This window comes from Brachyhypopomus gauderio, chromosome 9, assembly GCF_052324685.1.
Source record: "Brachyhypopomus gauderio isolate BG-103 chromosome 9, BGAUD_0.2, whole genome shotgun sequence".
In the NCBI taxonomy this organism is placed as follows: Eukaryota; Metazoa; Chordata; class Actinopteri; order Gymnotiformes; family Hypopomidae; genus Brachyhypopomus; species Brachyhypopomus gauderio.
The window spans coordinates 25,077,129-25,145,014 of NC_135219.1; the positions used below are offsets into that span (position 1 = coordinate 25,077,129).

At 40.5% G+C, this 67,886-nt stretch overlaps 6 protein-coding genes and 1 non-coding gene across 10 annotated transcripts; 2 read left to right on the top strand and 5 right to left on the bottom strand.

The window, feature by feature from the left end:
• Positions 1–430: 430 nt before the first annotated feature.
• Positions 431–3,126, bottom strand: LOC143522598 (alpha-1-antitrypsin homolog). Of its 2 annotated transcripts, XM_077016311.1 has the most exons (5): positions 2,448–3,126; positions 2,084–2,354; positions 1,828–1,975; positions 975–1,071; positions 763–901 (listed from the first exon to the last, which is right to left on the bottom strand). In XM_077016311.1, exons 1-4 carry the CDS (start codon positions 3,121–3,123, stop codon positions 994–996), a joined length of 1,173 nt encoding a protein of 390 aa, XP_076872426.1. In that variant the 5' UTR covers positions 3,124–3,126; the 3' UTR covers positions 763–901; positions 975–993. The 2 variants fall into 2 exon arrangements, with proteins under 2 accessions (XP_076872425.1, XP_076872426.1); XM_077016310.1 differs by lacking the exon at positions 975–1,071 and having other exon boundaries at positions 431–901.
• A 17,390-nt stretch (positions 3,127–20,516) lies between these two features.
• Positions 20,517–22,495, bottom strand: LOC143522599 (alpha-1-antitrypsin homolog). Its single transcript, XM_077016312.1, has 4 exons — positions 21,820–22,495; positions 21,453–21,723; positions 21,134–21,287; positions 20,517–20,823 (listed from the first exon to the last, which is right to left on the bottom strand). Exons 1-4 carry the CDS (start codon positions 22,493–22,495, stop codon positions 20,635–20,637), a joined length of 1,290 nt encoding a protein of 429 aa, XP_076872427.1. The 3' UTR covers positions 20,517–20,634.
• Positions 22,496–26,022: 3,527 nt separating this feature from the next.
• LOC143523562 (alpha-1-antitrypsin homolog) lies at positions 26,023–34,711 on the bottom strand. 2 transcript variants are annotated; one of them, XM_077018096.1, is made up of 6 exons: positions 34,679–34,711; positions 34,547–34,583; positions 29,016–29,720; positions 28,568–28,838; positions 28,291–28,435; positions 26,023–27,770 (listed from the first exon to the last, which is right to left on the bottom strand). In XM_077018096.1, exons 3-6 carry the CDS (start codon positions 29,689–29,691, stop codon positions 27,582–27,584), a joined length of 1,281 nt encoding a protein of 426 aa, XP_076874211.1. In that variant the 5' UTR covers positions 29,692–29,720; positions 34,547–34,583; positions 34,679–34,711; the 3' UTR covers positions 26,023–27,581. The 2 variants fall into 2 exon arrangements, with proteins under 2 accessions (XP_076874211.1, XP_076874212.1); XM_077018097.1 differs by lacking the exons at positions 34,547–34,583; positions 34,679–34,711 and adding an exon at positions 30,175–30,185.
• A 472-nt stretch (positions 34,712–35,183) lies between these two features.
• On the bottom strand, positions 35,184–44,337 carry clmnb (calmin b). Its single transcript, XM_077018098.1, has 10 exons — positions 44,167–44,337; positions 41,583–43,686; positions 41,004–41,024; positions 40,681–40,776; positions 36,965–37,048; positions 36,789–36,881; positions 36,470–36,690; positions 36,140–36,333; positions 35,870–35,949; positions 35,184–35,390 (listed from the first exon to the last, which is right to left on the bottom strand). Exons 2-10 carry the CDS (start codon positions 41,724–41,726, stop codon positions 35,331–35,333), a joined length of 993 nt encoding a protein of 330 aa, XP_076874213.1. The 5' UTR covers positions 41,727–43,686; positions 44,167–44,337; the 3' UTR covers positions 35,184–35,330.
• On the bottom strand, positions 43,763–44,031 carry LOC143523717 (small Cajal body-specific RNA 13). Its single transcript, XR_013133462.1, has one exon.
• A 268-nt stretch (positions 44,338–44,605) lies between the features above and the next one.
• Positions 44,606–46,713, top strand: glrx5 (glutaredoxin 5 homolog (S. cerevisiae)). Its single transcript, XM_077018099.1, has 2 exons — positions 44,606–45,003; positions 46,274–46,713. The coding sequence occupies exons 1-2, from the start codon at positions 44,724–44,726 to the stop codon at positions 46,444–46,446; spliced, it is 453 nt and encodes a 150-aa protein (XP_076874214.1). The 5' UTR covers positions 44,606–44,723; the 3' UTR covers positions 46,447–46,713.
• An 856-nt stretch (positions 46,714–47,569) lies between these two features.
• LOC143523565 (protein TUNAR-like) lies at positions 47,570–59,268 on the top strand. Of its 2 annotated transcripts, XM_077018100.1 has the most exons (3): positions 47,577–55,387; positions 55,562–55,680; positions 56,021–59,268. In XM_077018100.1, exons 2-3 carry the CDS (start codon positions 55,669–55,671, stop codon positions 56,204–56,206), a joined length of 198 nt encoding a protein of 65 aa, XP_076874215.1. In that variant the 5' UTR covers positions 47,577–55,387; positions 55,562–55,668; the 3' UTR covers positions 56,207–59,268. The 2 variants fall into 2 exon arrangements, with proteins under 2 accessions (XP_076874216.1, XP_076874215.1); XM_077018101.1 differs by lacking the exon at positions 55,562–55,680 and having other exon boundaries at positions 47,570–55,387.
• The last annotated feature ends 8,618 nt before the right edge of the window (positions 59,269–67,886 follow it).

Genomic DNA, 67,886 nt, shown 5'->3' on the forward strand with positions numbered 1-67,886 from the left:
AGTAGAGTATGACGCCTAGGTTTTTGGCTACTGTGCCAGGTGTAATGGGGTAGTCTGCGAGATTAAGCATTAGATCTGGTATTTTCTGTCTTGTGGCCTTTGGGCCCAGGAGGAGAACTTCTGTTTTGTCCTCATTAAGTTGGAGGAAGTTTAGCGACATTCAGCATTTAACATCTCTTACACAAGCAGTGATAGGGAACAGGTTAGGGTGGTATTTTAAAAATGGGTTTTCAAAAGGGTGTTCATCATCAATGTCAATAAAAGTGCATTTGATGGTCATTGTAGCTGTATTCAGAATGGTTCTTTAATTCACTATAGAAAAGTTATTTTTATTTGCTATAACAACTGAGCAGTGTATCAAAATGACAGTGTTCTAAGATAAGGTAATCGAAGACAGCAAATTCATGGTCAATTAGTAGTCAGGCAGTAATTCACCATCACAAGGGCCATTTATTTCAAACTGAAAAATTTGCCTCATCTTAAAACAGGCTCTCTTGCTGTTACATTTTACAACAGATTTTACAGTACACCGGTCATTTACCTCATCAATTCACTCGTCCCTTTGACTGCTATTATGTCAAATCCAGACTCTTGTTAAATGTATTAACTATTTTTCTTTGCAATTTGTTGCTATTTATTAGTACGGAAATGTACACTTGCTAGTTTAGTTTAGTGGGGTTGGTTATCTTGACTGTGAGGTAGACATCTAGCACTATGCAGTGGGGTCGGTTATCTTGCCCATGAAGAGGATGCTCTTGGTACCGTCCTCCACAATGAAGACTAGGAAGGGTCGGTTGAGTTTCATGATGTCTGGCAAGGACATTGGCATGATCTCTAGAGTGGTCACAGCTGCTGCTTCAGTGCCCTTCTCATCAACACTGAGTACTGCCTGATGGAGAACCTGTGGAGAGGTCACACATATGAATGAGGAAAAGGTTTAGATATGTAAGGAAAGTCAAAAACACAGATTGTACCTTCATCTTGTCTGTGCATTCATTCCAACTCAGGTTTGTCAAACATGTTACAACATGTGTCCACTAACAACCTAGAATCAGACGGCGGACACAATTGCTGCAAAGAACCACATTTATTCAAATCAGAGGCGGAACTAACTCCTATAACCTCGACCTTTCCAACACGCACGTTACGAGATCGGCGCGGCATAATAATCACACATACAAAATACAACCTACACAGAAACACACACTGATGTAAAGACAAAGATTACCACTCGGACAACGACAATAAACAAAATCACACATGACCAAATCACAATGTCTAACAGTAATGAACAATTCACACCGGATCAAATCATAATATTTAACCGAACTAACAACCGAGACATACGAAAACCCTCGCAACACTTAACTAGGTACGAATACACAGCGGGAACAACCATATAGTACAAGCAAGACCAAGACACATTACAACCAGATCAAAAGGACAGTTACATATAACATAGGAAACTCAACAAGGAACCGAAACGAATCAAAGACGACAGAACCGCAACAGACCTTGACACCTTGATACCAGACTGATCACAGAAACCCTAAAATGACACGGAGGCTTGAGAGCGCGACAAAGAACATTAACACCGTGAACCAACCTACAAAAATAGACCCACAGGGAACACATGAACTCAACCAGACTATATACAAACTCATCAAACCAAATAATTCCAAACAGCTGATAAGGATAACATTGGGTAGGGATAAAAAAAAGGGGCGTGACGAATCAAAACATCGACGAAAGGGAACAGAGGGAGGGAACAAGGCAAGATACGCACAAAGGGGCGGAGTTAACGTTACATCCACTTTCTCCACATACCTTAGAAGCCTTTAGTTTGGTCTCCTCACTGATTCCTGAAAAGTTAGCACTTTCTGAGAATGCATCAACTATTCCCATTTCCTTCAGAGTGTCTCCAAGGGATGAGGAAGCAGAGATGGAGAATTTGGGCATATATAGTGTCACAGATCTACAGAGATAAATAGATAATTTTTTAATTTTTATTATTGTCAAAACACATTCACTTATTAAATACATACTTTTTTGCTAAAATGAAAACACTGGTGACTAAAATTACCTTCTGACAACATTGTCATGCCAATACTTTAGGTGAACCTTACAGATGTCTTTTTCCACCTCCTCCATTTTTCCTTCATCAGGCAGAATAATCATCATAGAGGTATTTCCTTTATATGGGACCATGATGACAGAGGTGAAGTTATTCCAGTCATGGAAGAATTTGTATCGTCCAGTTCGCTTCATCATCTCCACAGTTACTTTTGTATCCCCATCCACATGGAAGTCAGCTTTGTGAGTGTTCTTCACTTGAAAAGGCTTCACCCATTTACCTTAGAGAATGGTATTTAAGACTTGTTACTGTAGTTTTTGTGAAACACAAAGAAAGCATTAAAACATTTGTGGATTCTATTTAGATGCTATACCTCTGAAATATATATAGTTGATAAGCATCATCAGAGTGTCTTGGTCTAGATCCTTGACCATGTCAGTGATCATATCCTTGGTCTTTTTGGCAATAAATTTGTTGACCTCTTGCACGGCCACGTCTGGTTTGCTAAAGTCCACACTAAAGGCTTCTCCATGGTAGAAGTGCTGAGCATCCTTCAGAAACTTCTCTACAGGCTTAAACCCTTCTCGCACTGCAACGGCACTTCCTGCCTCCAGCAGCATGGAGTCCTGGCTATGGGTCAGCATGTGGAGTAGGTGCTCATAGCCTTCATTGACCTGATCGGGTGTGAGGGTACTGTAGCCCAGGGTGCTGAACATTTGTGAGTGGGTCTCACCCTTGGCTCCCAGGGCCAGCATGGACAGAGCCATGGAGATGCTGAGTGGGGAGAAAAAGATATTCTTGCCTTTTGCATCAGGCTGGCTGACCAGCTTTTTATAGAGGGAGAAAGCAAAGTCAGTATTGTGAGGTGAGAGTCTGTGGCAGGAATCCTCTCCTCCATCGTGGTGAGGGTGGGGTTCATCTTTGCCATGGTGAAGATGTTTATGGTGATCTGCTGAATGATCTCCATGATCATGCCCCTCATGTTGGTCACCCCAGGCCACTGTCAGCAGCAGGGCAACTGTCAAACACCACTGGACCTTCCCCCACATTTTATCACCTGCAGAAAGAGTGCCATATTGATTCTGTGTTGAATGGTATTGGATTTCTGATACTGCACTTTCAAATCAAATAATTGATTAGAAATTGGAGTCATACATAATACCTACACAGTTTTTAGTAGTAATAATGGAGAATTGTTTTGTTTGTCACTTAGAATCATACCAAAATTTTTGAACATGTCTATAATTGTTGTGTTCCTCTGTTTGATTCTGTGTTTGTATTGTGTGTCTGTTTTGTACATATTACTCACTTGTGTCTCAAGAATGGACACACACACACACACACACACACACATTGCTTAACAACAGAATCAAATAGAAAATCCAATCATTCAGTCCAGCCAATTTTTATTAACTTTATATTGTTATAAAATATTAACTTTATTATGTCACATGATAGCTGCACCTGTTAGGCACTGAAGGATTCCTTTGCTCAAATGAAACTTATATGAGTGAAAACTGCAACATTAAGCAGGCCAGGTTATATGTAAGAGCAGATGTTCCCAACCTTTCACAACTCACTGTCCACTAAACATACCACAAAAATTCAGCTGCCCACATGAAAATGTAATCATCCATTTACAATTGAATCAAATACAGCACAATAAAGTAGCCTAACAAATTTTGAATGCATAATCAGACAACAACAAAAAAACACATTTCCTTCATTTTGGTTTAAGCTTGGTTTGCTCAGTCAGGGATTCAGTTGCCGATTCCCTTTGGCCCGAGAATCGCAGTGGCCCCAGAATCTTTCGCTGTGAAAGATCCTGTTTTTAACTATTTACCCATGTTGAGAATAATTCACTCAAGGTGACACTAATTAACTGGTAATATGGTTTCTCAGTCAATTTTACAGTTCCAGTCCAATAAATGAGCTCAACCTAAATATTTTATTTTTGCAAATCATTTATGTAATATCAGTTATAACTAATATTACATTTTATTCAATATTTATGTATATTTAAAGGATTTCAGTTTGCATAACAGAATAAAGAAAATCTTTTGACCAATGACCCCCTAGCAGTACAACTAAAACCCACTGGGAGGCCATGGATCAAATGTTGAAAACCATTGTTAGTGTAAAGAATATACCTAGGACACTTAGGATATCTAGTTTTCTACTGTGAGATGTTTAAGCTCTGTTTGCTTTCTTTTTATCCATTGAGAATAGTGAGACAATCTCATAATTGTATCATCTGCATGTTTTCATTATAATATTGTATGTTTCTATAATGTCATTCAAAGTTAATTTAACAGAATACATAATGAATAATAAATAGATAATGAAGTGACTACTGCAGTATTTATAGAGACCTGGAGGTTCAGAAGTGCTGGAGTCCACAGTTTGGTGGTACAGCTCCTCAAACAAACATGCTAACCTTGGTTATTACTTGATGAGTTCAATGAAGAGTTTTTGAGCAGCAACCAAACAGTGCTGGACTCTAACCCTACAGGAGCAGGACATCTCCTGAGTAGACTCAGTAGGTTTGATTTTTAGAATCAATAGTTGATTTATAAAAAGCAATAAAATGTATCATTTTGATAGTCATATGTTAGGAGGTTTATTTATGCTACATATCAATTAGTTATAGACCTACCAGTAAAAAGCGTGGGAACTGCCATCTCGACAGATTATATATTTTTTATAAATCTGCAGTTTTCTGTTTGCAATATCTTAGCACATTAAACACTAACCAGATTTATATTCATGGAAGAATATTGCATGTGTAATAATTGTGACAGTAAAACATAGTTTAATGTACTATACTATGATTTGGACAGAGAAACAAGTGTTAAATATATACCAAAGGTGTTAGTTTCATTTTAACCAAATCTTTGAATATATTTTTACTTGTTGGAAAAATAAATGTTACAATGTTTTTTAAAAGGTGAAATTTACCAGGGCCATACAGGAAATGTAGATTCTACAACATTTGCATAAATCTGAATTAAAAAAAAATCACATACCACTGTAATAAATTGTAACATAATTTTAACATAACATTTAACATAATTTTTGAATTTTCTGAAATTGTAGATGTGTTTAGGTCTTCAAAATTTTTGCATTTTGAAATACTTACCATCTGTGTCTTCCCAGCAGAAGTAAGGATTGAATTAAATCATTTTATAAGAAATGACTGAGGTAAATATTTGAAACATTAACCAATTCCCAGCCCACTTTCTGTGAAGCCATAGTTCATGCGCTGACTAGATAAAATGATGCAACATGTCATTGAATTGTATTGTTACTACGTTGGTAGAAATCTTATGAATGCAAAATCTTAATAATGAAATGACTCGATAAGGAGTTCTAAGCATGTCTCATTCTATTAAAAAAACTACTCAGTTGGGTTTATTAAATCACTATTATGAGTAAATCATTGTGTCATTGTGGGCTCCACCACCTCCTGTCAATCTAATTACGTGTCTTTGTAGGCCCGCCTCCTTGTGTCATCGGTCTTCGTTTTGGTAGCCACGCCCCCTTGTCTCAGCTGTACCGTGTTTGTATTATGTGTGGTATTTAGTCTCTGTGTTCATAAGGGTTGGTGCGGGTCAAAAGTTGTGTGTTTCATGAACTGCGTACGCTGTAGAAATATCCAAGGTATATCTAAGCAATGTTGAAAACAAATGTTTGAGAATTATTTGTGTGTTTCCTGATTTGAGAAACACTGAAGTATTGTTGGAAGTATTGGAGACTTGATGGAAGTCAAAATTGAGTAATGTTTGGCCAATGTTGTTAGTAAGGTTGGATCCTATGTTTATAATATGCTTGACAGTATTTATGGTATGTTGTATTTATGATCGTGTTATGATATTTCCTCTGTGTCTCCTTGACTTCCCTTGTCTATACTGTTAATGTGTTCATGAGTGTTCAGTTAAAGTTTACCCTGTGTGTATTGTTATCCTGGATGTTAGTGTCTTGGTTTCATTAATCTTAGTTTGGTTTAGTAAGTCCTGGTTTAATATAAATATATTGAGTTTATTCTGTCCTACCCTCTTATTACGTGGATTAGTTGTTCTTGGTGTAAGTGTGTTTACTAGCTGTTATGCCTGGTAAGTCTCATGCTCTACGAGACTGGCTCTCTTCAGCAAGTGTGTCCACCCCAGTTATTGTGCAACACCCCCCACGTTACACACTGTCCATCCACAAAACAGAATCATCCTGCATGTTCCCATTAAATTCATATTCTGATCTTTTCCTTACTTTCTAGTTACTTGTATATCAGTATGAATGTATATCACTCCTTTAGTTTTATGATGGTATTATGTAGTCTAGGTAGTCTTGTTGAAATGTTGGCCATCAATTAAATTTCATCTCATGGCATATTTGTGGGTAATGCAACTTGCTACAATGCTGCTCAAGATGCAGGCAAGTAGATTTAGCATTAGCATTAGGGCTAGCGTGAGCATTAGGTTTTAGGCTTGGGATGATACAAGGGCATGAGGAATAATGGAAATGTGTTTAAATATTTGACTTCTTGGCCTTTTAAAAGGTACATTTTCTACACATGCTAGCTGACTTACAACAAAGAATACTAATATATGGGTTAGCAATGGTATTGAATTATTAGAAACCAATAAGTTTCTCGGGGGACTTTGATTTTGTTTTGAGAGCAAATTACTTGTTAATGGCATTCTTGCACTTAAGTGTCATTCAGTTAGAAATTACATATGTAGACAAAAACATTTGTTATATGACCAAATAGTAAGAATATAACATGCTGGAGCAGAAGTGTGATGGGGATGGAGTGTAATAAAAGGAGGTGGTCATGCCAGTCTCAGGGAAAATGGAGGTTTTAATGAGTAAAGTGCACAAACCCAAAACCCGTGAACTAATCCAAATTAAAGATACAATAACCAGCAGTCAACTGGTACATAAACAAGACATATATAGACAAACAAACAAACACTCACTACATTCTATATTCACCGTTTTGGCAGGCATGACATAAATCAAAGAAATTATAATACAATTACAACACAAAGTACAAATACCCTTTCCCCACTACCTCACCAGCTTCTCCGCCAACCTCTCACACATGTATACATACAAATATACATGCAAACACACAACATCCTGATGTATGACCATACGTCATGGTACATCTAGGCTAATCTTAACATCAGGATCGCAAGTGCAAGTGTATACTTATTAATAACACTAACAAGAACACACACACATCATACAAGGACCAATCAAGTACAACTAATGATAACCACCAAGCAGCACTAGTGTCATGTTTAGCTCCGCCCCCACCTGTCAATCTAAGGTTTTGTTTTGCACTCCTGTCTGTCATTTTCTTGTTTTGGATTTTCATGTGTTTTTAGTCTGCCATGGCCCGTCATCCATATCCTGCCCTTGGTTAGTGTTCAGCTGTCTTGATTACTTGCTTTTTTAGTCTGTGTATTTAATCCCTGTGTTTGCTCATTTTTGTTGTTAGTTATTGTAAGTACTTGTGCTTTGTGTGTGTGCTACTTTCTTCCTGCTCATGTTTCAATCTATGAAAGAGGCCCTGCTAATTTGGTGATTAAATCCTAAATCCAATTCATAGCCAAGAGCTAAAATGTTTGCCTGTGTTAAAAACATGGTGTAAATCAAAAAACAAGACTTTGGCCAGACTGTGGGCCTGTTTCAAGTGTTCATACATGTTATTGATCATAATGAGCAGTGGCCTCCAGCCATCTAGCTTTGAGACAACCTAAAATGGGTCAACATGAGTTAAAAAGCTAAAGGTCCATGGCTAGATTTTACAAATTGGAAATGGAATTGATATTAGGGCAAAAGGATGATAATAATGTATCTCTTTTGATCTGCTATTCTTGCACACTGACGCCATGACATCATGCCAAGAACATAGACGGATTAATACGTAATAGTAGCAGCATTCAGGAATGGAGTACTTGGCAACATGCTTTAGCCTTTAGCCTTTAGGATAAATGCAGTAAAAAGAAAATATTTAGCAAAAAAAACAAACAATTGGTTGCTCATGCTCATGTCTCAAAAGGCTTTGTGAGCGGGGTCTGAATAATGTTCACTGTAGATTTGAAAAGGCAAAAGGAAATGTTTTATTATGGACAGTGGACCACATGCACTTTGGTCCATGTTTACACTGCTCCACATATTATTATATCAACTGTATGATTAGGTCCAAACCATGACTTTGAATATAAAATAATCATTATACAAGACTGAATGCTATTTCTCCTTATATGTTAATTGCATCTACAAATTTTGTATTTGTTTACTACTTTTGATTTATTCTGATTGAGTGCCACAGACACAGGCAGTGGAATATAGGCCCTCAGGAATATGACTGACCATATTCACACTATTTGTTTTCTCATAAAGCAGGCAAGTGGCTGTTTCCAACAGTCTGTTTACATTTCACCTGTTTTGAATATGTTAAACTGCATGTTATAGCTAAAGAGTGGTCATTTGTTTCCTGTAGGGATATTTATTGATATTGCAGTAAACTATTGGTCCACCGAAGTTGTGTAATCTGCAAATCTACAACCTTTAGAACCTTGACCAATAGGTCATTGTAACAGCAGACGTTAATATATAGAGGAATCAGCAGTGAGTGAAAGTGCACAGCTTTGAAGGGTGTTTGTTCTCATAGAGAGGAATCCAGTCAGGAGGGCGTTCAGGCACACATAATGCCTACTACATTCCAAAAAATCTGAAATCACTTGTTGGGGATGTGGGTAAGCTTAATATAGACTAAAGATGAATATGATTGTCACATAGGGCTATGCCCCCTCTCCTAGCTGTCACTCCGGTTTCTCGTGTTTGTGTTGTTCCCTGCTCCTTGATCCCATCCTGCTTGTCTGTCTCCATGGTTTCCCCTTGTCTGCCACACCCTTGTCATCAATGTTTCCAGCTGTGTCTGTTTAAGTTCAATGCATTTATAGTCCCCGTGTCTCCCATGTCGGTTGTCGGTTATTTTGTTCAAACCTGTTCCGTGTGATCGCTGCCATATGTACATTCATGTTCCTTGTCATCGTTGCCGTTTGTGAGTTTGCTCCTTTGTGTTTTCCGTTATCTGTGTGTTTTGCTCATCCCTTCGTAGTTACCCTGCCTTGTTGTTTTCGTTCCCCTTAGTATGCCCGTGTACATTTCATGTTCGCACTGCCTGCCTGTTATGACCCCTGCCTATGATTACGACTCTGCCTGTGGGATTCCTGTTAATAAATCTCGCTCTCCTCAGCGTTTGTGTCCGCGTGCATGCTCTGTAGCGTGCAGATCGTTACAATGATAATGGCACAATTTGAGAGGGTCCTGTCATATGTATCTGTAGATGTTAGATGTTGGATGAAAATTTAAGATTGTGAATAGCCAGTTTGTACAGTGCTTCAGATTGGCAAGAGAAGCATAATATGGTCAAGCTGCTTTCCTGATTTTCTGTTCAATTAGAAAAATTTGCATCTCTCACCTTCAGTTAAGTCAGCTATTATAATTAAACAATGTATTTGAAGAGAACAACCAGCAAGGAAAAGGTCAAATACAATCACAGAAAGTTGAAAGCTTGTTAATAAAACTTACAACATAAAGCCCATACATTCTTATGCCACACCCATTTACAGCCACACCCACTGCACATAATGTCCCCCTCACAGTTATAACAATAGGCCTGCAGAGGCAAATATATTTAGGTGGGGTGAATAAACTCAACCCAATCGATGGTTTACAACCCCGGTTATTCTTCAATGACACAATATACACTCACCGGCCACTTTATTAGGTACACCTTGCTAGTACCGGGTTGGACCCCCTTTTGCCTTCAGAACTGCCTTAATCCTTCGTGGCATAGATTCAACAAGGTACTGGAAACATTCCTCAGAGGGTCTGGTCCATATTGACATGATAGCATCACACAGTTGCTGCAGATTTGTCAGTTGCAAATCTATGATGCAAATTTCCCATTCCACCACATCCCAAAGGTGCTCTATTGGATTGAAATCTGGTGACTGTGGAGGCCATTGGAGTACAGTGAACTCATTGTCATGTTCAAGAAACCAATCTACGGTGATTTGCACTTTATGACATGGCACAGTATCCTGCTGGAAGCAGCCATCAGATGGTACACTGTGGTCATAAAGGGATGGACAGGATCAGCAACAATACTCAGGTAGGCTGTGGCGTTGACACGATACCTGATTGGCACTAATGGGCCCAAAGAGTGCCAGGAAAAAAATCTCCCACAGCATTGTACCACCAGCACCAGCCTGAACCACTGATACAAGGCAGGATGGATCCATGCTTCCATGTTGTTGATGCCAAATTCTGACCCTACCATCTGAATGTCACAGTAGAAATCAAGACACATCACACCAGGCAATGTTTTTCCAATTTTCTATTGTCCATTTTGATGCTTGGTTTTAACTGCAGCTGATTGTCTAGGCCATGTCTACATGTCTTGAGCTGCTGCCATGTGATGGCTGATTTTGACATTTGTGTTAATGAGCATTTGGGCAGGTGTACCTAATAAAGTGGCCGGTGAGTGTAAACCATACAGTATTTTTCACTTTAGCGTTGTTCTTATCTCATTGGGAAAAGAGGGAATTTTGGTCAGACACAGTTGCATATCTTCAAGTTAGGAAATTAAACTGGTATTATATTTTTCAGTTAGTTGGGCGTAATTTTCCTTTCATGTTTAAGTCACATTGAACAATGTAGTGTTATAGTTGAGGGCACACAAGTTTATTTAATACTGTTATTTATGACTGGAGGTCTGAGTGTGGAAGGCTCTGACTGGGAATGAGATTTCTCTGGCTATCCAGTTTGTTGCTTTCTTTATTGTTGCTTTTCTCATTGCATTCACACATTACAATCATTTAATCCCTCACTGGTTTACTTGTCCCTGTGATTTTTTTTTATACTTGAAGAGTATTAAAGTGAGGCACAAGACATATGATGTTTGGTGGACTATATTAAATATATCCCCAAGTCCCAAGCCCCGGCAGCCAATTCCACAGCCCCGGTGGCTGCAATGCCTCCTAATACCATCCCCCGGCCTGCACGTGCGGCCGAGGCTCAGGAGTGGCCTGCAAAAACACCCTCGAACACATTCTCCATTGGGCGGCCTGCTAGCAGAAGTCCGTATTTGTGGTACAACGGTTTTATAGTTATAGTTGTGGTTCTAGATCCCAGGCCAAGTAGTCACAGTCCCTTCGGTGTAGATGGTGAGCCTCAGGTAGGAGCTAGCACCAGCACGTCCTCTTGTGGAAATGGCACATCCAACCCCAGCATCAGTACATCCACCAGCAAGCCAGACCAGACCAGGTGCTTGTAGGTGCTTGTATCCAATCGTCTTGGGTGGAGGCATGCAAAAAGATAGACAACATGCCAGTGGCTCCGGCAGGCTAATCTATAGCAGCATAACTAAAGGGAGGGGTTCAGAGGTCACCACAGTCATGAGGGCTCACTGAGACATTGCTTTCCAGTCAAGTCATTGTCACAAATAGAGTGATGCCATGACACAGCTGGATGACAGCATCAACATCTCAGATTACCAGAAATCTCAACGTCTGGGGGCCCCCAAGCCCCTACACCTTATAAGGGGAATATTAGCTGAAGGCTTGATTAAACAGGTGAGTCTTAAGTCTAGATTTAAAGATTGGAACTGTCAGAATCTCGGATTGGAGCTGGAAGGCTATTCCATAATTGAGGAGCCTTAAAGGAGAAAGCTCTGCCTCTGGCTGTAGTCTTATAAATTTTCGGAACTCTGAAAAATCCAGCATTTCGTGAGTGCAAAAGGTGAGATGGGTTGTAGTAAGCAATGAGATCACTCAGATATTGTGGGGAAAGACCATTTAATGCCTAATAGATTAACAGAAGAATTTTAAATTCAATTTGATATTTAATCGGAAGCCAGTGTAATGCCGCGAGAGTGGGACTAATATGATCTGTAATGTTTGACGCATTGCAGCGCATGGAGGCAGACACAAACACTGAGGAGAGTGAGATTTATTCAAGGGAATTCCATATTCAAGGTCATGATAACAGGCAGAGGTCATAACAGGCAGGCAGTCCGAACAAGACAGATACATGGGCATACTGACACAGAAACTAAACAAGGCAGGGAAAGGCAGAACAGGCAGGAACAAACAGAGCAGACTCTCCAAACGACATAACAAAAGGCAAGAGGGCACAGATGAGCACAATGCAAAAGAGTACAAGATCGCTAATAGACATGAGACACAAAACAACCGATAACGACATGGGAAACACAGGTACTATAAGTAGCTCTTATAGCTACTTATAGCGCTTGAGGCGCTGAGGCAGAACAAGACACAGCTGGAACCACTGTCGACATGGGCGTGGCAGACAGAGGAAACCATAGAAACAAACAACAAACCGGGATAAACGAGCAGGGAATAACACAGACACGAGGAACAGGGAAACCGGAGTGACAGCTAGGAGAGGGGGGCATAGCCCTACGTGACAGTACCCCCTCCTCTAAGCGTGCCACTCCGGGGCATGCAAAGGCGGACAGGGGAGCAGACTAGGACAAGACAGGGAACCACAGGGCATGGCGAGAGACAGCAGACACAGGACAGGACATCCCAGGACAGACAGGAGGGACAGGATTGGGCAAAACAGGGCATGGAGACTGGAGCATTTGCGAGACAGGAGACGTGGAGACTGGCCAGGAGCTAGACGGGGACATGACTTCATAAACAGGACCAGGGCGAGGTATGGGAGCAGGGCTCAGCAAGACAGGACTGGAAGCAGACACGGGAGTGGGGCCAGGAAACAGGGCTGAGGCTAACACAGAGGCAAATACACTATGGACAATGGACACCGGAACAGGAACAAAGTGGGTCACAATCAGGGGAACAGACATGGGGACAGGAACCGAGATGACACCACTGGACACAAACACGGGAACAGGCAACCACCCCCTCTGGGTCGCAGGAACAGGAACCGGCGATGATCCTTTCTGGGTCACGGGAACAGGAACTGGCGACGACCCCCTCTGGGTCGCGGGAACAGGAGGCTGAGGTAATGAGACGTCCTTGGGGGGCGGGACCGCCGAACTGATGTCCTCAGGGGTGGAGCCGCCAAGCCGATGTCCTCGGGGGGCAGGACCGCCAATCTGACATCCTCGGGAGGTGGGACCGCCAAGCCGACGTCTTCGGGAGGCTGAGCCAGCCACTCTTAAGGGGAGTGGCCACTACTCCCCCCCCCCCCCCCCCCCCAAAAAAAAAATTCTTGCTCCCTCGCTGTGTCCATGTATGATCGGTTGTTATGTAACACTTGATGCATTGCAGAGCATGGAGGCGGACACAAACGCAGAGGAAAGCAAGATTTATTCAAGGGAATTTCATATTTGAGGTCGTGATAACAGGCAGGGGTCATAACTGGCAGGCAGTTCGAACAAGACAGATACATGTGCATACTGACACAGAAACTAAACAAGGCAGGGAAACGTGGAACAGGCAGGAACAAACAGAGCAGACTCTCCAAACGACATAACAAAAGGCACGAGGGCACAGATGAGCACAATGCAAAAGAGTACAAGATTGCTAATAGACATGAGACACAAAACAACCGAAAACGACATGGGAAACACAGGGACTATAAGTACACAGAACTAACAAGACACAGCTGGAAACACTGACGACACAGGCATGGCAGACGGGAAACCATAGAAACAGACAAACAAGGTGGGGTCAACGAGCAGGGAACAACAGACACGAGGAACAGGGAAACCGGAGTGACAGCTAGGAGAGGGGGGCGTAGCCTTACGTGTCATGATCAAATTTTCTAGCTTTAGATAGGACTCTAGCTGCAGCATTTTGTACAAGTCTTTATGGACTGTTTAGAGCATCCAATTAGAAGATCATTACAGTAGTCAAATCTTGATGAGACAAAAGCATGGACCAGCTTCTCTGCTAATGAAAGTAAGTGTCTCAGCTTGGCAATATTATGTAAATGGAAAAAGGCAGCCTTAGTGACTGCGTGTCAAATGAAAGATCCGAATCAAAAGTGACACCTAAGCTTTTTGCGATTATTGAAATACCATCTAGGGCAGAGGTCACTAACAGGCGGAACGCAGTCCTGTCCGGACCCAATCTCATTCCTGATTAACTTTGCAAATTTCTATTTCCGTGGTCCGCAACCAACGGACCTCGGTCCGGATACGAACCCAAATGCCATCCCATCCGGACCCAGAATTTAATTTTGACGGGCATTTATTTCAGGGCTATTGAAAAAACACTCCGTCACGAGTGTTCACACACGCCCCTGACTATCATCTGCATAGTAATGAAAGCTAATACCATGCCTATGAATGATAGTGCCCAGCATATATCATGGAAATATGGAGCCCATATTTTACCTTAGAACGGTCTGAGCATTCATTATTTACTAGAACAAATTAGTAATTAGTAGTTAACTAGAACAAAATCTGTCAGGTAGGACCTGAACCATGAGTGTGCTTGACCTCTTATACCAATGAGTGTCTCCAGCCTATTAAGTAGAATATTATGATCAATGGTGTCAAAAGCAGCACTGAGGTCTAGCAGTATGAGAAAAGAAATGTGTCATTTATCAGAGGATATTAAGAGATTGTTCAGTACTTTAGTAAATGCTGTTTCTGTGCTGTGATGGGGTCTAAATCCAGACTGAAATAACTCTAAGACATGTTCTGTCTGTAAGAAGAAGAGAGTTGTGAAGAAACTACTTTCTCTAAAATTTTGGATATGAATGACAGATTAGAAATTGGCCTATAGTTGGACAGTTCCCGGGGGTTAAGACCAGGTTTTTTTGAACTGGGAATGTAGCCCAGGCTCAGAGAATAATTAATTATAGTAAGTAAAGGTTCTACATTGCTATGCAGTAATTCTTTAAGTAGATGTGTTGGTACGGCATCTAGTATGCATGTGGATGGGTTTGCAGATTCCACCAATGAAATAAGCTCCTCACGAACAATTGGGGAGAAGGACTCTAACAGGGCATCAGAGCTGACCAGACAGCTGTCAAGGTGCATTGGCATGTTGACAGGCTCTGAGATAGCACTACTAAATTTTTCCCTAATTTTATCAATCTCATTAAAGAATTTCATAAAATTGTTACTGCTACAGGCTAGTGGGATTAGTGAATTGAAATGTGTCACAGGAGGAGTCAACCGCTCTCTCATGTGAGAGGCTCTTGCTATCTTGCTCTTTCTCTTCCTCTTGGTCGCTGCTCTACTTATTTTTCTTCTTCCTTGCATAGTGAGGCAACCTGCATTGGTTGGTATTTTTGTTAGGTATTATTCTTGTTACTTTAATCTATTATGGTTATGTTATTGTTTTATATTTTGTTGGATATTGAATAAATCTGGTTAATTGTGTAGCTACGATCTTCCTTGAGTACAACTATACTGGGCCAAATGAGCTCATTATTAATATCAGGTAAAGGTAAATCAATACTAACACCAATCCCCTCAAAATTATCCCATCTGTGTCACGGTGGTTTGGCCACCAGAGGGCGTGTGTACCCACACGCCCTTGCACTAAGCCACTACCCCGGTCACAATCACCAGACTACTGACACCTGTTCTTTGTTATTGTGCACTCTTTATTTTCCCACAGGTCATGCAGTCCAGTGCTGCACATTTCCAGAGGACAACACGCCTTCTACACGATCTGCACTTACAGAGAAGAGGACTTAGTCAATCTTTCTATTTTTGTCCTGTGCTCTTCGTGAGCATTTGCGCTTTGCTTTGCTGTTTTCTTGTGCTCGTTTCTACTTGTGTTCATGGAGAATAAACATCCTGACACACAACCATTGCCTCCGGCCGCTTCTATACCTCCATCACAATCTGCTGCACATGTTTATGATAAACCTCTGATAAAGCAGGCTAGTTGTTTATTGCAAGAAACTTAATAAAGTTGGTTAGGTATATTTGATAAGTGAGATCTTTGAGATTCTTACTATAATTTGGAGTCGGATATTTTATTACGTTTTATTCACGTCAATCCTTCACCTATTTCCTTCCTTGGTTGAAGGCAAGCAGGTAGGTTAGTTAAATCTCATAACTTGGTTAAATATCATAACTTGGTTAAATATCATAACTAAAACCCCTACATTGTTCTCCCTTTCATTTGTTGTTTCATTAGTTGTTAAATACTTGTTGTTTATTAAATGTGTAGTGATATCTATTTGTATTTTATAAACTGTTGATAAATGGTGCACCTCCCAAAATATAGGAACGTTTTTATTATGAGCTTTTACTGCCCTGCTGTTTTCCTGTGCCAGATGGGTTTTGGGCACACTAATACTCACTGAACTTAGAGCAGATGGGTTTTGGGCACACTAATACTCACTGAACTTAGAGCAGATGGGTTTTGGGCACACTAATACTCACTGAACCTAGATCAGATGGGTTTTGGGCACACTAATACTCACTGAATGTAGGACAGATGGGTTTTAGGCACACTAATACTCACTGAATCTAGAACAGATGGGTTTTAGGCACACATACTCACTGAACCTAGATCAGATGGGTTTTGGGCACACTAATACTGAACCTAGATCAGATGGGTTTTGGGCACACTAATACTCACTGAATCTAGAACAGATGGGTTTTAGGCACACATACTCACTGAACCTAGATCAGATGGGTTTTGGGCACAGAATAGCAAGTGAGGATGCTATTAAAAGGGCATATTGCTTGCACTGCTGATGAAGGACCTCTTTCAGAAACTTCCTGTTTATGTGGTAACTTTGTGTATTTCACTAAAATGTTTAATATTTAAATATATATATTGAGATATAAAAATTGTAGTGAAGTAGGCTACTCCAAGTTTCCAGAGAAACTGAATGTTTTGGACAGAGGTCCTTCATCAGTTGTGCAAGCAAAATGCTTCAGAATCAATGCGAGGACGAACCATTTATTTCCACGGGCTTCTGAAATTCCAAGAGTGTATATGATGTATATATGGTTTCAGTGGTACCCTTGTTTCTTAATGTAGTCTTGGATATTTTTTGTACACCTCCACAGATTTTATAGTTCATAAGGCCATTACCCACACTTTCTGGCTGAAATGAAAGAAACTATTGTGACACACGGTGCAGGCACAGAATCCTTACGGTCACTCACGAACGTCACGTTTATTGTACAAATATAGAGCGAATAACGCACACGCAACAATACATTTACGGCATTTAGCAGACGCTCTTATCCAGAGCGACTTACAAAGTGCTTTGCATCTGATCACAGAATTCATCCTAGGAAATAGTACAGATAGGCCAGAATTCAATATACCATTGAGTCAGACTACTACTAAACTACAGGAGTCAATGTCATTACCTAGTGTTTTGCAAGTTAGACATTTGCCAAGAAGCACAAATAACCATAGACAGACATACAATTTAAGAACAACGGCAAGTGTTATCAGCTGAGTTAGAGCTCTGGTAAGAACTCAACAAACAGGTGGGTCTTCAATCTACGCTTTAAGATAGCAATAGACTCTGCAGTCCTAGCTGCTAATGGAAGATCGTTCCACCATCTTGGAGCCAGGACGGAGAATAGTCTGGAGCTTTGTCAGCATCAGTGTGTGAGACTGAGGGGGCAGTCGTGGCCTGGCGGTTAGGGAACTGGTCTTGTGACTGGAGGGTCGTGGGTTCGATTCCCAGACCTGAGGCCATGACTGAGGTGCCCCTGAGCAAGGCCCTTAACCCTCAATTGTTCACTTGTATAAAAAAAAAATGAGATAAAAATATAAGTCGCTCTGGATAAGGGTGTCTGCCAAATGCCATAAAATGTAAATGTAAATGAGACTCAGACAAAGACGTGCACGGGACACTTCGAGAATGCACATTAAATAGACAAACCACAGAAGCTTAGAGTGATAACGAGACGAGCCACAGGTGAGACAGAAGAACAGGTTCAGACACAACAACCACACCCACGGAGATACACAGACGCAGACATCTAGACGTAGACAACATAAACACACGCCCAAAGGGGAGGGGTCAGGGGCTGTACCGTGACAGAGCCCCTCACCAAGGGCACTACCCGTGCCGGGGTGCCAACAGAACTGAATCCCCGAACCCACACCGATGGGCGGATCCGGAGCCCTCAGTCCTGCGTCTGGGAGATGACCGCCTTCATTGGAGAGCCCTCCAACACCCTAGAACACCCTCCCTGTGAAGACAGGGAGACATAGACATAAAGACACATTCACAAAAACACAAATAGGAACTGTGTTAGAAATTCTGAAACCCAAGTGAGCACAATGAAAGTCAGAAGCAGTTGGGTTAGATAATAAAGTACAATGATTTATTTCAACAAAGCATGGATTAACCCCTGAGATCTCCGTTACAAACACGCCAGGTATCTGTCACAGAGAGAGCTAATTCCCCCTTCCGAGCTCTCATCTTTTATATGTTTAATCATCAATACACACGGTGTCCACGAGGTGATCAACCAAATGTGATTGGACAATACATGAAATAATTAACACTGATTTGACAGATGCATATGACGCATGTCCCCTCCACGCTCAGCATCCTCGTGATGTCCCGGCAGACTGAGTGTCGCCGTAGTCCCTTCCAAGTAGAGATTAGGCGTCTCCAGCGAGGTCAGTTTAGGAACACCAGAGGAACATCAGATTAGGCCTCAGCTGAGGCCAGAGAACACACACATACACATCTGAGGCCTACTGAAGTCACGAGAATGGCTTCAGTGCCATGATCAACACACGTATATGTAAAAGATCTCTAACACCTATCTCTAATGTGTTAAATGTATACTAAGAATGCCTGACATAAATGGAAATCACCAAATTTCCACCACAGAACACTGATGGACAGTGGTACGAAAGGTAAAAGGGGATTTGGGAGAAAGAAACACAGGGACAGACACAAACAGGCACACACACAAATGGAGCCAGGCTTCGTGCCTGTAGGAGAGCAGGCTTCGGAGCTGCAGGCGCTGCCGTAGGCGGTCCTCCTTCTGCCCTTGCCGCAAACCCTCTGCTGGGTGCAGCGCGGCTGGCGGACGCCCTTGCAGCCCTCTCAGTGGTCATGCGACCAGTCTCTCTGGCAGCCCCCGAGGGGCGCGCTGCCAACACTCATTCTCTCCTCTTCGAGGACCCCACCAAGGAACTTCACCTCCTCCGGGTGATCACTTCCCTGATCTGGCCTCCTGAGCGGTGCTCTCTACCTCCATGTCTTCCTCGCCGCCTGAGCGCCAGATCCTCGGTTCTATCGAGGACTTGCCCCGGGATTAGTCCATGGTGCTCCTCTTGGAGGGATAGGGAGAGACTTTCTCCATCTGACCTCTCTTCCCCCTCACGGTTTCACCGGAGTACTCCGAGGGGGGTGGGCTCAAGTCCTCCTCCTCCGAGCACGGCTCACAATTCTCTGCCTCCGTGTACGGCTCTCTGTCCGAGTGCTTGGACGGAGGAGGGCGTTCTTCTTCCTCGTCCTCACCATAATACTCGTTGGGGGCCGAGTACACAGACGGAGGAGGGCTTCCTTCTTCTTCATCTAATACTCGGTGGGGGCCGAGTACACAGACGGAGGGGAGCTCTCCTCCTCTTTGGAGTCTTCCTCTGACTCCTCTCCCTCACTCTCGGGAGTCTTTTCCGCTGAGCAGAGCTCTAGGGAGCCTACCCTCAGAGGCGAGAGGTCTCTAGTGGGAGAGCGGTGTCTCTCCTTCCACAGCCTCGCCGCGGCTTCGCGGAAGTAGCAGCAGGTGCGCGCACAATGGGTCCTGCTGCATCTCCTCGATGGTCACTGGGGCATCGCGGTGCTGTGCAGGAGAAGAGGCATGGTGGTGGCTGCTGGGCCTCTTCCCCTTCTTGGCATGGGTCGTGTATACTGGCATTTTTTGGTCGGATCGTCTTTCTGTGATGCGCGATGCAAGGCGAAGGACAAGGCACAGAATCCTTATGGTCACTCACGAACGTCACATTTATTGTACAAATATAGCGCAAATAGCGCACACAACAATACACACATCAACGTGTGAGGCTCAGACAAAGACGAGCATGGGACACTGCACGAACGCACATTAAATAGACAAACCACATAAACCCCGAGTGATAACGAGACGAGCCACAGGTGAGACCGATGAACATGTTCAGACACAACCACACCCACAAAGATCCACAGATGCAGACAACTAGACGTAGACAACATAAACACACGCCCAAAGGGGAGGGGTCAGGGGCTGTACCGTGACAACTATAAAATCATAATCATGTTTTTTTTTCTACATATTGTAAGGAAAATTAACTCAGCCTGAAAGTAGATATATTGATATATGCAGATATATTTCTTCTGTAAATCCAATGTCTGGCTAAACCTGAAGAACATTTAATGTTTGCCTGAATTTGTTGCTAACTGAAATGAAAAAAGTACAACAGCACTCTCTCAGTTTTGTTCTTTAAAATGTATGGGAGGTGTTTCCAGTATGCAGTGGGGTTGGTTATCTTGACTGTGAGGTAGACATCTAGCACTATCCAGTGAGGTTGATATCTTGACTGTGGGGGAGTTTAGCACTATGCAGTGGGGTCGGTTATCTTGCCCATGAAGAGGATGCTCTTGGTACTGTCCTCCACAATGAAGACTAGGAAGGGTCTGTTGACATACACCCTGAATGGCATTGAGAAGAGCATAATTTCAACTGTGGTCACAGCTGCTGCTTCAGTGCCCTGCTCATCAACACTGAGGACTGCTTGGTGGAGAACCTGTGGAGGTAAATTGATCAATCTTTATCTGATCTCTGCTTTCATGGCTACTCAGGATTAAACAGATTAAAATAAATCATATTATCTTGCAGATGCTGTAATGTTTTCTTGCATGCTGTTTACTAAATATTTATGCCTGTAATCAGAATATTTAGCATTTTAATTTGTACCATATTAGTAATAGTTTTAGAATGTTAAATGCACCAGAACAATTGTTTTTAATCTATTTTTAAACCATTGGCTTCCATGTATTCCATACAATTGTAATGATATTACAGCATATTTTTTATTGAATTGCTACTTCAGATACCTTGGACACCGCCACGTTGGACGCCTCACTGATTCCTGAAAAGTTAGCATTTTGTGAGAATGCATCAACTATTCCCATTTCCTTCAGAGTGTCTCCAAGTGATGAGGAAGCAGAGATGGAGAACTTGGGCATATACAGGTCTGCATTCATAGATCTGGAGAAAAGATATCTCTGAGTTTAAAAAGCACTCATGTTGAAATGCATTAAGTCAAGAGTTTTTAGAACATTTGCAAGAGATAAAAGGTTTGTGATGTGATAGTCAAATGTTAATATTTGTAAGTGAACGTTTGTTTCATATGGAAGGAAACAGATATATGACCTTCTAAGGAGTTTGTCATGCCAGAACTTGAAGTGGTCCTTGGACATTTGGTTTTCCACCTCCTCCATTTTACCTTCATCAGGTAAGATGATAATCATAGATGCATTTCCTTTATATTGCATTTTGATGATAGAGGTGTAGTTAGTCCGGTCATAGTAGTAATTATATTTGCCATTTCTAGACATCATGTCCACAGTCACCTTGGTGTTTTCATCCACGTGGAAGTCAGCTTTGTGTGTGCGCTCCACTTTAAAAGGATCTTGCCATTTACCTTAAAGGATGGAATTCAAAGATTGTTAATGACATTTAGGTGAAATATCTGTAAAATCTTTTAATCACTGGTAAATTTCTTAAGTGCCTACTATACCTTTAAAATATATATAGTTGATAAGCATCATCAGAGTGTCTTGGTCTAGATCCTTGACCATGTCAGTGATCATATCCTTGGTCTTTTTGGCAATAAATTTGTTGACCTCTTGCACGGCCACGTCTGGTTTGCTAAAGTCCACACTAAAGGCTTCTCCATGGTAGAAGTGCTGAGCATCCTTCAGAAACTTCTCTACAGGCTTAAACCCTTCTCGCACTGCAACGGCACTTCCTGCCTCCAGCAGCATGGAGTCCTGGCTATGGGTCAGCATGTGGAGTAGGTGCTCATAGCCTTCATTGACCTGATCGGGTGTGAGGGTACTGTAGCCCAGGGTGCTGAACATTTGTGAGTGGGTCTCACCCTTGGCTCCCAGGGCCAGCATGGACAGAGCCATGGAGATGCTGAGTGGGGAGAAAAAGATATTCTTGCCTTTTGCATCAGGCTGGCTGACCAGCTTTTTATAGAGGGAGAAAGCAAAGTCAGCACTGTGAGGTGAGAGTCTGTGGCAGGAATCCTCTCCTCCATCGTGGTGAGGGTGGGGTTCATCTTTGCCATGGTGAAGATGTTTATGGTGATCTGCTGAATGATCTCCATGATCATGCCCCTCATGTTGGTCACCCCAGGCCACTGTCAGCAGCAGGGCAACTGTCAAACACCACTGGACCTTTCCCCACATTTTATCACCTGAAGAAGGACTGTACTGATCTAAAATTAGAACTACATGTGAGTAATTCTCAGTACAGTGTTATTTTATAAAGGAATTAAAGTAATATAAATAAGAAACATCTACAACACAATGTATGCAGGGATAGATATTTCTTAAAGTACTCTAAGCTTTAGGTTTCTATTTGTTATATACTTCTAAGATATAATGAATGTACTGATCTAAATTTGTAATCACACTTGTATATTGTATGTTGTATTTTGTATATTTTATATATCTTTACACATGATAAAAATATATAAATACACAAAACATTTACAAGATACTTAATTTGATATAGATTATAGAATATAGATTTTAAAACTAAATAATTAACTGAAAAATTAAGGTTAGTGACTTTTAAAAGCAAATTTTGAAAACAGCAGTAACCAAAATCATTTTAATCTTTACTGTTTCAAATTTGCAGATATCTTATGGTATATTTACTTACCACCAGCACCCTGTCAGTAGAAGACTGTTGGAATTGAGTTAATTTCTTTCATTTTATAGTGTCGGAGCTGTCAGCTGAGTACACTCCTTCAAACATTAACTATCTAGCCAGCACGGCATTATGTGAAGTCATATACAGTGTAATGCTACAACATTCTATAATATTAGACAATGGATAAAAAGATTAAATTATACTATACCAATTTAGTGTAACAACTAATATCTCACAATTTTGCTGCCTTACATGATGATGCATCACAGATGTATGATAAAATTATATTTAAAACACTCTATGCCCCTGTTTGCTTCAGGATCAATTGTATTGATATCTGTATTGATTCTTTGTTCAAGTGTTTATTATCATCCAGCAGCCATCTCTAACATAATAATGAGTTAAAATATTAACAGTGGTAAGGGGAGATAACTAAAAAAAGTCAAATGTATATATAAGAAACACAGAAAGATATACATAAAATATACATACATGTAACAGACCAGGCAGAGGTGGATCCAACTGTGGAACAGCATTGCCTTTATTCAACAAGAAACAATTGCCTGAAGTGACTAACACAAAGCACAAACAGTAGCATGGAACACAGCAGTATTACATGGAATTTGGGGCCGGTCCAGAGGGGCCAGAGGAGCAGAGTCCGGGAGTTACAGGAGGACTAGACATGGTACAAGGTCTAGGAAGGAGGCAGAGGTCAGAGCACGGGTAGACAATCAGGCAGAGAGAATGCTTGGTATGCGGCTGTAGAAATATATTATTTGATTATGAGTAATTATAAGGGGCAGCACCCTTAAATTTCATTGAAATATGTATTTGATAACTGGAATAGATAAAATTGATATATCAGTCTCATTAACGAAGGTGAAGCTCAGAGTCTGTGCAGTGACCCAATACCACTGGTTGCAATATATTTGACACAGTAATTGGTTTAATGAATAAATGCTAATTTTATTGATCAATAGATATCAGCAATTTAACATTATAATGCATACAACGCATAAGGTTGAATCGGAGGAAGGACAAACCAACTGAATTTAAACTATGAAGCAGAAACCTCCACAGACCATTTAAACCAATGTTAACCAACCCAATGTTTTATATCTATTCTTAGCTAGTTATGCAATGTAAGCTACGAACTCAGGAACGGGGGGGGTGCGAGAACGCTATTATGCATGAGCACCTGCAACTGTAAACAGTTGCTCAAAAGAGGGAATATTTGTTATGTGTATTGAACTAGGGCATTTTATTATGTGGGCAGGGCCGGCGCCAGAACATATACAGTGAGAGGGCGTCAGAAAATTTCGGGGGGCGAACGTAAGTTGTTGAGCTGGGGGGGGGGGGGGGGGGGGGGGGGGGGCTGTGTGCATGTAACGATTGTCAAGCGTTGTCAAAATAGCATGGGTTTATTTTGCACAGTTACTTCCGTTTAGTTCCTTATGTTTCTATGTTTGCTCTTCATTGTTAGTTTCCTAATCCTCTACAGTTTGTTTCTTCGTATCGCTTATGTCTCCCTGTCACTTGTGTTTTCTGTGTTTTGTGCTTCCCTTCATATCTATTACATTCTCTTTACTTTCATTAGTCTTCTGCAAAATTAGCTGCCCTATTAACTAAAACTCTCATCAGCACACCAAAGTACACACTTACGCTACCAATACAACTTAAAATATTTTCTGCACAACATACATTCATGTGGAAACAAAATTAACATGTTAAATGAGCGAAAATAAATATAATGTTGCAGAGACGAACTGGGTTGCCAACTCTCACGCATTGAGCGTGAGACACACGCATTTGACCGTCTTCACACGCTCTCACGCCACACATCCACGCCGAAAAAAAATCTAGTTTATTTACCTCTGATCCACATCTATGATTCAATGAGTTACTAGTTCGCTCTGGTGCCACCCACTGGCAATCGATTGCGATATAATACTTACCCCCCCACCCCCACCCCGTAACAATTTACGTTCGCAGAAACTCACGAAACACAACCAGGAATAACGTTTCCACATTCAGTTACCAGCCCTGAACAAGACAAAGAACAGGGATTAAATACACTGGATCAGTGGTTCTCAAACTGTGGTACACGTACCACTGGTGGTACGCAGAGCACCCCGCGGTGGTACGCCAGATGAACTCGGAAAATAAAAGATGCTTTGAGGTTTTTTTTTTTTTTACACAACACATTTTTTTTTATTAAAACAGAATTATGACAAGTGCTGAAATTCAGAAACTAAAAGGGATTACTCGTATTATGTGCGGAGAAAATGTCGCTAAACAGTTCGACCTGGTGCATCTTTCAAACGACACGGTCACTCGCAGAATTGATGAAATGGTGGACAACGTCAGACAAACATTGACCGAGAGAATTAAAATGAGTAAATGCTTCTCACTGCAGTTAGATGAATCCCTAGATGTCGCAGATTTAGCCAACTTGCTCGTTTACGTGCGATATGAGTATGAGGGCATGTCGCACGAAGACTTTTTGTGCTGTAAACCAACCACTACCAACACGAACTACAGGAGAACTACATTATAACATATGTGTGTAATGAGCAGGGTTGCCAAATGCGTGAAACACACGCATTTGACCGTCTTCACACGCCACACATCCGATTTCTCACGTCGACAAAAAAAAAATCTAGTTTATTTACCTCTGATCCACATCTATGATTCAATGAGTTACTAGTTCGCTCTGGCGCCAACCATCGTGATATAGCCTAATACTTAATTCGTGTCTATTTTACATCCTCCCGGTAACAATTTACATTCGCCCCCCCGCCCCCCCCGTCAACAACTTAAACTTGCCAAACAGCTTTTTCTTTTTTTTTTTTTTTGGGGGGGGGGGGGGGGGGGGGGGGGGGGTAGTAGGTGGTACGTGGAGGTTTTTCGTTTGACAGTTGGTGGTACTTTGTCTAAAAAGTTTGAGAACCACTGCACTGGATTAACAAGGGAAACAGTTGCTTTAGCAACCATTACAGTAGCATTCCAAAGGTGGTAAAGAGACCATTGCAATAGCTCAGCCTGAATGAAACATAGGTATGCATAAGTTTGTCTAGTCATGTCTACACATTTGATTTCTAATTTTTGCTATGGTGGAAGGCTTATTTTTTTATTGCTGTAAGATGGCTGATAAATCACAGATCACAGAGTCCATTATTATCCCAAGATTTTCCACTTGGTCTTTGCAATTAGTAGATGGGACTGAGCTGCAGGAATAGTTGCCTGAAGAAATGTCATTTTCAGTTATAGGAGGCTCTAGTGAACCTCCAGGCATATACATATGGAGCAGTCTATGGTAGCTCTCCCTCATGTGAGTACCCATGTGAATTAGCTACATGTGACTAAGCCTTGTAGTGTTTCCAAGGGCCACTGTACTTCAAATACCTCTATCTGACCATTTCAACTGACACAATTCCAGTGAGAAGGCGCTCAGCTCTTAGTTGTGCTCTTTCTGCTAACTTCTACTGCTCCTTGGTCACAGGAACGCTACTAGCATCCTCCAGTCGTACCAGTGTTCTGCTATCGCTTCTTTTTGCTGGACTATTACTGTCACTAGAAGTGAAAATAAAATTCTACTTTTAACATAAGTGTTGCTTCCCAGTGGAAGACCACTCAGTGAGACAGGAAATTATTTCTGAATACGATTTTATTTCTGAATATGATTTTAACAACTGGTTAAAATGAGAGTAAATGGCTCTGTGGTAACCCCTTATGTAAATGAATGTTAATGTGGTGAGTGTGGATGCAGGGTGAAAAACCTTTTAATCTGCCATGATGCAACACATTATGTAACTCCCGCTGACCTTCAATTAACCTTTGGGGAATTAACAGTTTTTGATCTTATCACCTTCGGAAAATAGGGAATCTCTGCTTACATAAGTGAAATTGGAGAATGTGAGATTTCTGTGATTTACTGTGAGAATGTGTTCTACATTCTTAGTTTTATGTCCTAATCTCAGGTTGTTAATGTTACCGGATGATATTAATTTTGGACAAAACAACAACAATAATAATACATTAGATTTATATAGCACCTTTTACAGAAGAGCTTAAGGACACTTAAGAGTATATAAATATTAAAAATGTTATTTTTACAAGATGCTTAATGTCATGCGCCAGGTGTGTGTTTGTTTGTTTACCCAGGTTTGAAGAATATTCCAGTTCCACAGAACTTCACTAGCCCATGTGTTAGATGAAACATTAAGATGTATGGCAAACAGGGCTAATGTCATAACTTACACCATTGCTATTATAGAATGTTACAATTGGCATACCATAACAAATTAAGGGACATTCATTTCAATTCATAAATATTTCTTACTACTTACGTGTAATCAAAATTATTTGTTTATTAATACTTCCATTAATGCATGTACTGAATACAGCTATATTTTCCTCAGTGAAGACATTCTGTAAACCCTCTTGCTGGCAAAACATTGAACTTTTGGTTCTGTTTATAGGATTAAAATGACAGTTTGCTGTTAAGTGAAATGAGTGTAGTTCATTAGCACACAGATTGACTGCTACACTGTGAGGGAGACATTTTCCACTATTCAGTGGGGTCGGTTATCTTGACTGTGAGGTAGACATCTAGCACTATGCAGTGGGGTCGGTTATCTTGCCCATGAAGAGGATGCTCTTGGTACTGTCCTCCACAATGAAGACTAGGAAGGGTCGGTTGAGATTCATGATGTCTGGCAAGGACATTGGCATGATCTCTAGAGTGGTCACAGCTGCTGCTTCAGTGCCCTTCTCATCAACCTTGAGGACTGCCTGATGGAGAACCTGTGGAGAGGTCACACATATGAATGAGTTGAGCTTACCACACTCTAAAGGGTTATCTTCATGATTATAATACCTGACAAAACTTATTGATCTTTTTCAAGTTTCTGAATTCATATCTAATCTAATCTTTTTATCAACCTTCATTTTATATTACCAGACTAAAATAAATATATGTATATCATATATATAACAGTAATTATTAATAATTAGTAGTTAAAGCTTTACAATGCTATATATGTAAAAAAAAAAAAAAAGAAAAGTAAGGCAATGGTTTAAATTGTGCACAAAGATTAGGGAAAATTTGTTTATGCAAATATGGCACCGATCCAAATGTTGCATCTGTCTACATTTTCACTACATATGGACAGTGTCTTAACAAATTATCAGTATCATATCTCTGTAAATGAAGGTAAAAGACTAATGCCTATCTTGAAATTGCACTCATTATTACTGTCTTCAAAAGGTGCTACCGTGACATTACAAAACATCTCCTGAGAATGAGTTTAGTTTCTTCTCATACCTTGGAAACTGCCACTTTGCTCTCACTGATTCCAGAGAAATCTGCACTATCTGAAAATGCATGAACTATTCCCATTTCCTTTAGAGTGTTTCCAAGGGATGATGAGGCAGAGATGGAGAATTTGGGCATATACAGGTCTATGTTGCTGGCAAAGAGAGAACAGACATTGGACAGAATTTTAACATTGAATGGTGTAACCTCAAACTTTTAGGGCCAGTTTTACATTTTACATCAGAGTGACATTTTATGTTAGAATATACACATAAAAACACATTACCTTCTGAAGAGTTTGTCATGCCAGTACTTAAGGTGGTGCTGACATATGGTTTTTTCCACCTCCTCCATCTTTCCCTCGTCAGGTAGAATGATCATCATGGATGTGTTTCCTTTGTATGGTACCATGATGATGGAAGTGAAATTATCTCGATCCTGGTAGAAGTCATACCGACCGGTTCTTTTCATCATGTCTACAGACACCTTTGTCTTCTCATCCACACTGAAGATAGCTTTGTGAGTGTTTTCCACTTCAAAAGGCTTCTCCCACTTACCTGAAAGGATACAATTTAGAGTATTGTTAATGCACATATAACATTAACAATCCTCTACAGAAAACATAAAAATATATACATAAAAAGGTAATAAAACACTGGATAAAAGCATTAAAACACTTGTAGATTACACATACATTGTGTGGAAATACATAAATACCTCTGACTATGTATTACCTCTGAAATATATATAGTTGATAAGCATCATCAGAGTGTCTTGGTCTAGATCCTTGACCATGTCAGTGATCATATCCTTGGTCTTTTTGGCAATAAATTTGTTGACCTCTTGCACGGCCACGTCTGGTTTGCTAAAGTCCACACTAAAGGCTTCTCCATGGTAGAAGTGCTGAGCATCCTTCAGAAACTTCTCTACAGGCTTAAACCCTTCTCGCACTGCAACGGCACTTCCTGCCTCCAGCAGCATAGAGTCCTGGCTATGGGTCAGCATGTGGAGTAGGTGCTCATAGCCTTCATTGACCTGATCGGGTGTGAGGGTACTGTAGCCCAGGGTGCTGAACATTTGTGAGTGGGTCTCACCCTTGGCTCCCAGGGCCAGCATGGACAGAGCCATGGAGATGCTGAGTGGGGAGAAAAAGATATTCTTGCCTTCTGCATCAGGCTGGCTGACCAGCTTTTTATAGAGGGAGAAAGCAAAGTCAGCATTGTGAGGTGAGAGTCTGTGGCAGGAATCCTCTCCTCCATCGTGGTGAGGGTGGGGTTCATCTTTGCCATGGTGAAGATGTTTATGATGATCTGCTGAATGATCTCCATGATCATGCCCCTCATGTTGGTCACCCCAGGCCACTGTCAGCAGCAGGGCAACTGTCAAACACCACTGGACCTTCCCCCACATTTTATCACCTGAAGAAGGACTGTACTGATCTAAAATTAGAACTACATGTGAGTAATTCTCAGTACAGACACATATTATTTTGTTAAAGTTATTTTTTAACAGTGTTACTTTATAAAGGAATTAAAGAAATATAAATTAGAAATATCTACAACACAAGATGCATGCAGGGATAGAAATTTCTTAAAGTATTTAGGAATGTACTCTAGGCTTTAGATTTCTATTTGTTATGTACTTCTAAGAGAGAATAAAAGATTTCTAATTAGTGCAAGCCAGTTAAAATTAGTGGAATCAACACAATTCATGACGTCTGAGCAAAATCTTGATGAGAACTTTTACTTTCTGAACTTGGAATGTCCATCTCTGTTCGATAATATTCAGAAAATATAAGGCTAAAAGGTGTTGTTTTTCTTTCTTCTTGGTGATTTTGAAGGGTTTATTACTCCCTTTATATTTGGGACACCAGATCAGCAGTACAGTACTTACCTTAAGCGTCCTGTAAGCAGGAGACTGTTGAGATTGAGTTCATTCATTTTATAGCCTGTTAAATGTCAGCTGAGTACAACCTTTTAAACATTAACCTAGCCCACTTTGCATTATTTGAAGCTAGTCATGATTTACTCTCACACAACAGTGATGCAATGTGTTGTAGGACTGTTGTATTACTAGATTTCATTTGAAAGGTTTTTAATATATAATACAATTACATGTTAGTTTAATTGTTTAATTGTATTTTTTTTTTTACATTTTATGTTCATTGATCATTATGTTGAAACTGGAAAATAATGGTTTAATGTCTTCATGGAATAAAATGCTCTTGGTATAACTATCCTAATAATTGGATGCTTGTGTCAGTGCTGGAAATAGTTTGAAGAGGTTACATTGTATGTTCCCAATTTGTAGGACATGTAAAAGAAAATAATTTTAAAAGTGAAAACAAAATTATCAATAAAAACACTCTTCTTGGAATTTCAAAAGAAATCTGTCTGCTTTCAATCTATCAGCCTATAGCAAAAATGTGCATTTCACATATGCATTCATTATATTACAAATACTTTTAGTTTTAAGTTTTTTGTCAAAATGTAAAACATAGATATCTAAAAATGTTTTACATTCTAAATACTGGGATTGTGACTTATATCTGGTGACCTATGACTTTTAAAGGAAAATAGTCTGTATCAGATCAGACAAGAAAAACAAACAGATACAGTGTATGACAGTGTTGGCGTTTTTCAGTCCCTGTATCTGCATATTCTAAGAGCACTTTGTACAATCGATCAGTTACTCCTACATAGTTCAGTGAGCTGTGAATAGATGGGTCAAGCACCAGTTACTAAAAACACTGTTACAGTGTTGTTTTGAAGTTGATCATAAAGATGAAATACATAATTTTATTTGATTTTGTATTTGCATTGAAAATAATCAGTTGTATATTAACAGTGGCATTTATCAATTGTTTCCAAAATATGTTACCCTAATTCAATGCCATGTTTATGCCAACTTTATTTATTGTTGATCAGTAGATATTTGTAAGTAATAATAGTGTAAGCATAGTGGAAATGTAACTACCTTACATAAGCAACACCCTCTGCCCAATCACAGGCCAAACACACTGTGGACTGAATGTATTACTTCACAGAATATATTTGCTAATGGACTGTATGAGTTATTAGAATCAGTGTATTTTCTACTGGAGAATATGCACTTCTGGACTGGACTGTGCATTTCTAATAGAACTAAACGAGTTTTATTGCTACAACCAAGCTTTGACCATTTTTTATTTCTGGAACAAAGCAACACTTTTTGCAGATGATTTGCTTCAGAATTGTTTACATATACATTGATATTCCAAGTAATGAAAAAGATCTTTTCATTTTCAGTAATGGCTTGAAAAGTTCCAACTAACTCAGAGCTAATGCGCCATCTGGTGGACAGAAACTAAGCAGGCACGCTTTAGGTGACTTACCTTCCTAGCTATGACAAGAAAGATTAATAATTAACTTTTATTACCCTATCAAACTCTGGTAACCTTAGCAAAATTGTAGAGAGAAAATTGGTTTTAAATAAGTTTTTTTTAAGTGAATTTTGTTTATCTTTGTTCCATGTGGTTACATCAAGGCTATAAAGGACACATACCCAACTGGGACAGTCCACCACTTCTAAGAATGATGTGTACTCTCTGTTTGCCTGCTGTTTGCCAGGGTCAGCAAAATCAATAATTTTCAACATGTGTGCAAGAAAACAACTTCAGATGGAGTTTGGACAGTTTCATGAACCCTTCATAATCTTTACATCAGGAGGCTCTTTGCTAGCAGTTTTCAGTCCTCCATGTGCAAGTAGGAAAACGTAGGTTTGAAGTTGAGCACTTTTAGGTAAAACTATATCCTCCTGTCATTTTAGGACTTCAACATGTTGCTTAATGTTGCTTTGATAGTTAAAGCAATCTGTCATCCCATCCTCTCCCAGACAATGAAGTGCTCCTAGTCCTACAAAGCCCATACAAATACATCAATGATCTTTTGTCTTCCCTCACATCAAGTTTCTCTCTTTTTTACCTGCTATTACAGCACCCTCCATAATTATTGGTATAATTATCTATTATTATCTATAATTATCTATTATCTACTAGCTATTTAACTAGTACTCCTAGTTAAAATGTGTTTAAATAAATTATTTATTTATTGCAGAAGCATAATCTCACTGTGAAAAAAATGGAAAAAATCAACCTTCAAACAAAAATAAAGAAAGAAAAAATCCTGACTAAGAAATAATTATTTCCCATAAAATGGCCTGTTTCACAATTATTGGCACCCTTAACAATTTCTTGGAAATAAATGTATTTGAACCATTTATGTCATTTCTACTGTAGATTATAAACTGGATCAATAAACTGTATCTAGCAACCTTTAAACACTTGAACTACCAGCATTTTCATACGACTCTTCTTCCAGAGAGTGCCAAATGGCAGTGCTTGGGTAATTTGCATCCCATTAGGCCATCCTTTGTTATGTACATACAGCCACTACTAGGTAATGACAAACGGGGGGATGGATGAAAGTGTGAACTATGTTGATCCAAAAGACTCAGACGGAGAAGAAAAAACCCTTTCAGAAAAATCTGAACTTTAGCTATTTTGACCAATCAGCATGTCTCCTTTTGCAGTGAGAAAACAATCCAAAATTATAAGGAGGCAGACTTGAGATGTTTTGGAATTATAGTTCAAATAATGTCTTTGTGTCAGTTTTATAATAAAGAGTAAGATGACTGCAGACATAGGAAAACAAACATAAAAAGTGCATAAACTTTATATAATAAACTGCACCAAAGTAAATAGCTACCTATATGGCTACATGCTAAGTGAAAGAAAATAGAATAAAGGTTTCTCACTATAGTAAAATATTACAATAATACACAATGCAGGTAAATGAGATGGATTCTATATTTATTTTTTAAATGTTGTTTTTGCAGCCATTAGATTGAAATATGCCAGTACCAGGTAACAGTGAACAGGGTTGGGTGTGATGAGTGATAGTGTGAACAATGATGATAATGATTATGCATGTATCCACCTACATGTGGATAAAAATCTATGTCACTGTATTTCGCTTACTGTGGGAACCATTTATGTCATTTCTACTGTAGATTATAAACTGGTGGTATGTTCTCCAAAGCTCACTGTAAGAGAATTAAATCAAATGGTTGATTATTGGGGTTAATGTAGATCAGGTGCTATCTACATGCCAACAATCTGTTTGGGAGGCATGCATGAAGAAAGCCGTTTCTGAGTTATACCCATAAGCATAAACAGGTGGAGTTTGCCAAGTATGTCAGATGAGACTAAGATAGAGATTTTTGGCAACAAACAATCTAAGTGGGTCTGGTGTAACACCAAGGATGAGTACCCTGTAAGGATACATGTGATCATGAACTCTTTGAAATATCAGGACATTTTGAATTAGAATCTGGTGGCCTCTGCCAGAAAGCTGAAGATGTGTCTTCACTGGCACAAAATCAAGCTCCTCTCATGGCCATCTCAGTCCCCAGACCTCAACCCAATAGAAACCCTGTGGGGTGAACTGAAGAGGAGAGTGCACAGGAGAAGACCAAGTGTTCTGCACGATTTAGAGAGGTTGTGCAAAGAGGAATGATCAAAGATCTCTTTTTCTGTATTCCCCCATCTTGTGAAGAGTTATAGGAAAAGATTAAGTGCTGTCTTGTTGGCCAAAGGAGGTTGTATAAAGTACTAACACCAGGGGTGCCAATAATTGTGGCACACATGATTTCATTCAAAATAATTATTTCTTAATGTGTGATTTTTTTCCCACCAAATAAAGGCACTTGAATGAAAGCTTAGATTTTGCTTTTTTTCATTTGCATTGTTGTATGATATATATATATATATATATATATATATATATATATATATATAGAATTTATTAGAAACCAAAGAACACTTCTTAACCAGGGGTGCCAATAATTATGGAGGGTGCTGTATATGCAAATGTATTTAATTAGGGCTTCCAGTACAATACATAATAGTTTTCTGAATCTGATAAATTAATTAGCATTATAGCAAAGTTTGGGATTAAATATGCAGTGAACATAAACTTTGTCATGACTTTTATGAAACTGTGAGCTCATCATAAATTAGTGGTTGTAAAATTTGTAACTCATTCCCATCTTTTGCCACATTCAGTGGTCTGAGCTGGGGACCAGCCCTTCTTAAGCATGAACATTCATAGCTATGTCCTTGTGTTGGATTGAGCCAGGTCTAGCTAAACAGTGCCCAGAACTCTGGCTGATGCAACATGAAGATACAGTAGGTGAGAATCCACAGGAGCAGAACCTTGTGCAGTACCTCAGTCTCAGCACTTATGACATCAGGCTTTACATCCCTGCAGAACACAGAGTTCATATAACAAACACATGAGACAATACAAAATAACTAATGACAATTATCAGAAGTAACTTATAGGATGTTCAGCCTTACTTTGCTGTTTTTGACGTATCAGCTATCTTTGGCTCCTTCACCGTTATGATGAAATTACTTTGATGTGTACAGCTTCCTAGTTCCGTATAATCTCCATCTTCTAGATTGCTCTGCATAATGAACTTAACCTCACTAAGATTTTCTTCCTGTCTGATTGCATTTTCTGAGTAAGATCTCTTCTTCACAGAAACTGACTCTGTATCCATATAGTCGCCAGAGGCTTTATTGTGTAGTCTTCCTTCTGTTTCAGGAGAACATCCTTTGTTTAAAGTTCTGACTGTCTCAAAACTATTGTGAAGATCAACTTCATAAGTATTGAGTTCAGGGAACTTGTTATCATTTTGGCTAAATGTAGGGGGATCTGTGGCCAATCCCATGTTCTTATGGCATGTAGGAATGCTCTCAGTATATAAGAGCTTAGCTTCTGGTGTGTGCTTCTCAGGATTTTGTATGTCTTCGGATAGTGATTGGAGGCTTTGCACTGCAATCTCCACAGAGGGATATAAGTAGTGCCATTTTCTTTCTCCTTGATATACATCAAGTATACTGACTTCATGCAAATTGTGATGGGCTTTCTGGGCATTTACAACTGCACATAGTCTGAGCTGTAAGCTTGATTCATCATGAAGCTCAGATTCGTGGTGCTCCAGTTCTAGGATGTAACTGTAGGCATCTTCCTCATCTGAGTCCAGGGTAAGCAGAACAGATTCCTCTGAAACATAGGAAGAGCACTCATCATCTTTCTCCATACATACTGAATGGCTCTTGGACTCTGACAAGGAGCTCCAACAAAGTCCCTCAGTGGAACAACAGAGTCCATTTGAGAAGATGAATTTCTCTTTCCTTGGCAATATATCACTGCAAAGAGCAGATGAACGTAGGCAGTGGTGAGAAGCAGACATGTCCATATTCTGAGGAAGAGCAGAAAACTCTCTCTGCCAGTCAGAAGAACAGCCCTGATCTTCTTTCAGAGAATCCAGTGAAGGGCTGGCTAGTGCACAAATGCGACGGTTACTAGTGGAGTTAAATGTGTGTTCTTGACTCACGTTGGATAAATCAACCTGAATATATGCAGGAAGCAAATTTAAAAAGGAAAGAGCTTGTATTTGACATGCCTAATTATGTTTTTCACTGTATGACAATGAACTTACATGCTTTTTTTATGTTAGCAATGATTAAGAAGATACTCACATCTTTATCTTGAAAGTATTTGAGGAACTGAGCCACATATGTGATGACAGACTGTTCGTCTGGGGAACACACCATCATGTCTGCAACAGTACAGAATTAACTGTACATTAAACTATATATAAAAGGTAATATCATGCACTCTCTGTGTACTGTACCCTGACTATTGGCCAACTAAAATCTTTTCTCATTGTAAACCACTAAATATTTCTGAAAATGTCTGTGGAATTTAAGCTTCAGAATAAGTGAAGGAAGGTTTTAGATGTTCATTACCTTCTTTTTGTAACAGTGCTGGGATTCCTAGACTCTGCTCTGCCAAGGTGAAGACATCTGTTAAATTCTGCCTGGGACTGGTGGACAGAGCTGCATTCATATCCACCAGTTCAGGTTTGGCACACTTTACAAGGGCCAGAAATGCTAAACCATCCCTCCAGCTTTCACTGAAGTCACAGACCTCTACACCGTATCTAAAGAAAAAAGCAATGTTTTACGTTTTTCACATAAAAGCAGTAAACAGCAGCAACAACAGCAACAAATAACACAATGTGAACACAGTAAGTCTTCAGTATAACTCAGATAGAAGCAAGCTCCTGCAGCCCTTACAGTGAAGTGGACATGTTTGCCCAGTTCAGCAGTGCTGTAATGGCCTTGCTGCGGTACTTGGGCTGACTAGACAACCCGCCACTTTTGGAGAGATGAGTGTCGCTCTGCTCAACACTGGGGGGCGCTGGAGAGCTGCAGGCAGAGGAGTCACTCTTAGGTAGAGAAGCAAGGCTAGACAGAGATGAGAACCTTTTCTCAAGGTTTCCTGTCACTTCCTTTAACTGTTGGAGAAATTGTACAAGTCTGTTCAAATTTATAAAATTCAGCAAAATTTTTATATACTAAACCACAAGCTCCAGGGCAATTCATTATTCTCTACCTGAAATGAAACTATGATATTCCAGATAAGCCCTAGTACAACCGAAGACCTGCCATCAGCAATGTCTGCAGCTTCTACATTTACAACTTTCACCTAAAATGAAAACACATACATATTAATCACAGATATGAGGACATAATAATCAAAATTAGCCATTTTAAGCTAACGCAACTCACATTTCTATCTTCAAGGAAATCCAGAGCCTTCACAATATTGTTGAGACTGAAAATATAATTTGTAGATGGTCTGAACCTGTAAAGCTGGAAAGAAATCTGAGATCACAATCTCCATAGTGATTAATGGCCTTTCTGCTCTGCCAAACAAACTCTCTCATCTCAATCCCCCAGGCACACAGGACATAGCCAGGTATGTCAGCACACACCTCCCAAGAAAAGCACATAACAGTTTCAATGGGGGAAGAAAATGTATGAGCACATTGTATGTATCAGTTTTATTTTGTGAGGTTTTATCTCACCTCCACAGATTTTCATTTCTTGCTACAGCAATGATGTGAAGTTCAAGACCTTTCAAGATGAGTTCAAGATTTTTCTAGACCCCACATTATATCAGTTTATACACTTTTTTGAAGAGCCATATTTTGAAAAGATGAAGACAGATACAAATTTAACTGCAATAATGGATTCTATTTAGTCATCCTGCCATTTAATTTTATCTACAAAGCTCAGTGTGTCACGTTACGGCCCCTGACCCCTCCCTTTTGGGCGTGTGTTTACGTTGTCTCCGTCTAGTCGTTGGCGTCTGTGGATCTCCGTGGGTGCGGTTACGTCTGAATGTGTTCATTCGTCTCACCTGTGGCTCGTCTCGTCATCACTCGGGGTTTATGTGGTTTGTCTATTTAATGTGCGTTCGCGCAGTGTCCCGTGCTCGTCTTTGTTTGAGTCTAACACGTCTTTATATGTACGTGTTCTATGTGCGCTGTTTGCGCTATTTTTGTTATAAATAAAGTAACGTTCGTGAGACCGTGGGACTCGTGCCTCATCCTTCACTCTGCCGCGAGCGTTTCACAGTGCTGCACAGTTTATTAGTTCATCTGTGGTTATTAGTTCATCTAATAAGAAAACCAATTAATGTACAAATGACAAAGGAAAGCATTTGTGCAATACTGTATATAAATATATGTAAATACAAGATTAAGCAAACAATCAATGAATGTGTTTTGTTATTATTTTTTGTAAGGCAGGGCTTAATTTGAGCCGGATCCTGCCGGAACAAGATCCGGGAACTCTTTCATTTTGAAGGGTGCGTTCCGGGAACTGTCTGCCTTGATCCAGTAACTTTCAAGCCTACTAATTATAAGTTATGAAGAAATCTGTCTGCGTTGAACCAATTAATTGAACAAATAATTATATAAAATACATTTTTAAACACAAGATCCACATTCAGGCTTCCTAAATCACATAAGAGCTCTCCCTTTTAGCGATGCCTTTCCGTGTCTCCCCTATAAAGCTAGTTATACTTTCGTGAGTGACCGTAGCGTGCGACTCCGCACACCTCTCACGCGTCACATTCTGTGCAGTGTTGTCCGAAACGATATGTGGTAATATAAAGAAACCCCTCAAAAACAGGGGAAGGATCATTTTAATTTTAATGTTGCATTGTGTTTCAGGTTTGAAAAGTGCTGGAATTTAGGCCAAAGTATTGACATTTGTGCGCCTAATCGTTGCGTTTTGTGTGCGATCCGGTGACATTGTTGACCTCAGTTGACCTTGTCTCATGCCGCTGTTTGCGTTCCGGCATCGTTTGATTTACAAATTAAGCACTGTTGTAAGCAGTGGGGGGGGCAATGCCCCCCCCCCAACAGAGCCTGTGCCACCCCTAGTGCCACCCCACTGGAAATGGTAACTTTACCCACTGGCGACCGGTCGATCGCGACATAATATTTAATTTGTGTCCATTTTACACTCGCCAACCCCCCCACCCCGTCGACAGCTAACACTCGACACAACCCACCCCCCGTCGACAACTTACACTCAAGCCACCCCCCCCCCCCCCCCCCCACCTGTCCCGTCGACAAACCCCGTGGACCCCTCGGATAAAGCTTTGGTCACCCCTTGGCCACCCCTTGAAAAAAAGTCTAGCTCCGCCACTGGTTGTAAGGGTTAGAAAAATGTCAAATATAGACAGTAGTACATATGGTCTAATAGAATAGCACAAAGTAGCCTGATACATGTAAAGTTGAACAACAAAGGTTGTGTAAATTTGTTTAACTCATAGCATTTATTCTATGGAACTGAGTGCGGAGGAGATTTGCTATGCTTTTCCTGACTTCTTTGATATGGCTGAAAATACAAATTTGTCATTCTAAGGTTTCAAGAATGTAGATAATTTCTTTTTTCTTTGGATTTCTCCAGTTTAGTCATTAAATTGGCTAAATGGCCTTGGACAATGACTACAGCTACCAGCCATATTACCTTCATTCAAAGATGTTCAAGATCATCATTCCAAAGGGGTTCCAACAAAACTTTAATCCAAATATTATAACCACTACTGCTGGTCAGTGCAAACTAGTCTCTTTAAATGCAGGAGGAGAATGATGAGACAAACAGCAGCTACCTTTGGAAAATTCAAGAACCTAATTGAAGAAATAGATCATATTACTCTTGATGAATTACAAATAACTTACTTTTAAATGTGCTATCTGCAGTCGATTTGACATTTTTCGATTCAAAGCTTGTACTAAAAACAAGAAATTTGTAATATAAATTAACCCCATACTTCAATTATTCCATTCAGTTGACTATTAAATTTCAGCAGGACACCTCCCTCATTCCACATGGAATCTCACTAAATATAACCCCCACTGTATCCAATTCTGTCTTCTCTCTAAAGTTTATTAAAAAACAATTGTAGCCATCCTATTGTATCTGCATTTGCTTGCCCAACAGAAACTATACTCCAGTTTCTCAGTATTTTCTAGAAACCCTTGAACGCCTGAAAGAACAAATGCTACCTGCAAACTTCCTACTTTTTTCAGTGGGCATTAAAGGTTTATACACAGTCAATGTTAATTAAGATGTTTGAGAGCATTAATGATGTATCTATGACAAATGTGTTTAAATTGCCAAATGTTGCTACAGAGGCAAAAAAGTTAGGAAACTCAAAGAAAGAAAAATAATCTATACTTGTAACATTAGAACCACGTCAAATTTATATTTAAATAATAACACCTATAAACTGTGGTTTGACAGGGTGTTTACATACATCAAAGATACATCCATTTTTTGCACCTGAAATACTGGAAGCCGCTTCTTTCCATTTGGAATCCTACTATTAAAATCTTTTGTTTTAGCTTTGGCAAGAGTGCTTTGAGGGGGAAATTGCATCTGTGTAAAAGGCACTAAGGCCTACAGCAAATACTTTAAAACAGCAGAGCCTCTCGAAACGTGATACTACTGAACCTCTATCAAATCCAATACTGAATAGCAGTATTTGACAGCAGAGAATTACAAGGTCATTGCAAAGGTTGCAGTGTATAAGAAACAGTAAGAAACAGATCTAATATATAATTAGATATATAATATAATTCTAAAGTTCTAATAGAAACATAGTTGTAATTTTGATATACACATGCACAGTTTAAAGATTAAACTCTACACTTTCACTTAATAGTCACAATTTAATTTCAGATTTGATGCATGCATATATCAAAAATGTGGCAATGTATTGCACTCCAAGGATTAATGCTAGAAATGTGCTGTTAAAGTATGTTTTTTGGAGGCAAGCTAAATATGCTGCATCAGAGATATGATATCTTAAATGCTAACCAACACAATCAAGCCATGAAGTCATCATCATTATCAATCATTTGTCAGTGCTTGGCTGACACATGAAGCACAATATTTAAAAGGACACCAATTAAGCAAAATCTCACCATTTTACATCCTGACAATTCCTCTAGCAAAGCCATTAATATCTTCCCATCCCGAATATCTGTGAGCAGGTCATCTACCTGCATAGGAGGGTCACACTGGGAGAAAAGAACAAAATCTGGTTGCTCATTTAGGCTTCCATTAAAATGCAGATGTTCCATGTTTGGTAAAAACAGATTGAATTCCCTTTATAGGAAGTGTGGGTAAAGAACCATAATGAAACCTCATACAAATTAATATGAATATTGTTAGTTGACAAGGAAAAAAAGTGTCACCCTTTTCAAATGCATATTAATCCATCGAGTGAAGGTTCGTTTGCGGATACCTTCTCTAGCATCTTCAGAAGCTGAGTCAAATATAACAAAAATAAGACTTGTCAAACACATAAACCAAACCAGTTGTGTGTTTACAATGCAGGTACATTTGCAGAGGGCCTTCCATAAGGGCTTGTAAACATCCAGTTTAAATTAGTTTAGCTGATATTGAGAACTGGTAAATGTAGTGTTCAATAGGCACATTTGTTGAAGGACTCCTTTGAAAACACACAGGCAGTGAGAGCAGGTGCAAACAAGTATTAGCTGGAATTAGTTGTAGCCTGAGGAGTATGACAACAATACTATATTAGTACACTGGCAATAAAATCAGACCTTACTACTGCAAACTTTCTTTATTTTCTATCATACTCATTCCCTACATTTAAAAAAAATATAAAGATAGAAAGACAATTGTTCATAATGTTTACCCTGTCACAAGATGCTAAAGGAGCTATTTTAGAACGGCACCAAAATCTAATAGGAGTCAAAAAGGAGAAAAAAAACGTAGTAATTAGTAATCAGATTAATCTAAGCAGGTACTGAAGGCTGCCTATACGAAAATCTAGTAAACCTAGTGTTGCCTGACTTACCTGAGAGGCTTGAAGGACATTTCTCTCTTTGTGATGCAGTAGCTTTCGCATAATCAAACGAGTGGCCTGCAGGTGACAACATCTCAAACAGGAAGGTAGATTTAGAAGACAAGAGTGAAGAGTTTGTGGCCAAATGTAAAACATAATGCAGAACTTACCACAAGGCACATAGACACACCCTGTTCGTACACGCTACGTCATGCCCTATGAATGCAGCTGTGAAATCACTGCAATAACTGTGGAATGCACTCAAAAACACTTCAGAGCTTAATGCACAGTTGGTGTGCAGCTTCTCAAAAGAAAATGCTACATACAGTAATTAACAAATTAGCCCCTACCAAGACACAAAAAATGTATGTGAATTAAATGCTTATTTGGCTATTTATATATGCAGTTATTTTATTACAAAAAATGAGAAAATAATGCATTAAAGATTAAAAAATTTTTACAACTTGAAAAAAACTTTAACCAAGTAAACAGTAAAGGATGTTTTGAACATATATCATACACTGATTAAACAGAACCACCCTGCAGTAATAACAGAGGCTGACAGAGACTGATAAAGAGAAGATAAAGATTAAAGATTTTATAAAGTTATAACAATTCCAGTCTCCCTTGGATCATTTAATTATTAGTGTTATTAATTTAACTTTTATTTTTAATAAAATATGTTATAGTTTTCTCGAAGCTTGTTTATGCATTGTGCATTATGATTGTGAATACTTTAAATTCTTAGCTTTTACTTTAAGGAAAGTAATAATTGACCTATATAAAGAAACACAGGTGGTAAACATTAATCCCCAAAAGACCATCTTCATTATTAGATAAATAATGGATGATTGAGCAAACTGGCAACAGGATAGACAACCTTAGCTATATCTACTGGAAGTTAATTACATGTCTACTCGCAGCCACCATAATTTATACCTCGGTTGAAAGAGTTGTTCTAATATTAATTACACTTCCTTTGACAACAATGAACAATAGACTGCACATAGAAAATCTCAATAACTCCAAAAAAGTCACAACTTTCACTGTATGACTGTCAAAACAATGAAAATATTTAATAATACTTCATAGCAGTGCAAACTACAATTTGTGGTTTTACAAGCTAGAATTGTGTTTGATTCTACCCTGGATCAACCATTTCAATACCTTTTCTTTCAAAAAGTTTTATTAACTATTGATATGAGGTTCACTTGTGATTAATTGATGAATTGCAAACACAACGATGTAAAAGTTTAGAAAGAACTGCAAATCAAACATTGTCCACAGTTTAGAGCTACGGAAATGCTTGAAATATACCATATCTTGTTTCAAATGCAAATGCCCATTTATATGTGCATTGTATTGTTCCTAACTATATGGTACTGGAGATTTGAAAACTTTTAAATTAATTATATAGCACACATCCCTTATACATTACATGGAATGTTATGGTAAAAGCAACATACACATTTCCTGTAGCTTTAATACAGTTTTATTCATGTGACCTATTATTACACAGCATGAAATGTGAAAATCACTATGCACTGCTGTTAAATGAAGGATATACATTTTGGAAAACCACATGCTTCAAAGTCCAGCAAATTATTACTTAAGTATGAATGAACTACTTATGTATGAATGGGTGGTCTCCTCAGACAGCTTCTCCTCTTAAAATTAAGTAGTTGCTGAATTAATTCCACATAAAATGAGCTGAAGCAAATCCCATTATCCTCTCAAACATACAACAGATCCCAGTGAAATTGTCACTGGTTTACACCATTGTTTTGTGTCGACTCTATCTACTCTGGCTTGTTGCCCTCCTTGGTTGAGATTCAGTTACATCAAGCCAAGTAAATTTCAGGCTAGATCCAACACAACTGAACTGTATATAGTCAAAAAATGAATAATAATAAATGAATAATTAATCATTCAGGAGAATCGTTTCTGACCACTGATTTGTAACGCTTTAATGCAAAACAAATTATCCAGTGAGCACTTGCACTGCTTTACATATGTCTCCTATACATATGTACCCCTTTCTTGGTTCAGCAACTACAACCTCTTCACCTTCTGTAATATCTCAAACTGGATCACAAGGCACAGTCAGAAGATCCACCTAAAGAGAGATTAAAACGTCAGTGTGTAAGCTGGCCACTGACAATCTTAGGATAGGACAGACTGGATAGATAGGATATTGTTGCAACAAAAAGTGTCTGAAAGGTGAGCTTGTCCTAACAGACAATATCGAAGTGCTCGGTCTTTGTTCTTCCTGTTTGTGGATAGGTAACAGTATCGGCCCACTATTACCGCCGTGGGAAACAGGGTTCAGTGTTAAAAGAATATCGCACGTAAGACCTCAAAACCTCCAGAGGTTACGCCTTCACTTCTTCCGTTAATATATGCAATATTGTTGAGTCGCTTGCAATTAATGTGAAAGGACTGCGTAACAACATTGCACATTTGTCACCACAAGCTTCAAACAAGAACATTTACAGCTAGCCAACCAGTACTTCTTATTAGCTAGCTGGCTATATTAAAGGTATAAGACTGTAATACATGTAATGTGTTTAAAGTCAAATTCAGTACTGCTACTTACCTAAATAGCCAACTAGCGATAGTACACACATTTGATACTGCCTGCAACATACTGCATGACCCGAAACACTTTGCTCGTTGTACATATATATATATGTGTATATATATAATCAACCAAGTAGCATACTGAACACGAATTAAGTTAAAGCTCAAAATAAGCCGACGTAAAATGTCTTACAATGGCAACATTGAGAAATATTAGAGGTAGTTTCAAATAATTCGTGTCCGCGCAAATGCGACGATCATCAAATCATCTTCGTCTCAGGATCTTCGCGCACATATGAATTGAAGATCAGCGGATCTGCCCAAACTGCGTTCAGCGGATGTGCGGTCACGAATGTTGGTTATAACTGACGTGTTTTTAAACCAATCGCAGAAGAGAAAAAGATACATGAGCAATACACGGACCAATCAGCGTCTGGTTTACGTATCTTGTATTTAAGGGCGGCGCTCCTGAAAAGTCCTACAGGTTGTGGCGTCTTGGGAGGGAAAATACTAGTTTTGCGTTATTGCTCTTCGCATTTCATATCTATATTCATATATATATTCATATATAACATGAACAATATATTTAGGCTGACGTCTGGCTCTGTGCGGGCGGTGACATCGCTTCACAGGTCAAATCGGAGAAGTGGAGAGTTAGTGTACGTGTGGGCCCGTTGGTGTAGCAGGAGCGTGGCGGAGCTGGTGAAGCAGCAGAAGGTGGTGGTGTTCCTCAAGGGCTCTCCGCTCCAGCCCATGTGCGGCTTCAGCAACGCCGTGGTCCAGATCCTCCGGCTGCACGGGGTCGACGACTACGCCGCCTACGACGTTCTGGAGGACCAGGACCTTCGACAAGGTCAGTCCAAACCCGCCAGGTCCTTCTGACCGCGGACCGTCATGTGTTCGTGTTGGGCAGAATGTGACTCTGGCGGAGTTAAATGTATGTGACTCTGGTGGAGTTAAATGTATGTGACTCTGGTGGAGTTAAATGTATGTGACCCTGGTGGAGTTAAATGTATGTGACCCTGGTGGAGTTAAATGTATGTGACCCTGGTGGAGTTAAATGTATGTGACCCTGGTGGAGTTAAATGTATGTGACCCTGGTGGAGTTAAATGTATGTGACCCTGGTGGAGTTAAATGTATGTGACCCTGGTGGAGTTAAATGTATGTGACCCTGGTGGAGTTAAATGTATGTGACCCTGGTGGAGTTAAATGTATGTGACCCTGGTGGAGTTAAATGTATGTGACCCTGGTGGAGTTAAATGTATGTGACCCTGGTGGAGTTAAATGTATGTGACCCTGGTGGAGTTAAATGTATGTGACCCTGGTGGAGTTAAATGTATGTGACCCTGGTGGAGTTAAATGTATGTGACCCTGGTGGAGTTAAATGTATGTGACCCTGGTGGAGTTAAATGTATGTGACCCTGGTGGAGTTAAATGTATGTGACCCTGGTGGAGTTAATCTGGTGAGGTAGGTTATATTCATGGATGTGTTGGGGAATGTTGTTCTAATTAGACTAATGTCACTAGCTTAGCTAACTGTTGGTGGGAATCCGCAGAGCCAGACAGGGTTTCTGAGTCCGGAAAAAACAGAAGTTTACAATGCAATGAAATTTATATGCCAGGTACGTAACTCAAAAAACTTGATAAAATGGCATTTGTAGCGTTAACTTTGAGAAACGTGGGAAGAGCTAGTTCGTTCTCAGCAAGCTAGTTACATGACAAACATTACAAACTACCCAATTTTCTGCCCTTATGTTCCGACTACTGTGGTGGTCAGGAATAAAACGGCTAGTACCTACGTTAAAACGAGTGGACGGCTATTGGCCTCACAAATTATGATTCGTTCTGTGAGATTTTGATGTCAAACATGCGGGGAAGAGCCCTGGATAAACGGATGAAGGTGAAGTGAGCTTGTGTGTTCAGATTGCTTTATCAGTCTTGTGCAGCACAAGTGACTGGGCGTTGGCGTCTGAGCATTAACGACTAGACAGTGCTGAGAAGCTGCCGCAAACTAACGACAGCTAACGAGTGAATTGCGGATAGTTTGACACATTTTCATTCCAACATGACGTTTTATTTATGTATCAGGTTTGAAATTAAATTGTCATGTTCTTTCTGAAAGGAGTGAAGACATTCTCGAACTGGCCAACGATTCCTCAGGTCTTCTTCAACGGAGAGTTTGTTGGGGGCTGCGACATCCTCCTACAGATGCATCAGAGTGGCGACTTGGTTGAAGAACTTCAGAAGTTGGGCATCCGATCTGCACTTCTGGACACAGAAAAAGAGTCTAAGTAGATTTGTTCAGTTGTGGGTGTATGAATTAAAGTGCTTCTATAAAAGTTGGGTGTAATGACCTACTGAAGACCAAACTGTAAACAAATCCTCAGAACATTGCACACAGATGTGCACTGTATTACACAATTTTCTTAAGTTGTATACCTTTATATTCATAGCAAACACTTGTGTAATACACAGCATATTTAAAGTTATGTATATTTCAAAATGTATTAAATGTAGTGTTGGGTAGTCTACTTTTTGTCAGTAAAATATTTTTAAAGTGAATATTGTTTGTTCTGTGGTGAACTGGGTAGTCTGAACATGAACACATGAATGTCATGTTTCCAGTCACACTGAAAAGGATATACAAGTTCTAAATATTTATACCTGAAATCAGTCTTTTCTTTAGTAGGGGGAGACCAGGGACAGTTGTAACGTGGGACGGTTGTAACACCTTGAATTCCTCCAAACAGATACAAGCTAGAGTGATTACACTCACTGTGCACATGCTCAGTTAGACTGTCTTCTTACTAACAAAAAAGGAGCCACATTTGAAACTCCCAGAGAAGGTAATCACCAAAAGTGTTTTTTTTTTTTTTTTAGGTAAAAATGTAACTTTTCTATCAGAGGTATTTTTGGATACTGTCCTGAGATCAAATATCTATGAATCCAAATAAGTATTATTAGAATTACTGTTTTGTAAGTTAAATTTAGAAATGATTAACATGTGTCCAACTAGCAGTCAGGCTCGTTCACATGAGGTGAAAACATAACTGGTGATACTGGGACGATTGTAACGCCTTGTTACAACCGTGCCTGAACCAAGTAGTCAGTGACAATGACCATTTATGATCTGCCAACCATTGTGAAGAGTGCCCTTCCCCTGGCTGCAACACCATCAAATATTCAGGCAGGGTTTGTAGGCACTGGAATTTGGCTTTTTAAAAGAGATATTTTTAATGACCGACTTTGCACCATCCCTGGGGCCTCATGTACGAACGGTGCGTACGCACAAAAACATTGCGTACGCCAGTGGTTCCCAAACTTTTTCTGCCGTGCCCCCCTTTAGTAGATGAGAATATTTTTGTGCCCCCCCCCCCTACACCCCCCCCCCCCCTCCCCCCATATTGACTAGGGATGTGTTGAAAACTTACAAAAACAATAGGTTCACAACTTTGGTCAAACATGAAAAAAATTAACTGCAAGAAACCTTTTAAATGGTTCAAGAATTCTAAATATAATTAAAAATAAATAAGGAGATGAAATAAGAGAAACAGCTATACATATGCAGCTAATTTGCAAGCGCAGACATCACGCAGAGCACAAAGCATGTAACGGCCAGAAATATGTGTACTGTCTCTTTAAGGGAGCGAATTGAGCGCGTGTATGGAATATTGTTGTTTTTTTAGCTTTCTGCCGTAGACCGAGTCAGACCACTGCTCTTTATTTTATTTCTGTAAGTAACGCATTAAATGAGCTTCGGACAACTCACCAGTTCATGTATGAACAGTGAAGTATTCCTGGAGCCCAGGTTTATTTTGGTCAACCAGCAAATAAACGGACTAAGTGGAATACCACCAGCGCGAGTATTAAGGTTGAACTAACTCCGAAAAGCAAGCAATACAAGCATAGAATTAGACTGAATAGATCTGTTTTTATGGATCGGTCACATTGTCACAGATACCCGATCTAGAACTTTTTCAGATATTAATATCGGAATCGGTGCATCCCCAATATTGACACATGTGCACATGTTTTACTTCCAAGCTCCGCGCCCCCCCTGCAATAGCTCGCCCCCCACTTTGGGAACCACTGGCGTACGCTATGTTTCACGCAAACGGTCAGATGTACGAAATGTGATTTGAACGTGAGAAAGTGCGTAAACCTACGACACCTTCACCTCTGTCGTACGCATGTTTCTAATGTGTTTTCGTCAATTAGCGACACTTGGAGGTGATGCATTGAAATTACAACTATTAAGATATCCTTCACGCACACATTGTAGTAAGCCCTTACTGGGTAAAATAAAGTAAATTAATCAGACAATTTCACTGCCTTACTGAAATAATCATTCAACGTGTTTCCACTTAGCCTAGATTATATAAACATGCATTAAATGTTGCGCTGGAGTTCTTGGGAGATGGCAGCGTTGGCATTACTGGAAGATATCACTAATGGCCGAATTCGCCGAGAGCGCGTTTTCCGTGACCATTATGATTCTTTAGCCCATGATGATGACTGGCTTATAAGCCGTTTCAGATTTCCAAGAACTGTCCTCTTGTGTTGAGTTGGGTCCAGTTTTGGAGAGAGAAACGCGAGGAGTTGCGCATTGCCAGCGACAACGCTTGGCTTTCTGGCAACTGGCTCGTTTCAAAGCGAACTGGCAGACCAGTCGGGGATGTCCCAGTCATCTTTGAGCCGGGCCATGCCAGCTGTTTTGGATGGGATCATCTGCATGTCAGCTAGTTATATAAAGTTCCCATTAAGAAGCGGTTGACCAGGCAAACATTAAAGCGCAATTTGCAGCGATAATGCAACCCTAAATATAATTCGAGCGATCGACTGCACACACATTTCTATGAAGGCACCATTTGAGGAGGAATTTGCTTATGTGAATAAAAAGCACTTTAATTCCATAAACGTGCAAATAATCTGTGATGTAAAAACTTACTAATGTAGTGGCACGTTGGCCTGGATCAACCCAATGATTAGTACATCCTTACAAACTGCATGGTTGGGATAAGATTACAAGCTAGCAGAGTGTGTGACGGGTGGCTACTTGGTAAGTAACAAAATGTAAGCATTTAAATAAAAGCATTTGACATTTCCAGCTTAGAATAATTCATTTTAAACATGGGTAATTGTTAAATTACTTAGGAAACAGCAGCTACGCGCTCAAGACGTGGCTGATGACCCTTTGTAATCCACAGACTGACCGGGAGTGGAGATACAATTCTCTCCATTCTCGCACCCGGTCAGTCGTGGAGAGGGCGATTGGGCAGCTGAAAAGCCGGTGGCGCTGGCATGTGGGGTCCTGCACAATGTTGCGCACAGGTATGCCGTGCCATTGTTAGAGGTGGTGGAGCAACCAGTGGACCCAGAGTCAGGACAAATTAATGCGCAGCGCAAATTTTAACCAATTCTTTTATTGAGTCGCTGATGCTAGTGAGCGCATCACTGATATTTTTAGGTGCATTATATTATTCTGCCAGTGTGCATTATTCTGACCCCACAACATTTAAAGCTTCACACACGCTATCCCACTCAGACCTTTTGTGCTTTGCCGTAATGCCACAACATGCCAAACACATTTTTTCCGCACCTCTACCTCATTCAGGAGCGTCTCTACTTTCACATTCGGTGAAGTTCCTCTTTTTTCCCCGTTTAGACATGGTTTGTGATAGATCAGAGAGCAAACTTCTCCGGTGCAGGGCAAATTTAAATGAATTTGCATATTTATAGGGGGGCGTGTCACAGTGTGTGCTCAATTCCACGTTGATTGGGATGTACAAAAGAAATGTGCGTGGATTCTGGCGTACGCACAGTTTGATACATCTGGATTTTTTTATGCGTACGCCATTTGCTCCAACACCCACTGTGGCAACAGGGGCACGGTTGTACCATTGGAGTGACTGTATTTAAATCAATTTTACAACCTGTACATATTTCATAAACCCACTTAAATACATTGTTTCAGTAGTTGACACATTGGAGTTCCTAATACAGCAAATTGGCTATTCCAGTGTAAATGGTTTTTGATTTATTGGAAAAAATCACAAAAAGTATTATAACTGTCCCTGGTCTTCCCTATATATGGTGTGCCTGTGTAAATTGAATTTGGTCTTTTGCATTTCAAATGTATTAATACATGCAAAATATGCCATAAGAGCATTTGTTAAATGTACTGTAGGGTGTTTTCCTACAACCCACATGAATCTGAGCTGATTAACAACAAGATACAAATACCCCCTGAAATGTGATGGTGTAAGGCCAGAGTCTAGAAAAATGTAAAATAGTTAACCTGTGCACATGTACATTGCCAAAATGATCATAAAATCTTAGTTTGATTAGATTTCACACAGACAAATCCTAGCACACCAAAATGCATCACAACAAGCCACCTGTCTTGGGTGCATTCTCACCACAAATGAACCATGCCACAGTTTGTTTGGAACTAGACCAAGACCACCTTCTCAAGGAGCAGAGAATTTACATTGGTGATTACCTTAACAATTAAAAGGTGATTATTGCTTATTGAGAGGTAATGCTTTACCAAAGACTGACGTGAAGGATAAAATAGACGTCATTTCACCCTTGCCATTAAAACCAACAAAATTATATAAGACAAATGTAACATATTGGTATGTATGTAGTATATGTGTAAAAATGAGAGTTAGAAGTGTTTCACAGTTGACAAAGTAATCACCAAAATGACAAAGTTGTAGAATAACACTGACATTAGAAAAACTAACAAATCATTCGACATCTTTATAGTTTGCTTTCTCTTATTTATGTATTTATATAAATGATTTACTAATAATAAAACAGTACTGTGTTTTGTGACCTGGCTTACTGTTTGAGAAGCACCTTCTGTATAATCACTACATGGGGCTTTAAGCTACTAAAAATGTATTCAAAGTAATATACATGACGTAGTACGTGATGTTTCTTGAGGGAAGAAAATATGGAAGTAAGGTTTCATAACCTTTCATCTCCACTAGGGGACATTGTGGTATGGCATACTGGAAAATTTTTTAATGCATCTGTGGTCAGTTGTATTCCACAAATATGGTTCAGATAGTGATTTTACTCATATGGGGCTAGCTTAATAAATAGTTGGTGAGTGCAACTGGTACAGTTGCTGGTCATAAAATTAAAATATGAAAAAGTAGATTTTTAAAGTAATTCTATTCAAAATGTGAAACTTGCATATACTCATTCATTACACACAGACTGGTATAGTTCAAGTGTTTATTTCTTTTAATTTGATGATTATACTCAACAACTAATGAAAACCCCAAATCTCTGAAAACTAGAATATCGTGGAAAGGTTGAAGATACCAGGGGCCTCATATACTAATGGTGCTTATGTACAAAAACACTGTATACAAACGGTCAGATGTACTAAATGTGACTTGAACGTGAGGAAGTGTGTACCCCCACGGCACTTTCACTTCAGGCGTACGCATGTTCTAATGTGTTTTCGTCAATTTCGTCACTTAGAGGTGATGCATTGAAATTACAACTATTAAGATATCCTTTACGCGCACATTGTAGTAAGCCCTTATTGAGTAAAATAAAGTAAATGACTCAGACAATTTCTTTGCCTTACTGAAATAATCATTCAGCGTGTTTCCACTTAGCCTAGATTATATAAACATGCATTAAATGTTGCGCTGGAGTTCTTGGGAGATATCGCTAATGGCCGAATTTGCAGAGAGTGCTTTTTCCGTGACCATTATGATTTTTTGGCCTATGATGATGACTGGCTTTTAAGCCATTTCAGATTTCCAAGAACTGTCCTCTTGTGTTGAGTTGGGTCCAGTTTTGGAGAGAGAAACGCGAGGAGTCGCGCATTGCCAGTTCCTTTACAGGTCTGACAACGCTCGGCTTCCAGGCAACTGGCTCGTTTCAAAGAGAACTGGCAGACCGGTCGGGGATATCCCAGTCATCTTTGAGCCGTGCCATACCAGCTGTTTTGGATGGGATCATCTGCATGTCAGCTAATTATATAAAGTTCCCATATGAAGCGGTTGACCAGGCAGACATTAAAGCGCAATTTGCAGCGATAACCGGTTTCCCTAATGTAATCCGAGCGATCGACTGCACACACATTTCTATAAAGGCACCATCTGAGGAGGAATTTGCTTATGTGAATAGAAAGCACTTTCATTCCATAAACATGCAAATAATCTGTGATGCAAAAATGTGCATTACTAATGTAGTGGCACGTTGGCCTGAATCAACCCAATGATTCGTACATCCTTACAAACAGCATGGTTGGGATAAGATTACAAGCTGGCGAAGTGTGTGATGGGTGGCTTCTTGGTAAGCAATTTAAAGCATTTAAATAAAAGCATTAGACATTTCCAGCTTAGAAGAATTAATTTAAAACATGGGTAACAGCGGCTACACGCTCAGACGTGGCTGATGACCCTTTGTAATCCACAGACTGACCGGGAGTGGAGATACAATTCTCTCCATTCTCGCACCCGGTCAGTCGTGGAGAGGGTGATTGGGCAGCTGAAAAGCCAGTGGTGCTGCCTGGACAGGACCAGGGTAATGCTCCTGTATCGACCAGACAAGGTGTGTCGTATTGTGAGGGCATGTGGGGTCCTGCACAATGTTGTGCACAGGTATGCCGTGCCATTGTTAGAGGTGGTGGAGCAACCAGCAGACCCACAGCCAGGACAAATTAACGTGCAGCCTAACCCAGGTGCCATACAATATAAAAAGCATTCAAATTTTAACCAATTCTTTTATTGAGTCGCTGATGCTAGTGAGCGCATCACTAATATTTTTATTATTATATTATATAATGTGTATTATATAATTCTGCCAGTGTGCATTGTTCTGACCCCACAGCATTTAAAGCTTCACACACGCTGTCCCACTCAGACTTTTTGCGCTTTGCCGTAATGCCAGAGGACAGCGTGCCAAACAAACACTTTTTCCACGCCTCATTCAGGAGCGTCTCCACTTCACATTTGGTGAAGTTCCTCTTCTTTCCCCATTTAGACATGGTTTGTGATAGATCAGAGAGGAAACTCCTCCGGTGCAGGGCAAATTTAAATGAATTTGCATATTTATAGGGGGGCGTTTCACAGGAGGAGTCAGCCACTCTCATGTGCGCTCTATTCCACGTTGATTGGGATGTACAAAAGAAAGGTGCGTGGATTCTGGCGTAACCACGGTTTGATACATCCGGATTTTCTTTTGCTTATGCCATTTTCTGGATTTGTCCATACGCCAGATTTCAGTAAGAAATCTACATCTTTGTACGTGAGGTCCCTGGTGCCACACTCTAAAGAGCTAATTAACTCAAAACACCTGCAAAGGCCTTTAAATGTTCTCTCAGTATAATTCTGTAGGCTACACAATCATAGGGAAGATGGCTGGCTTGATAGTTGTCCAAAAGACGACCACTGCCACCTTACACAAGCAGGGCAAGACACAAAAGTTTATTGCTAAAGAGGCAGGGTGTTCACAGAGCCCTGTGTCTAAGCACGTTAATAGAGAGGCCAAGGGAAGGAAAAGTTAAGGTAGAATAAAGTGTACAAGCAATAGGGATAACTGCACCTGGAGAGGGTTGTGACGTGTTTCAGCCATGTGTCAAGCCATTCTTCAATAAGAGACAGCGTCAGAAGCATCTTGCCTGGGCTAAAGACAAAAAGGACTGGACTGCTGGTGAGTGGTGAGTTATGTTCTTGGATTAAATTTTTGCATTTTCTTTGAAAAATAAAGATCCCACAATCTGGAGGAAGAGAGACACTGAATCCACATTGTTTGAGGTCCAGTGTAAAGTTTCCAGTCAGTGATGGTTTGGGGTGCCATGTCATCTGCTGGTGTTGGTCCACTGTGTTTCCTGACATCCATGGTCAATGCAGCCATCTACCAGGACGTTTTAGAGCACTTCAGGCTTCCTGCTGCTGACCTTTATGGAGATGCAGATTTAGTTTACACACAGTGACAAAGCTACCAGAACCTGGTTTAAGGACCATGATATCACTATTCTTAATTGGACAGCAAATTAGGATGACTGATAACCCCACAGAAAACTTATGGGGTATTGTGAAGAGGAAGATGCAACACGCCAGACCCAACAGTGCAGAAGAGTTGAAGGCCACTATCAGAGCAACCTGGGGCTCTCATAACACCTGAGCAGTGCTAGTTATATTCTAATTTGAGATACTGAATTTAGGGTTTTTCATTACTTGTGGGGTGTAATAATCAAATTAAAAGAAATAAACATTTGGAAATACCAGTCTGTGTGAAAATAATCAGTACAATATACAAGATTCCCTATTTGAATCAAATTACTATAAACTTTTTGCTGACAAGAAAAATACTAAACTCAAAGCTGGTCTTAGAACCAGAGTTTAGAAATACAACTTAATGCAGCACATTTGAGAAATGAGGTTTCTTGAATTATTCCTGACCATTATGTATCATGTCTCCCTTCAGCCTGCTGCATGCTGTAGACCAGAGGCTGTGTGAATGTAGCATCTGAACCAACAGCCTCATAAGGCATCGTATATCCATTAGTCTTCCCAATGAGAAGAGCTACAAAATTGCTTACATACATTACTACTGGTCATGTTTCACTCTGAAAAGCTCTAAAAGCAGTTATTTATTTATTTTTAAAATACATTTATTTTTGTTAGCTGCAAAACTATTTAACATTTCGCATAACTTGGCCTTTTTGTTATCATTAGGATTTAGCTATTGCACATCACTGTAAAAAAAAAAGTTCAGGTTAGGTCAGGAGCTTTGGTCAGTAATGAATACCAACTGAAGGCATTCAAACATCAGTAAACAGCAATGTGACTGGTTCAAGTGCCCACTAACCCTTTTCCAAAATATCTAGAAAATAAAGGTGCCTTCACTTCCCAGAATCCTTCAGCTCATTCCATGCTTGTTGCTTGGCAACCCCAGGTTCTCCGATATGAGGCAGTTGGTGAGAGGAACATTGTTGTGTGGATTTGGCTTACTAACAGAATCAGGTCATTGGCTTCGGTGCATGGAGTGTGTTTGACACCTGCTTGGAAGGGAGACAGAAACAGCAGGGCTGGAACCTTAAATGCCTTGAGCAGTCGAAACAGCTTTCAAGAACACTTCTGAAAAGGATCGTAAGAGTGCCAGTACTCGAAAGATGAAGGTGTAATGATTAGAAGTGTTTGGACCCTCGGAGACCAGCCTCTGGCAATGATGTCTTTATAGGCAACAGATGCATCAGGAGGTAAAGCATGCAAAATTCAGATAAAAGCACTTCCATAATACTTATGCCTGTGAACTTAATGTTTTGCTGGGGATATATATATATATATATATATATATATATATATATATATATATATATATAAATGAATAATATATATAAATGAAGATTCATCAAGTCCATGTGCTGTGACAGTGATCAAGATGTTCACTCTGGCCCTGCCACAAGGTACCTGGTGCACAGGAACCAGGTTTGGATCCTGTCTTGAATTCTTTAACTTGTGCTGAGATCTCATCCTCCTGATGCTGTATCAGGTAAGGTTCCTTAAATAAATGGTTTGCTCTACATTTTGACATTTTGGGACTCTTATAATGCAATGCTGAGCAACAGCAACGTTGAGACAGTGTCACATGGTCAATAGTAGAGCTGATAGTGTTACTAAACCCCTGGCAAAGCTACAGAATGGCCAAAGGTTGAGAATAGCAGTAGTCATTGCTGTCAACATCATCAACAACAGATTTACTCAAAACAGAGGAAGTCATGATACTCAGACATTTTCAGAAACATGTAAGTTTCATTTCTGAAGTTTCATGCGAACACTGTGATTCATTCTGTTTTCATGTTTAAAAGGATTCTTTGTCATGTTTTATGCAGTCTGGCTTCAGGAGAAGGCTGCTCACGCACCACAGGAAAATGCTAAATTATGCCATCGGCCCTGAGGAGCCAAGAGAACAGAAGTGTGAAAGCAGAGAGGAGTCCATCCTCGCGTTCCTTGGGATTGCTGGAACCATTCTGAACCTACTCGTGATCATCTTTGTCTACATCTACACCTCACTCTAAACTAAGGATATTTGTTTACCAAAGACTTTAGAAGTGTTTAATTTAAACAAAACATTAGGATAGCATTAGGATAGCAGGATACATAGGGGCAATGGATTGTTCTTGGACTTTATATAATGGATGACTCACACCCGATACGTGACCTATTATGAGAATACATTATTCTGTTGTTTTATCACAGTATTATGAGTTGTACAATAGTATAACAAGCAAATGATTGATAATCTTCAATATTACCAAGGACAACTTTTCTGTGAACATTTTAATGTTTGTTTTTAAGGGGGAAGGAACTACATCTAAAAAGGTTAATCTTAGGACAGTATTAACTGCCTGTAAAAATGTGTGTAATATAGGCTACTTATGCAGTATGAGGTACATATACTCATTTGATAAAGTGTTGAACACCTTTGGACCTGCTTCAACTGATTCATTAATCATCATATTTTACGGTTTATAAAGAGCCTTAAAAAATCTGTAAGTAGCGTTTGACAATTCTTGATCACTCAGTCAGAATTTTTTTAATGATATAGCCAGAGTATTTTTGATATCACATTGCTTTTTTCTGTGGTGATGTTTTACAAGTTTAATTTCAGATGTTAAACTACTTTCACCCTTAAAACATAGTCTGTAAACTTTATTTTGATGTTTTAGGTGAAATTATCAGCAAACCGACTGTTTGTAGTATTAGGTAATAATAGGTTACCTAAATGGTCAATAAAAGGTTGACTTGGTTCTTAAACATTCAAAACACTTGCCCGTGGAATTGTCTTTGTGTTTTAATTATTTATCTGCTTTTGTTTGGGTATGTGGGTCAGATTTTTCAAGTGTTGCAAGAACACTTGAGATTTTCTCATTCCAATATCAATGGGATTATAAACAGTACCTTATGTAAAAGTGTTATGGTGCATACTGTATGTGCTATTATAGTAACATAGACGCCCAAGTAGTACAGTAGGCCTATAGCTGGTGAATTACTGATAAATGCCTTGTTTGTTTTGGTATTCTGTACTTTGGTCTTATTTTGCATCCACAACAGAACATAACAGGGTGTTCTTTCACTTTACGATATTAAACTTATTAACTGATTAAATTCAGTTGTCCACATTAGCTATCAACAAGTATTACCACATGTTTTAAGCTTTTAGCATACTTTTTACCAACATGTCAATGTATTACTGATAAACATTCTGTTTTCCAGCATACAGAATGGTATGCTGTTAAAATAATTATATTAAAGGAAATGTTTAGTCTTGATTTGTGTGTAGGTTTTACCTAAAAGGAAAAGAGAGAGACTTTACTGTTTTAGTAAAATATGCAAGATAATGAAAAATAAAAATAACCCATAATGTTTAGAACAACTGATAATATCCTAAGCACTGAGCTAAAATACATCCAAATTGCAACACCTTAAAGCAGAGGAGCAGAACCAGTTTCTAAAATGTCCTGAACATTGTTTCCATAAATTTACCAATTTACAATTTAACAATAATTAGAAAAGTGTGAGTGTTACAAGTCATTAAAAGTACTATCACATTTTGTTACACATTTTGAATACATTGATTTATAAGTTTATAGATGTATCGTGAAAAAATAAAAGGGCTTAAACAAATCCAGCATCCAGCATGTGGTATAGTACTTTTGTTTTCACATGTATTTTAGCAATATATGAATAGAATAGAACCATTCAACCATTAATCAGCAACAGAGCAAATGATCGCGAACAACTCTCTGCCATTTATCTGTATTCCAATGGGAGACTAATCTTGATAAAAAATGTAATCAGACCATTTAGTCATCAAATCATGTTTCATTAATACTTGTAACCTTTACAATGCTGTGGATTTCAGTGTAGAAGCTGTATAATGGTTTTTAGAAAAAGAACGATTGATTTTACAGTAATTGATCTGAGATTTCTTCTTGATGGTTGATTTCCTGAGGCTCAGACAGGATGTGGTTACTACTGAACCCTTTACTGAGCCTGCTAACCTTCTATAGCACAGTATTATATAATCATGCTAGACTGATGTGTAAATACTCCCTAGGGACCACCCATGGCAAGCTTCCAATCAAAGTCTCATAGTCCCATAAGGGAACTCCAATACTCAGAATGCCCCAAGCAGTCAGGTGGAGAGGAGGCGGTCCTCATCGCCAAAATAACTTATCACCTGTTCCTTGATTTCAATGTGTAAATAAGCTGGTTACTTTATATTTATTGAGGTATTGTTACAATTCTTGTGACTACTGAGCATTTTTTCTCAAATTTCTATTGTATGATTTTTGTCTTTTCCAAATTTTTTTTTTGATCTTTTGGATTTGCCCCTCAGTTTTTTCACCTGTGTAGGTCTCCTTGTTTTGTCAGTGATGTCATTTTTTCTTAACTCATCTGTGAGCGTCTGTTTTTCCTAGAGTATTATACATAGGTTTGAATAAGAAATATATGACAAGAAAGCTTGAACCCTGTTTGGGATAAAGTCAAAGCCTTTATGATGGATTACAGGATCTCTTACTCAGAATTTACGGTTTTGATTAAATATTCTCTTACATTTTTAGGTATTTTAAATTTCTTTCATAAATCAATGAAGGATTTTCAGGTGGCATGTGCTTTGTAATAAAGCTGTCATAAGTAGCCACAGAACTGCCTAACCAAAATCACAGGACCTATAGATTCAATAATTGAACACAATAGTGCTACAATTATTTTAACTCAGCTGTGCAAGAAAACACTGTGACATTGTTGTATGAGTGAGGCACCGTATCCTCAAAGTCAAGGGTTGAATACATTTAAAGCAGCTATTCAGTAACTGAAAGGCTTTCCTCCCTCATGCTCCTCATCATCTTTCCTCCCTCATGCTCCTCATCATCTTTCCTCCCTCATGCTCCTCATCATCTTTCCTCCCTCATGCTCCTCATCATCTTTTCTAATTAGCAGCAGCTTGTTCCTGTGTCTGCCCCAGCAGGCCCTCTGGATTAATAGTGTCCATTATCTTTGTTTGTTTTCATGAAAATTGTTCAGATGAATGTTCCTATACAAAGACACTGAATAAATGAACATTCAAAGTGGAGTGTCTCTGAAAATTTGCATTCAAATGAGATTCCGCCCCCACAGGCGCCAGCTGCACAGTTCTGTGGGATCTTCCCTCAAATGATCTCCTCTCACGGCCAAACTCCCCTCCTCATTCTTTTGTCTTCCTCATATCACCACTCTTCATCCTCTTAGCAGGAACCAGCACTCCTACGGTCAAAATCAGACCACAACAGCAACAGCACAAATAAGAGTTAAATAAGAAGTATAGAGTTAAATAAGAAATTAGAAGAAGTAAGCAATCAAAGTCTATTCCAGATTCCTAGAAGACCTGGATTCACAGAGGTGTATTCAAAATCAGAATGACCTAGCAACAGCGTACAAGTGTGGCTAGGGTAGAGGTGGGACGTTGGAGGAGAGGAGGGGGTGAGGGGGATAGAAGGTTTGTAGAGTCTGCAGGGGTGAGGCTCAGTAAATGCACGACACCAGAAGTAGATGTACTTCTAAATAATAAATAAATGAATAGGCATGTTCAAATTCGAAGGTGTGTAAAATATGAAGTGTAAATCTAATCATGAAAGCACAGATTTAAGTATAGCACAGACATGAGCATCAGTACTCCACCACTCTCAGTCAACAAACCCAAGTGACAAAAAAAGAGGTGAAATGCCAACATCACATCTCAATTTACCAGAACTATCAACGCATATGAACTCCCAGAGCTCAATTTTACTTAAGACAAGTGGTATTTAACATTAGCAAGAAGCTAGTTTTATAGGAAAAGGTGTAACACTTTAAATTGTGTTGACTAATATGAAGTAATGCATTAGTTAACATGAACAACACATGAAGTAACACATTAACAATAATTAACTAACGTTAAGTAAACATGTAACAGTTACAGCTCCTGTTTTGGCTCTTTGCTGCTCGCACCTTTTTAGAGCTTTAGTGTTTTAGTTTGGAGCAAAAGGGACTAAAGAGCTAAAAACAGTATGGACACACTTCAGTTCCTATGCTGATAGATTCTGGATATTTCCAAGTTACCCATTACTTATGTAGGTAAATCAGTACAATGTAATATATTCCTTTAAGGTTGCACCAAAAAAGGTGCGAGCAACAAAGAGCCAAAACAGGAGCTGCAACAGTTACATGTTCACTTAACGTTAGTTAATTATTGTTAATGTGTTACTTCATGTGTTGTTCATGATAACTAATGCATTACTTCACGTTAGTTAATTATTGTTAGTGTGTTACTTCATGTGTTGTTCATGTTAACTAATGCATTACTTAACGTTAGTTAGTCAACACTTTTCTAGGCATTAATATAGAGACTAGGGCCCTAGTGATTTCATTGTCATGTTGAAGCAACCAATTGGAGATGATTGGAGACTTGTGACATGGCATGTATTCTGATGGAAGTAGCCATCAGAAGATGTTATAAAGGGATGGACATGGTCAGCAACAATACTCAGGTAGGCAGTTGAATTTAAGCCATGCTCAACTGGTATGAAAGGGCCCAAATCGTGCAAAGAATATATACCTCAAGACATCACTCCACCACAAAGAATATATACCTCAAGACATCACTCCACAAGTTTCATCCGTAGTGTCAAGGTACGAAGGACCCCTGCTGGCCACCTCCATCTGAAGCAAGGTTATTTCATGTTGCCCTGTATTGTGTTCGTTTCTCAGGTGGGTGGAGCCCATTAGGTTTCTTGACACCTGAGGGTCATTTGTCTGTCTATATACACTACCGTTCAAAAGTTTGGGGTCACCTAGACAATTTTGTGTTTTCCCTGAAATCTCATACTTTTATTTATCAAATGAGTTGCAAAATGAATAGAAATATAGTCCAGACATTGACAAGGTAGAAATAATGTTTTTTTTTTGTTTGAAATAATTTTCTACTTCAAACTTTGCTTTCGTCAAATAATGCTCCCTTAGCAGCAATTACAGCATTGCAGACCTTTGGCATTCTAGCTGTTAATTTGCTGAGGTAATCTGGAGAAATTTCACCCCATGCTCCCACAAGTTTGATGGGTTAATGGGCACTTTTTTCGTACCATACGGTCAAGCTGCTCCCACAACAGCTCAATGGGGTTGAAATCTGGTGACTGAGTTGGCCACTCCATTACCGATAAAACACCAGCTGCCTGCTTCTTCTCTAAATTGTTTGTGCATAATTTGGAGGTGTGCTTTGGGTCATTGTCCTGTTGCAGGATGAAATTGGCTCCAATCAAGCGCTGTCCACAGGGTATGACATGGTGTTGCAAAATGGAGTTATAGCCTTCCTTATTTAAAATCCCTTTTACCTTGTACAAATCTCCCACTTTACCAGCACCAAAGCAACCCCAGACCATCACATTAACTCCACCAGCATCGTTTCAGTTGTTCTGCATCTCACAAATGTTCGTCTGTGTGATCCAAAGACCTCAAACTTTGATTCATCTGTCCATAACACTTTTTTCCAATCTTCCTCTGTCCAATGTCTGTGTTCTTTTGCCTATATTAATCTTTTTCTTTTATTAGCCAGATATGGCTTTTTCTTTGCCACTCTGCCCTGAAGGCCAGCATCCCGGAGTTGCCTCTTCACTGTAGACGTTGACACATACTATTTAATGAAGCTGCCAGTTGAGGACCTGTGAGGCGTCAATTTCTCAAACTGGAGACTCTAATGTGTAACGTGGTGAGTACAGAGACGTACACACCACGTAAGAAACAGAGAAGGGAGGACCCAAGTGCCGGTTAGTAAAAAAAAAAAAGCAGAGTGTAAAAAATGAGCGATAACGCGCGCACACACACACCTGAGCAATAAACAATACTAGAGAAAAATAAACACGACGCGCAAAAACGAAAAGGAAACTAAACCGTGCGAGCACGGTAGAAATACAAACAGAAAACAACACGGAATTATCAACGTGTAAGCAGACAAGATAATGTCGTGGAATAATAAGGTAAAAACTATAAACAGAAAACACGTGGAATCCTCAACACGTGAAAACCGAAACTAAGGACGTCAGGGAAAGACTGACAGCAGGCAAACGCCGCAACATAAAGACAACCTTCCCAAAACAATAAACAATGGATAGGAAGAGAAAACAGATTGGGGAAAACTTGAGAGGGGCTAGATAGCGGCGCAGGAGGTAGATACTCGAATAAGTAACAGCGGAACGAGAGAGAGAGAGAGCGGTGGCGAGACACCTTGAAACGTAACAATATCACGGAGAGAGAGATGGGCTGAAAGCGCAACGGCAAGAGACCAAAACGATTCAGCAGTGATTCGTCTCCACAAGCTTCCTTAAGAAGCCTATAAAACAGCTGAGACGAATCACTGCTGATTATGCCGATTTAGTCTGGGACTGACTCGGGTGCCCTGTGCGGAGGTAGAGGGCGTGGCATCCGAGCCAGCCCTGACAGAGCCCCCCCCCCTCTAGGCCCGAGACCACGCGGGCCCAGATTAACAGCCCTATCGCGGCGGAAGTCACGGATGAGAGAGCGGTCAACAATGAGGGACGAGGGCACCCGCGACCGCTCCTCGGGCCCATACCCCAGCCAGTCCACGAGGTACTGGACACGACCCCGGACACGAGGCTCATCCAACAGCCTGTTGACAGAGTACACCAGGCCCCCGTCCACTATACGGGGAGCCGGTGGCGCACGGGGCAGGCTACACAGGACCGGACGGAGCCGGGAGACGTGAAACACGGGATGCTATCTTGAAGGGACCCAAGTAACGGGGCGCCAACTTCCTGGTACCCCCACGTATCGGCAGGACAGCCAAACCCGTTGACCCGGGCGAAACGAAAGAGCCGGAAGGCGATGCTTGTCGGCGTTACGACAGTAGCTGGTGGAAGCTGAGAGCAAGGCCTTACGGGCCCTATGCCAGGCCAGCCGACAACGTCGCACCATGGCCCGAGCTCCCGGGACAGCCACTTCCTCCTCCTGGTCAGCAAACATAGACACTCAAAAGGAGACATCCCGAGGGCCGAGAGCCACAGGGTGTTATGAGCAAACTCGGCCCATAAGAGCTGGTCAGACCAGGAGGAGGGGTTGGAGGAAGCCAAACACCTGAGCGTCATGTGATGCAAGAAAAGGGAGGCGGTCTCACGGGCAGAGGGGAGCTGAGGTAAAGCTAGGAATCTCGCAGTCTTGGAAAACCGATCCACTATCACAAGAATAGTGGTGTTACCCCGAGAATGGGGTAGCCCGGTGACGAAGTCCAAAGACACATGCGTCCAAGGCCTTGACGGAATGGGGAGTGGGCGTAGTAAACCGGCAGGCTTGGTGTGCGTAGCCTTGTTTCTGGTGCATGTTTCACACGCAGAGACAAACTGACCAACCTCCTGCTCCATCCTGGGCCACCAAAATCTACCCTGAAGGAGCTTAAGTGTACGTCGTGACCCAGGATGAGCAGCAAAAGGTGAATTGTGACCCCACTCCATAACTTTCTTCCGTAGTTTGGGGTGGACGTAAAGACGACCAGCGGGACCACCACCGGGCCCAGGATCACGAGTCAGGGATTGCTTTACCTCAGTCTCCACAGCCCACTGAACAGGGGCCACTATTTTTGATGCTGGAAGTATAGTGCTGAGCTCAGAGGAGTGAGGGGGCGACTCCCACTGGCGGGACAGAGCATCGGGCTTGACGTTTTTACTTCCGGGTCGATAGGATAGAGTAAAGTCAAAACGTCCAAAGAACAAGGACCACCTGGCCTGTCTGGGGTTCAGGCGCTTAGCCTGCTGGAGGTAAGCCAGGTTTTTATGGTCTTTCCAGACAAGGAAGGGGTGCTTGGCCCCCTCCAGCCAGTGCCTCCACTCTTCAAGAGCTAACTTGACCGCTAACAGTTCCTTGTCCCCCACATCGTAATTCCGTTCGGCGGGTGTAATGCGGTGAGAGTAGTAAGCACACGGATGGAGCTTAGGAGGGGTCCCCGTTCTCTGGGAGAGGATGGCACCCACCCCATGGTCAGAGGCATCAACCTCGACCACGAACGGTAATTCGGGATCGGGCATACACAATACCGGTTCTGAAGTAAACTGCCCCTTAAGGCGATCGAACGCTTGCTGGGCTTCAGAAGTCCAGACAAAGGGACCGGGTTTCTTTTTTGTAAGAGTGATCAGAGGTGCAGCAAGGGTGCTAAAACCTTTGATAAAACGGCGGTAGAAGTTAGCAAAACCCAGAAAACTTTGAACCAGGTGGAGTGAAGTGGGAGTGGGCCAGTGAGCGACAGCTCGAACCTTAGAAGGATCCATGGCCAGGGTGTTCTGGGCTATGTGATAACCGAGGAAGCCTATTTCTTTGACATGAAATAGTGACTTCTCCAGTTTGACATAGAGGTGGCTTTCGAGGAGTAACTGCAACACCCTTCGGACATGTTTTACATGTTCCGTCTCAGAGTGACTGTAAATAAGGATGTCATCCAAATATACAAAGATGTATCTGTCCAGGGCCTCTCTGAGAACTTCATTAATGAAGCGCTGGAACACGGCTGGGGCATTCATTAAACCAAAGTGCATGACCATATACTCATAGTGGCCAGATGGAGTTATAAAAGCGGTCTTCCACTCGTCACCCTCTCTTACCCTGACTAAATTGTAGGCGCTCCTCAGGTCGAGCTTAGTAAAAATGGTGGCCTGATGGAGGGCCTCAAAGGCGGTGGCCATGAGGGGTAGAGGGTGACGGTCTTTGACAGTTATCTTATTGAGCCCCCGGTAGTCGATGCTTTTTTCCCCACAAAGAAAAAACCTGCCCCGGCAGGAGAGGTGGATGGCCAGATAAAGCCAGCTGCCAGAGCCTCCTGTATGTATGTTTCCATGGCTCTACGTTCCGGTACGGCCAAAGAGAAGAGACGGCCCCTAGGGGGGCTAGAACCCGGAAGTAGATCTATGGCTATGTCATAGGCTCTATGCGGAGGGAGGAAACTAGCTTTCTTTTTGCTAAAGACCTCCCTGAGGTCGTGGTAATCATCAGGGACTCGGGTAAGGTCTACTGGATCGGGTGTATGACCGGTGGTGATTTCGGGACTGTTTCTTAAGCAGGTTTCCTTGCAGAGGACCCCCCAATTCCGGACGGTGCGGGAAAGCCAATCCACTTCTGGGTTGTGGCGTTGAAGCCAAGGAAAGCCCAGGATGAGACGCATCTGGGGCGCACTGATAACATAAAGGGCCAACTGTTCTCTATGACCCCCAATGCTCATATCAAGCGGTATAGTCTGCTTGTTGACTTCACCTGCTCATTGCGGCTCATTAACAGTCTCACGTGACTCTAAGGCGCGTGTGGTATCAACCCCCTGAAATTGTAGCCTCTTAGTGTGTCACACGGCGACGATTGTCGAGACGCACCGTGAACGCAATCAGTGCATCTAGGTCAGCCGGGGGGTCACGAAGCGCTAGCTCATCCTTAAGGTCATCTGACAACCCTTCCTGAAAGATCGCCATGAGCGCACCAGCACCCCATCCACTTTCTGAAGCCAATGTTCGGAACTCTAGGGAGTAGTCAGCTACTGACATCTTCCCTTGACGTAGGCGCAAGAGACGTGGACCCACTACACCCCCTGAGGATGGATGGTAAAAGGCGCTTCTCATGGCTGTAGCGAAGCGTTCATAGGAAGAACATACTTCCGCTTGAGACTCCCAAAGAGGGGTGGCCCAAGCCAACGCTCTTTCAGATAACAGCGTCAGCACGTAGGCTACTTTGGCACGCTCAGAGGGAAACCTGGAGGGCTGCTGTTCGAATATTAGAGAACATTGTAGTAAAAACCCTCTGCAACCCTCTGGATCTCCTGAATAGCGAGCCGGAGATGGGAGAGTAGGTACAAGATGTGATGCTGAGACAGATGGTTCACTTGGGCGAGCAGGAGGGGGAACATGAGAAACAGGAGCTGAACCAGTTAGGGTCTGCATAGTGACAGTCATGTCATTAAGCTGCTTAACAATCTGCCTTAGAACCTCGTCGTGGCTGCCAAGCAACTGTCCCTGATTGGTGAGGGCAGCTCTTAACTCTGCTGACTCTTGTTTAGCGGCTAGGTCCATGTTTGGGCTGAATCGTTCTGTAACGTGGTGAGTACAGAGACGTACACACCACGTAAGAAACAAAGAAGGGAGGACCCAAGTGCCGGTTAGTAAAAAAAAAATGCAGAGCGTAAAAAATGAGCGATAACGAGCGCACACACACACACCTGAGCAATAAACAATACTAGAGAAAAATAAACACGACGCGCAAAAACGAAAAGGAAACTAAACCGTGTTTATCTTGTCTGCTTACACGGAATTATCAACGTGTAAGCAGACAAGATAATGTCGTGGAATAATAAGGTAAAAACTATAAACAGAAAACACGTGGAATCCTCAACACGTGAAAACCGAAACTAAGGACGTCAGGGAAAGACTGACAGCAGGCAAACGCCGCAACATAAAGACAACCTTCCCAAAACAATAAACAATGGATAGGAAGAGAAAACAGATTGGGGAAAACTTGAGAGGGGCCAGATAGCGGCGCAGGAGGTAGATATTCGAATAAGTAACAGCGGAACGAGAGAGAGAGAGAGCGGTGGCGAGACACCTTGAAACGTAACAATATCACAGAGAGAGAGACGGGCTGAAAGCGCAACGGCAAGAGACCAAAACGATTCAGCAGTGATTCGTCTCCACAAGCTTCCTTAAGAAGCCTATAAAACAGCTGAGACGAATCACTGCTGATTATGCCGATTTAGTCTGGGACTGACTCGGGTGCCCCGTGCGGAGGTCGAGGGCGTGGCATCCGAGCCAGCCCTGACATAATGTACTTGTCTTCTTGCTCAGTTGTGCAGCGGGGCCTTCCACTTCTCCTTCTACTCTGGTTAGAGCCTGTCTGTGCTCTCCTCTGAAGGGAGTAGTACACACCATTGTAGGAAATCTTCAGTTTCTTGGCAATGTCTCGCATGGAATAGACTTCATTTCTCAGAACAAGAATAGACTGTCGAGTTTCAATTGAAAGTTGTCTTTCTGGCCAGTTTGTGAGTTTAATCGAACCAACAATTGTAATGCTCCAGATTCTCAACTAACTTAAAGGAAGGTCAGTTTTATAGCTTCTCTAATCAGCAAAACTGTTTTCAGCTGTGCTAACCTACTTGCACAAGGGTTTTCAAGGGTTTTCTAAATATCCAATAGCCTCCTTACAGAGTTAGCAAACACAATGTACCATTAGAACACTGGAGTGATGGTTGTTGGAAATGGGTCTCCATACATCTATGTAGATATTGCATTAAAAACCAGATGTTTACAGCTAGAATAGTCATTTACCACATTAATAATGTATAGAGTGTATTTTTGATGCATTTAATGTTAGCTAAATTGAAAACAAACTGCTTTTCTTTCAAAAACATTTCTAAGTGACCCCAAACTTTTGAACGGTAGTGTATGTCTTGTTTTTGTACTAGTTGACTGTTGGTTATTGTTTCCTTGATCTGGATTATGTCACAGATTTTGTGATGTGCACTTTATGCATTAAATCCACCCCTTTTCCCTGAGACTGGTGTGATCACTTCCTTTCTATTTTGCACTCCTCGCCTGTCACATGTAGATTCAAAGCAGGATGGATCCTTCTTGACACCAAATTCTGATCCTACTGTGATTTCTACATTCTCTTAAAATCCTACTGTAACTAAACAACTAGGCAGAG

Bases quoted from the DNA above. Each gene is read 5' to 3' on its own strand.
- LOC143522598 (XM_077016310.1), bottom strand. From the start codon at position 3,123: ATGTGGGGGAAGGTCCAGTGGTGTTTGACAGTTGCCCTGCTGCTGACA. The intron at 2,355-2,447 runs GTATAGCATCTA...CCATTCTCTAAG, and splicing joins CAACTATATATATTTCAGAG to GTAAATGGGTGAAGCCTTTT. The intron at 902-1,827 runs GTATGTGGAGAA...ACCTCTCCACAG, and splicing joins CCAAACTAAAGGCTTCTAAG to GTTCTCCATCAGGCAGTACT.
- LOC143522599 (XM_077016312.1), bottom strand. From the start codon at position 22,495: ATGTGGGGAAAGGTCCAGTGGTGTTTGACAGTTGCCCTGCTGCTGACA. The intron at 21,724-21,819 runs GTATAGTAGGCA...CCATCCTTTAAG, and splicing joins CAACTATATATATTTTAAAG to GTAAATGGCAAGATCCTTTT. The intron at 21,288-21,452 runs GTCATATATCTG...TCTTTTCTCCAG, and splicing joins CATGACAAACTCCTTAGAAG to ATCTATGAATGCAGACCTGT.
- LOC143523562 (XM_077018096.1), bottom strand. From the start codon at position 29,691: ATGTGGGGGAAGGTCCAGTGGTGTTTGACAGTTGCCCTGCTGCTGACA. The intron at 28,436-28,567 runs GTAATGTGTTTT...TCTCTTTGCCAG, and splicing joins CATGACAAACTCTTCAGAAG to CAACATAGACCTGTATATGC. The intron at 27,771-28,290 runs GTATGAGAAGAA...ACCTCTCCACAG, and splicing joins GCAAAGTGGCAGTTTCCAAG to GTTCTCCATCAGGCAGTCCT.
- clmnb (XM_077018098.1), bottom strand. From the start codon at position 41,726: ATGTTTTACATTTGGCCACAAACTCTTCACTCTTGTCTTCTAAATCTA. The intron at 41,025-41,582 runs GTAAGTCAGGCA...TATTTGACTCAG, and splicing joins ATGTCCTTCAAGCCTCTCAG to CTTCTGAAGATGCTAGAGAA. The intron at 36,882-36,964 runs GTGAGTTGCGTT...TTTTCATTTTAG, and splicing joins ATTTCCTTGAAGATAGAAAT to GTGAAAGTTGTAAATGTAGA.
- glrx5 (XM_077018099.1), top strand. From the start codon at position 44,724: ATGAACAATATATTTAGGCTGACGTCTGGCTCTGTGCGGGCGGTGACA. The intron at 45,004-46,273 runs GTCAGTCCAAAC...TCTTTCTGAAAG, and splicing joins GGACCAGGACCTTCGACAAG to GAGTGAAGACATTCTCGAAC.